This window comes from Netta rufina (genome assembly GCF_964035555.1).
Source record: "Netta rufina genome assembly, chromosome: 2".
NCBI lineage: Eukaryota > Metazoa > Chordata > Aves > Anseriformes > Anatidae > Netta > Netta rufina.
The window spans coordinates 92,027,511-92,099,599 of NC_140124.1; the positions used below are offsets into that span (position 1 = coordinate 92,027,511).

Sequence of the window (72,089 nt, forward strand, 5' to 3'; positions counted from 1 at the left end):
TACAAAGAATAGCCAGTTCAGTGCAAAGACAGTCTATATACACATACCTTAGGAGCCATAGGAGGGAAATATACAGCAGAAAAAATGCATTCAGGTCGTTATTATCATCCAGTAGCACTATATATTGTTACAGGTTTACACTGCATATCCAAGGGCTATAACAGAAAGCTTGCAGCCAATATGCATCTTTAAACCAACTGCTTGAGCAGCCTTCAAGTCAACAGGAGTTGTACCACTGATGGAACAAGCACACCATACCTTGCGAGCGAGTTCCTACAAAGCTGTACTTCCTGCTCTATCAGCACAGGTTTTCAGCTAAAAGCATCCTCTTCATGGCAGTGCCTAACTTGGGTTCAGTAGCGGAAAGAGAAAATCCCAAACTGTGATCATTAAAAGGCTAATTTTTTTTTGCTTTTGCATTTAAATTCTCAAGTGTGTTCAAAAACATAGCAATACTTTTTAAAAAATGTATAAATTATGTCCTCAATGCAAATTTAACAGTAATTCAAGAGATCAAAAATTTTTTTATGAATTATTTCTCAGCTTGTTGATATTGCATTTTATTCTTTCAGAAAAGATGAACTAGTACCTGCGATCAAATTAGAAATGTCTTGCACACCTGGGTAGATGCTGGGAATTACAAAAAGGTTTAGAAAGTGGTCCCATTGAACAGATGCCTGATACTTTCAACACAATGCTGAACACTGAAGTTATATAGTACATAATTAAAGGTTAGCAGGTGCTTAGTCTTGGTCCTCCTCCAGGATACAAAAAAAAATCTATCACTTCTAGAGATTTACTTCTGACTTCTATTTCTAACATTACTGATTTACATGGAGCTCTTAATACCTTAGAGCAATTACAGAAAGCAATATAACAAATCACCAACACAAACAACTAGATAGACAAGCAGCCGCAACCGATGCGCTTTTTGTCTAAGTATATACAATTGCTAAGGAGAGATGTTTAATTTAAGGGATTTTAGTCCACATACTTAAAAATACAGTTTCACCTTTAGGTGTCTACTTAAAAAAAAAAAATACTTCCGTAGTCTGGAAAATATGGTAGGGGTTAACTTAAATTTCCCTTCTGAGATATAAGAAATATTTTGTTCAAACTTTATTATAAAAGAAAACATGGGACAAAAATGTATACTTAGGACATACCAGGTCAGCACAAGTTTATTTCTTCAGTATTTAAAATAAAACTGTCTTGATGAGGGGTAGTGAATAGAAGACATGTATTTCAGTTTTCCCCATACACATTCATAAACTTAGAAGTAATCTATCATCGGATAATTTCATTTCCAGTACCATGGTAGGATGAAAAGTGCCTGAGCTTCAGCCTTCTTCAGTATCCACGAGGAGAATTTGTTTACTAACACATTTACACATACTGCATGCTGAACTTGGAAGTAAACAGACACACACTAAGAATGACAAAGTCAGAGGTCAATGCAAATTAAGATTTCATCACACTGCATTTCTAAATTTAATGTCTTATTGTTCTTAAAAACATTTGGAGTCTCCAAAGTACTTACAAACTTGCTAACACCTGGACAACTTTGCAGTGGTTAGAGCAGGAGAAAAGAAAATGTGATCCTTTATCTAAAGGCAGACTCGAGCTAAAGCAGTACATGGGCTCTTAGTTTTGGGTGGCATTACCAGAATGCAAATTTAATGTTCGCCTGCCCCTTACTGGTCAGGAAAAGTGGCCTGTGAATGTCACTTGATCTTAAGAGGTCTCCCTCAGGCTGCACCCAGCCTAAAAGGAACAAGACAGCACAATCAAGAGCAAGGGATGCCAAAAACAAAATTCACCAGCCCAAGAGATGGAAAATATCCTTCTTTACTGTGCAAAAAGATCAGTTGTACAGTGAAAGCTTTGCTGCTATGCTAGCCTTAATGAATTTACTACTTTCTAGTTCAGCTTGATTTTTCTCCAACAGATTCTTTGGCTCTGGATTGGCACTCTCAAGTAACACCATTCATAATATCAAAATAGAATATTACAAAAAGTCATTAGCACTTTTATCTTGCTTCCAGCCTTTTTTGGTCAAAGTGAAAGAACCGAGACTTAACATTACATCCATAGATAAATGTACATCTTTTTGAGATCTTGATGCTAGACTCAAATGAGCTGGGCTGTTCATACGGCTGTGTACAAACAGTAGCTCAGAATCAAGAGACATGACAAGTATGTTGTCAAAAAATCCCCACAAATTAAAAGAAAAAAATACGTACAATCTGTGCTGAGGTGATTCTACTGTTTCCATCTCTACTGTTAAAAGACTGATCCTTTCAGAATCATACATCCTTTTTTTTACCAGTTACATATTCCAATGTAAGAGTGCCATCGTTACACATCATAACATCTGGGGGAAAAGAAGCCATTTTCTACAAAACAAATGACTCCTTCACTCATAAGAGAATAACTAATATCTTGAAATAAACCTGAGAGGCTTCCTAGAGAAAAAAACCTGTCTTGTCTTGACCAATATGAGATGCAGGAACTATATATCCAAATCCAGGCACGACTAGTTCTCCTTGCTACTGTATTCTCTGTAGTTATACCTCAGTATTCAGTTAAAATGCACTTTCTGATCACAGTGTGTTGGTGACTAACTTGTATACTCACTTCATTGCCTTAGCTATAGCATAGAACCACTGTGTTTATTTCTTTGAGGACATGCTGTAGGATTTTACCTCTAAGGATGTCTTTAAAGGTTCCCATCACAGAGTACTTTTTTCTGGTCTTCATAGAAAAAAAGAGGGAGAACCGATAAAACAGCACTGGCTGTGCCGCTAGTGACTTAGACATCACTTAGATGACAAATGCCTACTTAGACGTTACCTTCAGGAAATTGTCCTCTGACTGAGGAACGGCTGGCTTAATTGCTACCTGCAATGCCATGTCCCAAAAAGCAAAATTACCTGGATGGCTATCTCAGTCTTCCTGCTCATCTGAGAGACAGATCTTGAGGTTTCACTTGGCTGACTGATTGAATGATGGTGCTTATTATGAATTCTTACCTGCATTTTCAAACCGTTGGACCTAGTATTCCTTTTTGTCTTGTAAAGAAGCTAGCCACATTAGCTGAAGTTCAGATACCTAAAAAATAACAAATCATCTGCAGTACTTCATTCACAGGGAATTTCTGTTTCAACGAGCTTAGGAGACAAACTTAAGTTTTGCTGATGCAAAAACTCTCGGCCAACATATTTGTAACACCTGGGCTTAATTACAGAACACTGAAAGTGCTGCTAGAAAAAAGCAGGCCTATCATCAAGTAGAATGCAACAGCTCAACATAAAGGAAAATTAATTTAACTTGATCACATTTTTTTTTGTTAAATCAGAAGAATTTCTTTCCTAGTTCAAGTCCCATACCACATGAAAAGCTGTGGTTAAATAGTTTTTGAGATCATAGGATCTACAGCAGATGCCACTCGAGTTCTGCAGCTTACCTTCTGTAAATCCTTTCTCTGTTTTTGAAGGAGCAGAGAGCAGACCGTGACTAAAACTTGACATGAATAGCTGTACTTACCATGCAATAATGATGTAGAAAAATTCATTTAATGACAATACCAAATATGGTCTTATAAAGGAACTCAAATTAATAAAAATATCTCTTAAAAAATTACCAAATTATACCAAAGTGTAACAATTCCTTTTCCAGAAAAATATTTACTGCATATTATGAATGAAAACATTTTCCAAGTAGCCCAATGCTTAAACTAGCTAACAACCCTATTCAGTGTGCTTAAAAATATTACATGTACAAAACCACTATTTACTTCCTGCGGCTTTGCCTCTAAAGAGATTGCATCACTTCCTTAATGCACACATCTCCTTTTCAAGTAAGCCTTGTGACCTGAGGTTTTAAACCTTTAAAGCAGGATTAGCAAACACACACAAGGGTCTGGTTGCCTTTTTGTCATAGCAAGAGGATTCTAGAAGCAATAAATGCATTGAAATATATAGCGTAATTTATTGGTATAACATTAAGTGCACAACCTTATTTCTCCAAAAGGATCACAAATTCCCTATAATATCTTTTAAATGTGTCTGCTTATAGCACTGGACTCCTGAGAAATCTGTAACAGAACTTGCCTTACTGTGGTAGAACCAGTGGTTTGGATGAGCTTTGTACCTCCTAAACTTTTGTTTCTGTTTCTTTTTAATGTGGTTTTATTATAATCGAAGAAAAACAGGCGAAGCAAAAAAAGACACTTTAGTTATCTCAGATTTCATTGTTTTGTGTTAAATACATTCAAAACACACAGCTACTTGTTCAACCACATAGGAATAACAAAGCTTTGGCTGAATCTCTCTCACACAATGTATAGAAATCCAGTCTGATGTGAACGCTCTGCTGTCAAGGGATGGCAGCATTTCACAAAAGCAGGAAAATGATCATCAGACAAGTGTCAAATGTCTTCACACCTCTGCATTTTGTGTGTAAGGATCACGTATTAAATTGTCGTAAAGAACTGAAGACATTTATTTATGTCTTCCCTGTAAATTTAAGGTTTGTAAAGCTGGTAATATTGTAACTGAAAGCATTTTTATGTTATTGTTTAGTGAATGGGAAAGGAAGCTTTCACTTTTGTCCTTGCAGTACAGCAAGCCGCTGAGCGTCACAACCCAGCTGCTCCACAGTTGGATGCCTTTTGCATGGAAATAGTAAAACATTTCAGTGAGTTCAATAGACAAATTGCAATGAATGCTCTTGCAGTAATGCCATGTGCTACAGGTCTTAGCCCCCGACAAAGTCTGAGTTTACCACCTGACACTACAGGGCAGTCTCGTACGATAACCTTATATACTAATAATACTGAAATCCCCTGGACTGTCTTAATTAATCTGTTCGTGCCATTATCTGCCATCCAACAATGTTTCCATGCAGGTTGCTCAGAACTTTGCTATTTCTCTACCCAGATCAACAATCTCACAAAAGAGTGCACGCTGCAAGTCACTACAGAAGCCGGATGCTTTTTAAACGAGTTGCTTCTACCAAAAGTGCTTGCTCACCAGGCAGGCGAGATGCTGCTCACCAGGCTTTCTCAACACTGAACAGCTTAGTCACACTAAGAGCAGTTATTACACTCACCCTGCTTAGAATACTCACCAGAAACAAGTAAGAAACCAAATGAACTCTTTGCCTTTTAAGTGACAGACCCTCAGGCTATAGGCGCCATACATGGAAAGGAGGCACGCTTATATTTAGCCAACTTCAATCAGCTTTCTTTGCTCTTCCACAGATGTGGAACGAGTAATTTCTTCCTCTGGAGCTTCTCCCACACCAAGGCTGTCTGTCTATGGGATACTAAGCTTTTCTTCCCTTCAGACACACGTCTCAGGGAATCCTACCTCATGCCTTGCACTTTGAAATTCTCAAATTCCCAAGCTCACATACAAGGCAAAAGATAACTATCTCATAGTCAGCCAGCTTGGGCCAAGTGTTGTTAAAGGTCTTGCAGAGGAGGTGTGATATGCTCAGACAACAGTTACCGTACCTTACCCTTACATACTAAAATACATCCTGCCTAACCACAGAGAAAAGACCTCAGGAGATCTATCCCTACAATCCTGTGGGTTATGATCAATAAAATCAGTGTCTTCATCGTCTGTCTGTAAGGGACACCCTACCATCAGCATGGAGAAAAGACAGTTCCCATCTTCCCTCTAGTGACAGTTCCCACACTTGAAGACCGGTTTCATAACTTCCTTCAGTCTCCTTCTTTGGAGGAAACGATTCTTTCAAACGCTTTACCAAATATTTTCTTTTCTCCAGACTCTGTCCAGCTACTCCCCATCTTTCTCAAGTGCCCCAACACAGACAACTGCTTTAGATAAAGCCTTATCAATCCTTAGTAGCACAGAAATACCGTCTCATTTCTCACAGGCAACAAGCGTTTATGCATCCCACTATAACGAACATCTTTTCTGCAGCAATACTTGATACTATCTCTGCCTCAAGATCTTTTGTGCAGTTACACCCACTCCCTCTGTTTGTGCAGCTGACTATTCCTACCTAGGAGTAGTTTCTCACATGCATTATTTTCAAGTAAGGTCTTCCATTTTTCATGATCAGTTTAAATCTTGTTTGCCGATGTGCTGCAGCCCTGCCAGCATGGCATGCTAGGTAAATCTAGGTAAATAAAAAACTTAATTACTACCTCCAAATAAGGATGTACGTCTGCTACCCCACGGAAAGCATTATTTTTCACATTTTGTTTCCCCATACCCACTCTATATTAAATCCAGTTTCAGTTTGGAGACTTGCCATATATAGTTAAGGATTTCTAAGGACACGTTCCAATACACTAATAAGCTTAAAAAAACCTCCTGCTATTTAAAAATAATAACAAAAGCATTTAGTATAAACAGATTTCCTTCTGCTGAAATGTCATCCTTTCAAATCTAGTTTTACATTAACAAGTAGAAGATTCAAATCTCAATGACAGTTCTCCAGTTAGGAAACCCTCGTAATTCTGCTGCAGCCTTGCAGATTTAGTCACATAAATGATTTGAACATAGTTGATTTGAGCACAGTTGTTTTGCAACACACTTCTCCTTCCTATTCCATGAGGCCTTCGGCTCATTTCCTAATCAGTAGAGGTCTGTGGGTTTAGAGTAACTTCAATTTTTCTCTGAGACCCTCAATGGTAATTTAAGGCATCTGGCTTTACAAAAGGAAAGGTAAGAAATGTTACCGAATAGAAATGTCTTCAATTTTTTAAAATAGTTCTAAACTATTTTAAGCTTCGTATGTTATACGCAGTATATGTGATGTTGATATAGAGATTTAACTAGCATTCCTTCAGGATGTTCTGCAACTTCTTGCTGGCTTGGCTTCTGGAGTAACTGCAGCCTCTTCAAATTTGCATTGATACAACCAAGTTTTTATAGTGTGTTCCATGCTAAGTTATCTGTGTATACAGGCTTGCTACAAGAGAAACCGTGATTCCTGATGAAACAATTTTGTAAACATCTCCATATAAATGGCAGGTGGACATGACTTGAACTGATTGTAACAGAAAAGCAGTTTTGTCACGTGTTTGCAAACAGTATGTGGCATGTCAGTTTGAAAAAAAAAAAAATCACGTTTAGTCGCATTTGGAAGATGAAAATATAAAAGTGTTGGGGTAAGGGACAAGGAGTCTTTCCTTTTCATTCTACCATGGAATAGACTGAAAGAGAAACAATTGTGTCATTCAACAATAAAAAATAATCCTTAGCAAGTTTTTGCATGACTGTTTCCAAACTGTTCACTGAAACCAAAACAAAAGGGCCAAAATGTGCTTGCCTTGCTCAAGGGAATGATCCCACTGAAATCAACAAAACTGACTATGCAAATATGAGCAGCAAAATTTGGCCCCATATAAACATCCCCATAACTAGGGAAAACACTAATCACCAAAGTGCACTTAACACCATAGTAGCTACAGTTTCTTTATACATGCGCAATGTGTGCGACACTTGGTACATGAAACTAGCCAGTGGAATATAAATAAGTGTGCCGCTTCCTTTTAAATATGAACATTAATAATGAAGCACATTCACATTTTTTGCCTTTCAAAGACCTTTTGGAAAAAAAATAAAATAAACACACCTTCCCCCAAAGTAACCTGGAACATATTGTTAAATATAGCACGTACGAATCAAAGAATGGTATTGAAGTAGAAGAACTTTCACACACAAAACTGGTATTTGCTGTGTAATTGGAGTGACTTATGAAAATCCCAAGAAAAGAGAATCCTCTCACCAGGAGAGGAAGTTTACAGTTGTAGTGTTAATTCAGTTTCTTCTGCAGGGGCTTGTTTTTATCTTCAGCATTTTCAGGGCTGAAGTCAGTACAGATACCATTAGGAGCAGAAAGAGATGAAGTCTCCAAACCATGCTCAGCTACCATCTGATCAGGATAGAGATAGTCTTCTGCAAAGTGGGGGTGCAATTCAGCAAATCTGTAGAAGTCATCTGAAAAAAAAAAAAAATGCTGTTACACAGAATCAGCTCTTTGAAATAGAAGGATGCTAAATTTGAATACATGCAGGGTATAATCACATGATGACTTTGGAGAAAATAGCAGCAGTTAACATAGCGCTAGCCCCATAGCTTGTTTTAGCTTCTCTGAAGTTTACCACATCCCCAGAACTGAGATGCCACAAAGGGTTATCGAAGCCCTCTTAAAACGTTTCAGAGCAGACCTTAGCTTGCATGGCGTAGGGGTAAACAGGCTCAGACTTGAATTAAAATGCATGGGGAGTACCACGCGCCCAGGCATCACAGCTTGCCATTCGCTGGGGAAAGGCAGAAGCCCTCTAGATGAGGAACAATGAACAGCAAGAGCAGTCACTTCATAAAATCTGCAGTCTTTTGGCAAATATGCTCTTCAGTGCTTTCTGCTGATAATTCTCTTCAACCTAAAAGCAGCTCTTTGTCACTGCTGCCTTCCACTTTCAAGATTTCAGCATTCCAAACTCCTGATATTTCAGAGAATGATAGTGTGAGAAGGTAACTTATTTGCTCACTTAATTAAACATCTGTGATTTTGTAGCATTCTGAAAAAAAAAATGATTTTAATGTTGTTTACCTACAAAGCAACAGAAAGGGCAAGATTCCCTTGTTCTTGGAGGAGAGTGGATTTCTTAAGTTCAGGAAATTTCTGTATTAAATACCCAGCAATGAAGCCCTGTCACAATGCTGCCCCTATAACTGTTTATTCGGACCCGATTTATACACAAGGTACCGTACAGGAGCCAAGTCGTCAGAAGCTGCTTTGCAATGCAGACTGACACTGGAAGAAGCCAGATGTGAACGTTGTCACTAACTCTTCCTGTCACCTACAGTACGTGGCACACTGCCCACTCCAGCTCACCGTGTTATCCTGGAAGAACTCGTGACCAGTCAACACTGTGTGTGAGCTCCGTGGCGTGCAGTGCAGATGACAGCTGAAGTGACCTTCCAGAGGAGCAAAGCCCAGTTCCTCCTGGTACAAAGGGGCTAGCGTGGAAGAAAAACCACCACAGCTTTCCCTCTCCATCACCCTTCTTTGTTTGAGAGGGCACACTCTTTCAACATTAGAAAGAGCAGAGGAATGCCACTTGGCCCAAAGGGGCACTGGAGTTGTAGGTCAACACTGCCTCTGACCTGTTGCAAAAGGGTAGGTGGGGTGAATGCAGAAAGCATACTTTTGTTTGCAGAAGGGTGAAGTTATAGCTTTTATCCACAATTTATATGGATAAAGCGTTTTAGATCCTGTTACTTCAACAAAAGCTGATGATATTCAGAGCAACAAAACCAACACTATCATTTATGTCAAAAGACCTATATTTACAGCACAGGCTGTTATATCACAAACGACATCAAAGTCTTTGGGAAGAAAAAAATCTTAAATGCTTGAAAATGCACAAAGCAGATTTTTTTCCTTTGATAACATTTTCAAAACAAGTTCAACTTGGCTACTTTTTTTAAAATCAAAGAATCTGATATATCTGACGTTTTCCAAGAAGAAAACAGAACCATTTTTACATTTAGAAAATTTAACATCAGAAACACTTGCATGCAAACCAATTCATCAGATTCAAAGCATTTCAGCACATTTAGTTAATCCAACTGAGTACATTATTTTTCTCCAGCTAAGAGAAAGCCACCAGCCTTAACTGGGCCTGGCCTGCAGCAGGAACACAAAAGCATTCCCTTTTTTCAGATAGAAGCTTTAAGCCTATGCCAGGGACATATACATATTTGTAACAACACGTGCATCATATTAATGACCATGAAAAAACAGCCTTTTTGAGGAAAACGTAATTCAGACAGTTAGCCCTGCTCAAGTAAGACAAGTATAAAGATTCAACCAACAGTACCAGAAATGGTCTTACAATCATATGAAGCATAACACTTTTTGCTTGGGTAAGACTCGAGTATTTACTTTAAAGCCATTCTAAGCAATTTTCAAAAAGCTACTGCATCTTCTGAGAAAATTAATGCAGAAATTGATGGAAACATTTGTTGACATAAGTCTATACTCAAACCAGAATCCTGACAATTCTGTCATGATTTATCCCTCAATGTTCTGTCAGTTCTGGATCAAAATGAAAAAACTCATATTCCAGGGAAGACTGAATTGAACAAGATAACGTTTCTGATAGACTTGAGTATGTAAATGTTCTGGGTCTTGCTGGAAGAAGTCCTGAAGATATTTAAGAATATTTACAAACTTTTTCACAGCAGAAGCCAAAAAAGAGCTTTTGGGATCCTATTTGCCTCACACCCCAGAAACGAGAGACAAGGTGATGTAGAAATAATGACCCACTCCAGCATTATTTCTAATCACAGGTCTCATTTTGGAGTTCAAGCTTAAAGCAACCATGAAGAGGACTGGAAGATATTAACTTCAGTCATTTGCTTGGGGAAAATGTCATTTTGCTTTCTATTCTCACTATAAGAGGAAAGAAACAAAGAAGGGGGGAAAAGAACCCAGAGCAGAGTTCATTGATACTGCTAACTTTATAACAAGAATTAAATCTACATATGAACTACAGGAACTTCAAATCAAAAGGATTTTCTCCTGCCTTTACCATACCCTCCCACTACTTGATACTCCTGATGGAAGCTGTATGTTCAACCTCTATAGTTCCACTCCCCCCCACCTACCCCTCATGCTCTTCCACAGGATAAAAATGTTTTCTTTCTCAGAACTTGTCTGGATAATGACTTCAGAAAAGGTAAAATTTGCAAGTTTCCTGCCTCTTCTTCTTCACTATTCTGTTGCAACAAATTGAGCATGCGGAAAGTTACTCACATTCAAAGGCAATGCAAGACATCAAATATTTATTGCAAACAACTTTCAAGACAGAAGCGCAATACTAGAAGTTTACCTTCATCTTTCAGTTCTTTACCACAACAAATTGGACATTTATTCTTACTAATGATTATGCTTTCAGATACATTAAAATCTCTGTGCACTGTTTCTTAGCACTTTTCCTCAGAAAAAGATCCAGAATCCAGAAGCAGAATTTCAAGGAAGTGATGTAACCACCATCCTACTTCATGTAGTCACACAACAGACTACTTTTGAATGAAAAAAAAAAAGAGTAAAAACAGAGAAAGCAAGAGCTAAACATTGTGGCTCAGCTGTCCAGGTTTCATTGTGGTGCGAACATACTAATACCAGACAGGGGACATTGCAGATATAAGTGCAACTTGGTGCTATTAAAGATAAATACTAAGTAGGAATTCTTGGGTAACTCACATGAGCTGGTTTCAGTTCACTAGCATACTATTTTAAATTTAGTTTTCCCTCAAACAATGAGATGTGCCAAAATTAGAGATCAGCTTAGATTCTCTGCTGGTATTTTTGAAGCTGGTGATAGGGGGGAAAAAAAAAAGAGTTGAGTCACCACTCGAATGAGCTGGGAGACAACAAGGAGTGCCAGATAGGAGCAAAAGGGATCAAAATAGAATACGGCAGATGAGAAGTACAGAAAGGAAATGGGCAGTAGAGCAGGAATCAAGGAGGCAAACGATAAGAGGGAAAAACAGGAGGATGGTGCAATAATACTCGTTTCAATGAGTCTAAACTTGTGCTGTAGCTGAGGCATTACATAAATACTGTTTGATCAGGAAATACTCGTGTAGAAATCGTGATTTACTAACATTGATGTTTTAAATTAACATTTTTTAATACTTAAATGCCTATGAATTATCCTGATGGAAAACCACAAGAACAGGAGCATGTCAGAAGCACTTCAATTTGGGGTATGTGCTACATTGGCTATCAACAACTCAGTTCATACTTAAATAATACAACTAAATTTAGAACTTTACTGCATAAAAGATGAAGAATCTGAAGTAACACACAAGTACTTTGATTCCCAGCATAATCTAATCACCCAGATACCTCAGTTTTTCTAATGCAATTTTCTCGCCTCCATATCACCTGCATTACAGACTATATATCAAGCAGCCTTTTCAATACCCTCCCCCCCCACGACTAACTTTCAAACAGGCTGAGAAATTATTGAGGTAGAAAATCTTATATTATCCCGTATTCTGGGAGGACAGATATAGTGAGGAACAGATACAAGAGACGAATCCAGAGGACAGAGATAAGGCTGCTTTCTTAAAAATATACATTCACATGCATGGAAGCCAGAGAACAGAATATACTGGAAGAGTCAGTCTAGGTATCATCTGACAATGCAGAAAGGAAACACTGGAAACACACATGACATTTGATATTAAAAGGTGAAACTTTATTATTATTTTTTAATCTAAGTTTACTTTGTCTGCAATGTTTTTTTTCATTATAAAACCAAGCCCACTAAAAAGACAAGTCTAAGAAAAATATAACTGGCTTGTATATCAACAGGAGTTTAGACTACTTTGATATTGTGACAGTTCAGATGCACTTAAAATACTCACCATATGTAATCTTTCCTTTCTCTTCTTCATCTACAGCTCTAAAAAGATGTGTAACATTAATCTGTGACACACCCATGGCAGTCTTCAGAATATGAGCTAAGTCTTCTTCTGTTATAGTTCCATTTTTTGACTGGTATAGCTGTAAAACATGACAGCAAGACAAATCATTCCGAAGCTGAATACTAACTCCTATGAACAGCCCCACATTAATAAGTTATACAAAATTAAAGTTTGGCTTGAGAAAATCTAGTCACTCTCAGACTGATGATGGTCTACTAAGGATTACTGAGTAGTCTGGGTAGAAGATAGAAGATTATTAGTTCACCTGTGTACACTTACACAGTAAAGCTTGCTATATCCAGAAAGACTCCGTGCGTTTACATGCCTGAACACTGGAATTTCAGTGATGCTGTTAAACTGTCTTATCTCTGAAACAACATGTTTTGCAGATATGTAACTACGAATAAGTATTAGTCTATTTAGCTAGATGTCCAAACTCCCAGAGAGCCTGTGGAATCAGGACATACATTTAGGTTGGCCTAAGCAGAAACAATTTCCCACTTGGTCAGATATAAAACTCAAGATTGGCTAGACCAATGTCCATCTGATTGGACAGCCAGCTTGCTTATAGATTCCTGCATCTAAATTATTAGATAGAAGATGTATTAATCCGAAGAATCCCACTCTAAACAGTGATGAACCTATAATTTTCTACAAATACTTCCTCAATTTTCTAGAAAACTATAATTTGCTTCTTTTCAAGTCCTGAAGAAAAGAATTTGCTCATAGACAAAAACTTAGCTTTACTGATAGATAATAGATAACTAAAAATAATCGTTCATATACTCATTCTATCTTTGTATATGTGCAATGCTTTCCCCTGGCAAAAGAACTTGAGTATTCCATAACATCTGTAACAAACTTCATTACATTTTCTAAAATAACTAATTTTTCCAGTTCAATAGAAACTGAAACAAAAAGAGTTTTTGAAATATCATTGTCTAATTCTAATGCACGACATGGCTACAAATATTTTCATGTTTTTAAAAACAAGCTACTTTGGAAACTTTCTTTTAGTTTCTCTACAGCATTAAGGTGGGAACTGATGAGGATGAACAAAACAGACACATAAGGAAGTGATTTTCACAGAAGCAGAAGTTACTGTCACAGACAACACACCTCGATGGAATAAAAAAAGTCAGTGGAATACAAAACTAAAATTCTATGGAAAGAATTCAATTTATGCTCAATTCAGGACTCCTGAATTTTGTTCCCTAGCACCCAACTTGCATGCTGTTTCTTAAGTAGGGGCAAGGATGAGACACTTCTTTATTAAAACCTGCTATATTCTCACAGATCAAATACTCAGAAGGTGATACTTGGTGGTAACGCTCACAAGCATCACGTTGGCAAGATTTGCCACAGCCTTTCACTTCCTTAGTGATTAGAAAAGGAGGCCGCCTAGTACATACACTGGAGTGCTGCTTCTGGAACCGGTTGACATAATCCCCACTTCTGCTTCTAATTACCCACCACTTTAGATCTCTGGTGGCTCAGTAAGCCTATTTTTCAAGTTCTTCAGCCATAACTAAACACTCCCACTTCAAAAACTTGTTCAGCTACGTGAAATACTGCACATTATCCCTAAAAACAAATGACATGGTGGTTTGCAAGTAGCAGCACGCGGCAGAGGACAGCAACTATTCAAAGTCGTGCATTCATGAGCTAGCTAGATCTTTTGATGACTAACAGTAAGCTGTGTGAATATCTTAATATACATGATCCCAGGAAACCAGGCAGAAATGATTAGAAAAAAATCACTTCACAGTTGTTTTTTTCTCCCTAGAATAGTGGTCAGCAATTTTTCCTCAGCTGAAGACTGTTTTTTTTTTTTAACCTTCTGATCATCACTAGAAGGATAAAGTGAGCTATACCTGCTTCTCCTTGCTGAATGCTTCCTTTTCTTAATAAACGTGTAGAAATTCTGCAGTTAAATTAAAATTATGTATGAATTGCAAAATACAAAGTTCCCTGGTTATGAGTTTCCAAGACTACAGCAGATAGAGAAGAACTTATTTTTTTGAAGAAACGGTTTGATTGACTTGAAGTTAGGTGCTTCCAAAAAGAAATCACCTAGTCTGTGGTCTTTTCTTCCTCAAACTGAGGAAGTATGTTGCACATTTTGCATCATGAAAGTGAAATTTCACTGAAATACTGCCCCAAAACCACATTCAAGTCTACTTTAGGATTGTTAATTTTCAGATGAAGACAGAGATAAACACCATGTTATCATTTGTTGCATTACTTTGATCAAATGGAATAAGTGCAGAAACCTCTCTGGCTTTTCCCTCACATGCAAGTTAACCACTCCAACAGCAGCTGATTTTCCACAGAAATTGTAGGGACTAAATATTTTTGTTTCTTCCTCCTCTGTCAGATTTGTTTGACAGTGGCCAAAGGGCGAGAATGATAGATCTGAACACTAAGCGTTCACAGGAGCCTCATTTCTTTACCAAATATAGTTGAGAGTAGTACAAATTTGCTGAAGAACCTGAGAACAGCTACGCTCCCATGTAGTACCATACAACTCAAAGTTCTCAAGTCCATGCATTCATCTGTGATGACACCATGAAGTGTTAACATTCTCAGTTTTCCGTAGCACTAAAGACACAAGACTCTATGAGTTCAAGGCAATAGGAAATGATGATGTAAGCTGCAGCACAGCAGTAATATGAAAAGAAATAAGCTACAAGTACCAAATTAAGGTGTCAGACAAACCTACTGGAAAGGCTAACTTCAAGCATTGCTGCTGTCAGTTTTCCAAAAGGTGTGTAATAACTACCTATGTTGATACTGCAACAAACCACCGAGTCTAGAACAAGATCAGGAGCACCTATGGGAAGTATAAAATCTGGGCAGAGACTGCAGGACTAAAAAAAAAGACACTGCAAGACTAAGAGGGAAGAATAAATATTTTCAACAAAATAAAGGAGGAAAAAGTCATCTGTGTTAACATGCAGAAATGAAAATTTTGACTTATTTTTTTTTTTAATTTGACAAAAAAGATTTTGGTGAAATATTTTACAAGCAGCAAGCACAACTCATTCTCCTTCCGTCCACAGTAATCAATACAAAGGAACAGACTTCATGTATGGAAAGATTTTATAAGAACTCCACAGAACAATTTCACTTTGCAATATTCCAAGTTTGTCATGCAAAATGATGCATTTTTTCCTCTCTGAACATGATCTCCTAATCTAACATTTCACTGATGTTATCTTAATGTAATTAAGTATCAAAAAGGCATGTGAAACAAGCTTCTGTTAAATCTAATTGACAATATTAATTATCTCTAAAAACACCCACAAAATTTAAATAAATGATATAAAGGAAGAAAACTCTACTTACCTGAAATGCCAGCTGAATTGTTTCCAGAGTTTTGGATGGCTTACAGACAACTGACAGAGCAATGACAAATTCCCGAACGTCAATGACGCCATCTTCATTCTGTGAAGGAAAACCTCACCTCTGAATACTGCAGTTTGCCTCAGAACATTCAAAATAACTAACAGCTAATAACTAAGATGCAGAATATTCAGAAAGATCACTGCATATGCAAAAAGAAGTCTCACTGAAATGGAATTACATCAGTGAGAGAACTAGGGTTGCAAAAGCTCTGTAGGCCCTTTTCAGAGTCCCAGCCAGAATTCCTAATTCAAAGATTCTTCAAAGACAGTGCTGCTATTGTGAGCCTTTAGTTGCATATGTAAGATTTTTACATTAAATCATCTGACTTAATAGGCTGAAATTAAAATTAGAGAACCAGAGGTCAAACTACTCTGATTTAAGCCCTGAACACATGACATTTTAATCTCCTCTCTGGTCTAGGAGAGAACACTGTGAACATATGCACCTCCTGGTTCAAGGTTCAAATACCATCTCATCAAGACGAAGTTAATGGTCATTTCCCCATCCTGTCTGATTGCCAGAGGATAGAAAAACTGGCGCATTTACTATGTTCCTAGGTCCTTCAAGGTTTGCTTCGGGTATCCTAGAAGAATAATTTATTTACAAGCCAAGTGTTAAGTTTGTAGCTAATGTACACCACATTCAGTTGCGACAAGCAGTAGTAATAGTTTGGCCTGAGCCTACCTTCCTACCTCTTTATATTTTGCATCTAGAAACAAAATGAGTTTTCTGAAACTGATAAGCTTTTTACCTTCTACCTGAATGACTGCTTCATTTAGTTGATGATGGATGTCCTTACATGTAGAAAGGGAAATGCAGTAGGCAAATACTGTGGTATAGCAGGCAAATACTGCAGTGAAGAGCTCAAAAGCACTTAACACTGGCCCAAATCAGACCTCCATGAATTCAACAGGAGGCAAATCAGGCTAGAGCAGAGCTTATCACAAGCAGTACAATTTGTAAACATGATATTGTTTCTTACCTCGTCAAAAAGGGCAAACATACTTTCTAACGTGTGGGAAACTGGAAATTCCAAATATGCTGAAAATTCCCTAAGAGCAACCTTCTGTTCTTTCATTTTCATGGCACTTGTAGCATATTTATCAAGATCATCTTCAAGTGTTTCTGGTTTCAGCCTAGAAAGCACATTATTTTTGCACATTTTAAAAATAAACCTAGTTTTAAAAGACAAGTATCAATACAGTGAATGAAGCGATGAGTAATAATACTGTAAAATACAACAAAATACAGAATCAGTGTTATGAAACTGCTTTATTACAAAAATAAGTACAGGATTCCTATCATTTTAAGGCTCCCTTTAGTTCCTGAAATACGTTAGAAATTACTGGTAAGCTTCAGGAACCCTGGTCATAAACTTGTGTCCTCTATCTTGGTTATAAGACAGATGTATAAGCAGTCCAACATGTACAAGAAACATGAACCTAGAACTAGCCAGTAAGAAATACCAGGCATGGAAAGCTAGGCAGGATTTAGGTCACCTGAACACAGCTGTGTTGCAGGACAGTAACATAAACCAATTACGATTCCAAATTTACTAATATCACTGAACAGGAAAGACCTGATGCATCTCAACTAAAAGAAATCAGGGATTACATAATAGCGATTATACTGCTAATCCTGCTTGTCAGTTCTTATTTTTCACATTCGGTCTGTAGTTAGACACCATGATAAGGCTACCCATCAAACAAGGCTACAGCTGTTAATACAGCTACAAAAATTACCTCGTTCCTTCTGATTGCAAAACCAGAAGGATGATGAACGGGTTTATACTAATGCAGCTATCTGCTGCATGGTGTTTTTTTTCTGCTAAGTCAAGCTTCCTGTTTTTGTTTTGTAAAAATAAATTTTGCTATGAATATAAGTGGTGCTGCAGGTATGTGGGGTAAAGTGAACACTCTCCCTAGTAAAACAAATCAAATCTTGACCAGTAGATTTATTCTGAACTGGTTTAGGGTAATGTTAGGCACCCAAATTTTTCAGTCTGAAGACAAAAGGAGCCAGTAACATCTTCTACAGTATTCTTCTGCAGTTATCTGTTTTGCCATTTGCTGGTGCAGACAAGGGCAAGCAGTTATTTACAAAACCCACAAGCTCACAACAGAATTGCCTCCAGACTGCAGCTGGACCTCCTCAGCAGCTTTCTCTCAGTGAGGAGACTTTAATCAAATATTTAATTAATAACAACATACTCAAAAGCTTAAAAAAAAAAAAAAAAAAAAAAGAAAAAAGAAAGCATTCCTGGTAGGAAGATTATCCTATACTTAAGCTCCAGACCTCGATTGCTAGCTGAAATGACTGAACAACCCTTCCCAAAAGTTGCTCTTAAATAAAAACACAATTACAATGCTCTCTGCCATTAGCTAGCTTAACCTGCCAAAAAAGGACTAAACAACTCCAAGCACTGTATTTCTGAAGTATAACACCCAAGTATGTACGAGTTCTTTCAGAGACCGCATACCCTACAGAACATTCATATGTTCGCCCTCCTGGCAGGAAAGCACCTGCCATAAGTTTCAGTCCTAGGAAGTATAAAAAGAGCAGTGAAACACTCCCCTTCAACATTTGTTTTCCATGATGTAGTAAAAAAAAAAAAAGGAGCAGGCACAAAGGAATCCATAGAAGGCTTGAGATGCACACAGCACTCAGCTTCTAACATGCAGCATTACATGTAAAACCAGTCCACGGATGATAGATCCTCCCTGTAGGAGCTGAAATGGATTTTAACTGTAGGATGAGGCCAGCTGGCATCTGAATACTCCCTTGAGATAAGCCAGCACTGACACAGAATATGCAATCTAGCATCTGTCTCTAAACCAGAGAGATTTGATTTGGAATACAGTGACTCAAAATTCACTTTCCAGAACTGAGTAAGCACTTGTTTGGTGAGTAGTATTTGAGGCTTGATGGGGTCAAGTCTTCACCAAACATCTAGCTAAATATTCTGAAAAGCTAAAAGTTTGACGGGCAAAAGCTTGTATCGAAAATAGACATAAGTTAACACAAATCTTACAGACATCTTGTGGTTTTGGATTATAAATATAGAAAAAGATTCAAGACAATCTCAAAACCAGTATGTGGATCAGTGAGTTGACCATTTTGCTTCAGCTTGAGACTGAATGCACTGTACTTAGCTGGAATCCAAGGGGGATTCACTTCCCTCTAGCCCCATCAGAATCAGAAAGTAACTGGTGTGTGGATGACCAAGACATACAATGCTGAGGTCTTTTGAAGCCAAGCATTCCAAATCCCACAACAGGCTGCAGTTCAAAACCAATATGAAAAGGTTTGAATGTCTCAATTCCTCTACAATTGTTACTTTTATCCCAGTGGAGGCTATAAAAGCTAGAAGGCCAGTAGTGGCTGCCTCTGCCCATGAAATCACGTTTGTTTGCCTAATGGCTTCAGTGCAGCATCAAGGCTATATGGGACATAACACTGTTTGCTACTGTGGCGTTTTGCTTGATTTTGTAAACCAATCCCTAAAGATGGAAAGGCTATTTTTCAGGATGAACAGCTCTGAACATTTAATCCTTCACAGCAGACTTGACGGGAAAACCAGATCCCTGGTGGTAGGATACTTTCAGCAGAATTACCACTGTTCTTAGTGAGTGAAACGTCTTACCCTCCTTAAAGCTAGTTGAAAACAAACTCTTTCCTAGCTGCTGTGGCTACATGGCTTCTGGATTGCAATTGGATGCCCCAACTGGAGTACAGGCTGAGCAAATTTTACAGACATGTAAATGGTAATGAATCCTGTAGATACATCATAGGAACAGAAACAGTTCTGCAGTGTAGCAAACCGAGATATAACTTAACTTCAAAGAAAACAGAGGAAAAGCAAGTCTGGATTTGCCTTATAGAAGTCTTGCATTTAAAAGTGGGTGTTACCTAGAAGGTATGTTCTTGCTCAAAAGCAAGTATTAAAGACTGGAAGCAAAATCCATTTGATAAAATTTACTGTTTGAGTTATTCAGGGATATGACTAGATGATCTTAATGCCATGCTGGCCTCAAAGCCTTTCAATAAGCAGCAAATGACTGCATTTCCATCAATCATGCATTAGAGGTGAAATCACATTACAAGCTTCATCCAATTGTGCCAGAAAAATACCATGGTAATAGCCTTCTTTGCTGGCATGTACACAAATCAAGACAGGATGATAGTTCACCAATGTGCAATTGCTCAAACCAGACAAAACTTTCGGGTTGTGGGGAACCTCACTTACAAATATACATAAATCATTTTAGAGGCGAAAGCAAAGATATCAAGAACTGTAATTTAAAAACACAGCTTTAAATTCAGCAGACAGAAGCCAGTGAATGTTACAAGGAGATTAAACTGAATCCTGGGATTATCAACTGCATCATAAGAACGAGGCTTTTTTTTTTTTTTTTTTTTTAATATGTTGGAGGAGTGTTGTGTGTTTTGTGTGCATGTGTTGTACATTCAGAGGTTTTGGAAAAATGAAGCAAGAATCTATCTGGTTCATCTACCTCTAGAAGTCTCTATCATCCTACTGGAAATGCTGTTCTACATTCCTTTTTCTCTAATGCATCCTTGCCTCCTTTTTATTTTCAGTTATGTACAGAAGCTGGAAGATGAAGGAAAAAAAGTGAAATAAAATAAAGTATGGAATTGAAACATTAAAACTATGCTCCATACTTTCAGGTAAGGAGACACAAAAGGAAAAGGGTGTTTACATATTAAAGTAGTTAATAGGCTGAAAATGTAAGTTTAGTTTGTGGTTGTTTAATAGGATGAGAAGAGAAACACAGAAGGAAAGCTAAAAACAGCAGTAAGTTCTATGTGGTTTATGTGTGTTTCCCCCCCCCCCCCCACTGTTTCCTGAAGCTTTTTGGGGAGGTAGAGCCAGAGGGAACTGATGTCATAAGAGGAGAGAAGAGACGAGACATACTGCTTAAAAGAAGCTACAGTTTCATTAGAAAGTACATCTAGCAGTAACCCACTCAAAAGACCAACCACTTTGTGCTTCCTGGGAAACAGTGACCTCTCTGCCCTCTCTATTACAACACTACCCAGTCACAAGACTGTGCTATGCCAGCACTGTTCTCCTTCATAGATGGCATGGGGAAAGGGTAATTGACCCTTAGCTGTATCAAATGTTACAAGCCCCACAGTATTCCTGACCCTCCCTGGGAGGGGTCTTCCACTTTTGTACAGGAATGAACTCTATATATACACTGCTCACTTGTTAGACTGAAAAAAAAATTATATAAATTTTACAACTTATTCCACACATTTGGGTCTAGGGGTATTGCTTGCAAGTAGAAAAAATCCTGTATTTCTCTGTGCACAGGCAAACGCCTTTCAAAACGTGTTTCCATTCTCATCTTAAGGGCAGAAAAGAATGCGAGCCCTTGTTTATGCATAAAACAGCTTCCCCAGTCAGGGGGAAAGGCTTAAAGCCCTTGCAAGTATGCAGTAAACAATAATTATATAGTTTTCCTGTTCAGATGACCAGAAAAAGGTTATCCACCCTTTTCTGCAAACGAGAAGGCTTGATTCCCCAATGCATGAAGAGAAAAAAACAAACAAACAAAAAACCAAAACCAACCAAACAAAAAAAAAACAATGAAGAAATAATTTTAAAGGCATCTAGGGCTGCTCTTTTTTCCCTGATGGTTTAAGTAATTGTCTTGACATCTGAAGTTGGCTTTGAGACATTTGATTCTAATACAGTATTGGTTTAACCTTTATATTAGTTTCCCTGACTACAGTATGACTACATTCCATATGTACTCATAAATGTAATATTGTTATATGAAGAAAAACCATACATAGATATATAATAAAGATGCACCTTATGTATAAATATTGTATATGCTCACCCAAGGCTTCTCACAAGCTTTGCAAATTCTAAAAGACACGTGTCTGAAGGCAGACGAAGTTGTCCTTCAGCCAAGGCTAGCTGACAGTCTTCAAATGTATAGTCTGTCACTGAAACTCCCAATGCCCTTGAATAAACCAGAGAAACACAGGAAGCAAATTAACCTATGAAAACTGAGCAGAATGTTCATTATTTTGTTTTGTACTGCAAGAAACCCTGCAACAACTCTTCTCCTCTCTGAAGAAATAAGAGAATCCCATAGGAGAAAGTTCACATACAAAGAATGAAATATTGTACACTATGAACCCACTACAGAACATATATCCTTACTTCATAAGTACATGAAAATGTAAAAGAACAAGGCAAAAGTCTTTAATGCTTTCAGAGAAGTAACAAAAATAATTTCCAAGTTATTCATCCATAATTATGTACTTTTCAAGTTTTAATGTGAAATTTTTATACTGTTATTACATTAACATTAATAAATCAATCATCACCTGAACAGAACTGTTACCTTCAGATATTAAAATTATACAACAGGCAATATTTTTTAAGAGTACTCCATAAAGAATGGATAGAACTTAAAAGAACAAGTAAACTCTAAGCAAACATGACATATTTAAATATATGCAATAGATGGAAGAAAAAAAAAATACTCCCAAGTGTTCGCGCACCAAACAATTAAGTATTCATTTTTTTTTTTATTTTTTTTTTTGCAAACTTGATGCTGTGTGGTACAAACTGCAACAAAGATAGCTCACAAGGAAATCTTGATAAAGCAGTTACATTATGTTTGCTGCACTGAAGTTTAGAGAAAGACTGTTTTTTAAGAAGCCTTGAAGAATTCAGTGTACAAATGTAAAAAGCAATTTAGAAAGCAAACAGCTTCATACAAGTTACTCATCTGCCATATTTTCCATTATACTCGATTTTACTTGTAGTAACATAGAACATCATTTCTGCTGTGCAGCCTTTTCAAGTTTGATAAAGTCCTCACAGGATTTCCTAACTTTCATTCCTTTCATCTGGAGGTTTTTCTACCTCATTAGTAATCACCTTTTTTGTCTATTAAATTAACATACATCAATAGCAAGACTGTTAAAAAATCCTGAGACCTATCACAGTCATTTTGGCTGTGATGAAGATTCTGCATCCAATGCTGCACTTATTGTAGCCATTTTGATCTGTAATTGTAGTTTCATATAATAACCAATTAGTTTCTGTTAAGTAGCTTCTTCCTAAGAACCTCTTAAAAGGCCTTTGAATGCCAGCGTGAGGTCCACGAGCCAGATCTTTTATCCACTGATTAACTTCAGCAATTCTAATACAGCAGTGAGATATGCACTTAATAATAAAGCTACTGATCGGGGTTTCTCTCTTCTAAGGATAAGAAAGTAAATACTCATGAAAAAATAATCACTGATATTCAAGCTCAAAAGTACTAAATGTGTTAGATATTATTTATAAGCTACTTATGAATAAACAGGACGTACACTGTCGTGTTTCTGGATGAATGGCCTCACCCTTGCACAAAAAAAAACCACAAAAACAAATAACAAATAGGAAGGGAACAAAAAGAAGCAGCCAACTAAATCAAAAAGACGTATAGATGTATAAAAAGGTGTATAGAAGAGGCACTAGTATTACACAACATGAGATTAATTTTCTTTGGAAGAAGAAAGAAGGTGTGTTTATCGTGCCAGTTTAGATTACTTCCTATTCCCGACTTTCGTACTGTGTGTGCTCCAGATCATCTTGTTAAAAACTTCCCTGCCAAAGATCAGGCAGGTAAACAGTTGAATCCCAGGGCTGGAAGAATACAATATAACCCACAAGGAGTACTACCCAGAGCGGCTTACCTAAAGGAATGTGGTAATCACTAAGGTCACATCCAGTCAGGCACAGTACACAAAATTTAATTAGACCTTAAAGGCAACAGTAGATGTAGCATGCCACAGAAATATGGGAACTTACAGAAGACGTGTGGGGAAAAGACACAGAAAAAGAGAAGTTAGTTAAAAATAAGCTAAAAGAAGAAATTGAAAGGGTAAACGTTCATTTGTGGTACAGAATGAGACATCATATTAGGGAATCAGGATAAAAAAAATTATAAAAAAAAGTTGTTAGGACAAAAAAAGTCCAATATGACTAAGCAACAGATTAAAGGTGGCAATTGGAAGGATTTTTTTTTCTTAAGAAAATTTCAAGGAAAACAGAAGATGACAGACAAGTTAAAACATAATCATAAGCTGGCAAGCCAAAGCAAGAAACAATAAATTGTAAAAATAAATAAATTCTGGAAGCTTTTCAAATACCTCAAAAGGAAGATGACTAAGAAAGATCAGGCTATTCAAACTCCATGGTAGGTAAATGCCTGCCATACTGGCATCCCAAGAGCAATGCCAGATTTAAATACCAACCCCTAAATAATGGTCCCTAGACGAAGCCTTTTGAAAGAGGAACAAAAATCTTATGATAGAACAAATTATTAAAAAAAAAAAAAAAGCAAACCAACTATGACCTGCTCTTTTAATAAATTGCTGTGTACCCCCCTTACATAAGGGGCAGCATTTCAACCAGACTCAGTGCAATCGGTACAGGAAAATTGCTACTGCAGCTAATGCCTGCATCGTCAACACAGACACAAACAGGCTTGAGAAGGACAAAGCACCTCCTCTTGCTCATCTGTTGGCAGTTTTCCAAGCCTTCACACCTCCAGAAAAAGCAAAACGAAACAAAATTGTATGTTTATACATACATCCAAGACTTTTAGAAATACAAAAATCAGAAGCAAGGAAGATGAAGAAGCAACTTTTGTTCAGAGTTAAGTTCAGTTGTAGGATCAGCCAAGGCCAGATAAAATTAAGAGTTCAAGGGGCTCCTGAGTTCAGAAGATAAATCACAAGCCGTATAGGGCTAACACTTTAATACGAGAAGACCTTAATTTCAGCTCAGAACACTGAAGAAGCTGAAGCTGGGGAATATCCAGAGTTCATTATTTCTGCTACAACTTGCAATTTTTCCAGTTTCTTAGAATAAAGACAGGCATACTAGCATCCAATGTAAAAACCTTGATGCAACTGTAACTCACAGGATTTTCTACAGAACTATATCAACTCATCTCCAGCGAGCTCTCTCTACTTCAATTCAACTTCCAGGAAAAGAAAGGTTATTTCAATTTGAGATGCAGATTGCAAGTGCACCATGTTTTTTATAAACTAGGAATGTAGCAGCTTTTCCCATGCCTTCACCTGGAAGCATTTTTCTTCCCCCCTCTTTTCTTCATACTACCTCTACTTCCCCAGTTCGTTAACCTGAGCTTGCTCTCTTCAATGTTCAGCTAATTTTATGTGGCCAGATATGCATGTCTACTTGACATACCTTAAGACTTTTTTCACCCTTGCCTTCCTTGAAATGCTGGGCATTTCCCTTTCATATCACCACCCAACATGGAATTCCAAAGCCAGCAAGTCGGTTGAACCAAAACAAAAATACAGAAGTCTTCTTGCAAACCCAGTCTGTTGCAAGGGATGAATTGAAGTGTGTATCAGTGGTTGTTTGTGTTTCATCAGTGTTCTATTTCTAAAACAGCAGCAGCTTTCCTATGCTTTACTATTTGAAATAACCACGGGTAAACAACATGGAACTATTCTTAACTCCATTAAAAAGTCATAGCTGAAAATGCAACCTCAATAACACACAATTCAGCTACATTAGCTTTCATATGATTCAACCATACCTTCCTTCCCAGAGGACTTTCACACCCACAGCAGCGAAAGTATTGGATTGTTATATAAAGATGTTAAAAAAAAAAAAAAAAAAAAGCAACCCCTACAGTTCCTGCCTCCCTGCCTTCCTCACCGAGGAAGGCGAGTGCTATATAGTTTTGTATGCACTACGGAAGATTACAAACTGCTTTGCCAGCAGGCAAAAACACTGACTTGATTTAACACATTTCTTTGATAGTAAAATTAAATCATCCATCTGTTTTTATTGCATATTACAACATACTTACTCTGCCATTACACGTCTGACGTTATTGGCGTATAACACTGGATTCCTTCTTTCTTCTTCTGACGGAATATACACAGGTAGAAACTGCATACAGAAAACTGAATTATACCAAGAACATTTAACGTTTTAAGCAACTTGTATTGCAGTACCGTGGTGAAAGATTTATACAGTGCATCTTTAAAAAAAGCACAACTCAAATGCTTAAAATTCATCACACTTCCAGAAATTCATTTCTTACCTCACGGAACCCAAAGATTTTTATCTTCTTTTCATTAAGTGGGAACAGGAAGTTTTAAATCATTTGGAAGTATTAGCATTTTCTTCCATGAGCCCCTGACATTGAAATTATACTTCTTTTTTGTTCAGCTCTTCAGATATAACCAAGAAAACCATCTGCTACATGAGCTTTGTTGAAAATTAGCTTAAATATTGAGAATTAAAGTTCTCAGAACATTAGATATTTACTGTTCCCACCTCGTATTTTGTAATCATTCAATTTGTACATTAAGCAGCCATAAGCGTTTTCATCCTTCTGTTGTCGGAGATTTTTCAAAAACTTCTCCTTCAGATTGGGCACCGGGTATTAGTACTCAATTAACAGAGAAACTCTAAATGCATGCAGAAGTGACCACACAATTAAACCAGAGCTGCTGCAGACCTGTGATAGAAGAGGCAGCTTTCAGAATGAGATGGCCTACGTTCAAAGACGTTTGAGCTTTTACCTATGACTAAGTATTTATTAAACTATGATGTAGGCACCAAGATCATTCCCAGTTTCACCTACAAAAACCCTCAGAACATCTCATTTCCACTAACTCACTCTTCAGATATAAGGAGTAAGAAGGAATCACTGACTCCTCCCCACCCCATGTCAGTACAAGACAGACAATTCCTTTGGTAGTGTAATGACATGAGAAAATTTATACACTAACTGATCAAAATGTTTATAGTTCTGTGGAAAGCTTCGGAAGAAGAAAACAACTGTCATAAGCTTAGTTATATTTAACATAGTTACCTATGGGTAGTACAAAACTGGAATTATGATCCAGGAATTTCATACTGGTCTTTAAAAAGAAAGTAAGAATTGGAAAATAAACATCTATTTTTATCATTTAAGCAAAGAATTCTTAATAACTGAAGTTAGCAGCATTTTCAGTATCACATAATGGTATGGTCAGCAGAACCCAAAATGCTGGGTCATCTAAAATCATTAGAAGTTTGTTTCTTAGAAGTGTTCAAAGATTGAAAAAAAAAAATTTACTTTGAGTTTTCCTAGTTTCCCTATACTCAGCACTGTAACTGAAAACACACTATTCTTCTCTTCTAGGTGTACAAGTAATTATGTTGGTCCAGCAAGATATAACATATAAAAGGACAAAGAACATGAAGCTAACAGAGACAGAAAGATTGTTCCTTCAAATTGCAAGCCCAATTATATTTCTTTTACTTGAGTTGCAAATTGCTATCAAGTAATTCATCCAAATGCAGGACAAGTTTGAATATGAGGCAATTTCAGAGGTGTTCTATGTACCTGTGCCTAACGAGATGGAAACAGCACCGTCATTCTGGCATCACGAGCAAAACCAACAGAACTCTCAGCTACTGTGAGGTGATGGATGTTTGAACACTGATGCTGACAGGCCAGCAAAACAAACTGACACGAGCCAAAGCAAGCTGCACGTGCTGATGATCACGCACCCTTTTTTTCTTTAAGAGCTTGATTGCACACTTGGAATCATTCTGGTATGCAAAAGATGGACAGCCCAATCTTTATACCAACCTATCATAAAACCTACACTGATGTTTGCTTTTCAATATACATGCTGGATGACATGTATGGTACACCACGACATTCATTTGATACATAGAAAACCAGACCAGAAAACCTCTGATTCTGATTGCTTGGCAGTTAGACCTTACCAGCTATTATCTAATCAAAACCATACTAATACTGTACTGTCTGGCTGTACACCTCCCTGAATAACTGGATCTTCAGCTCTTACTCTGTTATCAACGTTGGTATTTATTTACCAGTATCCCTGTGTTGATGGAACAAGGCAGGAGTAAAAGCCAACTAACTTTGTAGAGCAGGGAAAAACCACGACTGTGAACACAGAACCACCCTTTCTTCCACTACATTCCTCAATCTGCAGCACTTCCTTTACAAGACCAGATTCAATATGTAGCTCTCAAGCACGCTGCCTCACCCTTGCAAACAGCCTGGCAAAAATCTCTGCTCCTCTACGCTCTGCCAGCTCGTGCTCTAGGACAGGGTATTTCATTTACTTAAAGACGACCAAAGACCATAACTTGTCCTTGTGCAAGATCTCTGTGAGCTACAAAACTCAGCAACTGCTAGCAGCTGCTGCCTCAAAAATCAAGAAAGCTCAGCAGTGTTCACTTATGTGAAAAGACTCATTTTACTTGCCTAGGGCAGAAAATCATGTTTCCAAGAAAGTAAAAATCCTGCTTGCTCATCAGCTGGTTTGTTTTATACTTGCAAGAGGCAGTAACTCCCCAGCCCTTCTACCTCATATATACCTGACTAGAAGGCAAAATATGAGTTTTGAGATATTCATCTGAATATAAGTCTTTCACACAAGTAGAGAATACTGACTGATCTTTGCAATGGAATTTTTCAAGCATGAAGAGTACTTGAAAAAAAGTTACAAGACAAACATGGGAAAAACAAAGTATTATAAACAGATATAAAGTGAAAGAATCCAGTTGTTACACACTATATAAGCAGGACAGTAGGAGCCTGGTAGAATACTTTTAAAGTAAAACATATCTCCCCTGTGAAAAAGATCTTATCTGCTGTGGGTTACCAAAACAGAACGGGGAGTAGTTTACTGTAAAAACATTTTCAGATAACTTTATCATCCCTTTTGTAAGCTGGCAGTTCCTATTATCTTTTATGCAACTTTTTTTTGTTGTTAAAGTACATCTACTTTTCTTCTTTTTGACACCATGATCAGACCACTATTTTGTAAATAAGATTTTTTTTAAGCCATTAATAGCTGAAAACTTTCAACTGAAGTGATAACACCAATCACAAGTTTCTGCAAGACATACAGTTGTTTAGTGGCCAGTATTCTGTGCATTCATTGTTTTCCAAATATTTATTGAAGAAACAAAACACAGAACATTGCAACGATTACTGTGATTAGGATATGTTGTATATAACAATAGCGATAGTTCTTCCTACTAATTTACCCTGCCATCAGATCCATCAGTCAAACATGAATACATTTTCACATTTCCACTTCAATAGCCTTCAGCCTTAAGACCACAATGTTTTCCTCAAAACAATGTTAAGAATATACATGAACTCCAATTTTGTGTTTTCTGATTCCACATTCAGAACATTGCAGAAATTGTAAAAATCACTGTAAGCGGTTTCTTATTCTTTAAAAGATAGTTCTTATTTTGTACATCAGCATTCACTAAGTTCACTGTGATTGCTAAAATAGCAAATCATAGCATTACAAGATAAGAGCTTTATTCACAATGCTAACTCTATAGTTGGAAATATATCTACTCAATTTAAATAAGAAAGTCATAAGCCAAGTGGGAAACTGTATTTATTTTTTTTTAGTTTTAGGTTACATTTTCAGATACAGATATACTTGTCCAAAATAAGTGGTATTTAAACTTTTTTTAAAAAAAAAACAAAAAACAGTGTAAGCAGAGTTTGATTGCAAACTTTTACTGCAGAATTATGAACAATATGATGTATACTGCTGTATATGATGTTGCTCTGAATACACTTTATTTTACTGACCTCAATTTCCACGGAATTGTGAAACTGACACAATGTAAGCCACAGAATTTCTAACCTAAAAGGGAGAAAAAAAGGAAAAGGATGAAGAAAAAAAATTAAACATAGTGAAACAGTAGTACATTATGCTCTGAAGTCTTCAGGTAGCTTTCCTACTTGCAGGTATATAGGTACAATCATATTCAAATACACATTTAACAGAAAAGGTCTTTGAGAGTACTTCTACACATTACGTTCTGTAAGGGGGGACAGGAGCATTTTATACTGAATATATATATGTATAATATATACAGCATCTTAAAAGACACCCAAAATTAAAAGACAAACAGTAACATACACAGTTACTCATACATACAACAACATGACTGATGTACATGTATGCAGAGAACATAAAGAAACTGCAAGTCTGTTTCAGGAAAATGCTGTATTCAACAGAGTTGACAAGATTAATTAAAACCACTATGATTATATCTTTACCTTTGTTTAGAATCAAATTATACTTCAGAAATCTGTTAATGAAATGCAGTACATGTGTTTCAGTAGTCTAAGACACAAGATATTGCTTTCTAAGGTTGAGTGGACTCCAGTAGTGTTCAAATTCAGGATAGGAATTAGTAAACCTAAGTTAGGCAGCAGCATTAGTAGGCACACTTTATACTGTATTTGGGTACATACAGCAGCCAATTATTATGTTAGAAGTGCAGATAAAAATCCTCTTAGGCAGATAAAGTGCACTTCCTAGAAGCAGTACTAATTTGCGACACACTCATTCAGGGATGCAGCACGTTTGTCTCCTTTCCAATTTAACTTCCAATACATTAAAACAAAGAAAAGGTACAACCACCACAATAGAACTTATGACTTCACGTTTACACCATTAACAGTAAATGTGAAGATCTGATTCTCTACATCCTACTTCAAGAACATTAAAAACAGCTAATAATTTATAAGCACAACTTTCTCAGTTCCAACTCTATAATCCTCAAAGATACCTAAAAAAAAAAATCTGCCCCAACTTGTTTTTACACACTAACCTTAAATTAAAAACATTAATAAATAGTTGATAGAAGCCATATTTAACTCCAAGTCTAAGGTAGAGAAAATTTAAGTTGTATGCTGTTGTCCAAGGCTTTAAGGTGCAGTCAAGTTAATCTGAGCTGAATAGCAAACTAGTAAAAACATTGCTTTCTGAAAGTGTTCAGTTTCCATGAAACACGTTTTCAATCTATTTTATGGGCTGCATCAACTTTGAATACCCTGCCAATCTTCTGTAAACAGAATACGCCTGGATACAGCAACGTTTTCAAATTATGTTCTGGCTGACACCAAAATAAAATGACATAAGACAACAGATGTTTGAGAAAGTGAATGTAGCAGCCTTAACAGTATTTTCTGCTAAGACATCAGAAATACCTGTTAGGCCACTCAGGAGAATTAAACCTAATTAAGTAAAACAGTAATTTAAATGCCCCAAGTGAATTCGCATAACATTACATGCTACTTCAGAATTTGATTCAGCTTTCATTTGACTTAAGTTTGTTCGTAGGGGTCAACAGTTCTGAATGAGAGTATTGTGTTATACACATTTAAGTGCTTTGAGGTAACCCACCTACAAGTTCCTCCCCAACTCCTACATGTTCCTGACTCCTCTGACAGGAGCTGGAAGTTTTTAAAGCTGAAAGTTTCAATTAAAAGTTTAAAATGTGATCAGTGATTTTCTCAAGTCTCCAAATTTGTGTCTTTAATTAGATCTGGCTCTTAGTCCAACTAAAGGTGAAAAAAATGCTAAATTACTTGAATCCTGGCTTATCACAATGGTTTCTTCATTCCTACTAAAATACAGGATCTCAGGTGGGACATTCAAAACAGCAGTTACCAAGGAAGAGGCAAACCATTAACCATGGAATCCAACCACCCTTCATTTAGGATTGAAAATTTCTGGTTTTGATCTTCATTTAAACGTTTTAGAACTTCTAAACTGACTCCAATGTTGAAACAGCATAGGAAAAAAAATTAAATGAACCCAAACTCCTCCATTTTGAATTTTACATGACATTAATTTGCTAAGGAACCTCTAGAATAACATAGTGTTTTAAAATGAGTCAAAGTTACAATCAGGCAAGACAATGGAAACGATATTTTCAGATTTCCTAGGTGGGATGACTGTCTCCATGGGACTAGACCAATTTCAAACAGTAGCCATACAGACTTCATACAGACACTCCAAATCAACTTGCAGGCAATAAAATATGTAGAGCAGAAGCATCTCGTTTTACTTCAGGCTCAGAGGAAGAAGAAAAGAAATAAAATTCATCCAGCAAGCCATCAAAACCATAGTATCAGAAATACACTGTTTATAACTGGATTCCTCTAACTGAACATTATCATAGTTAGGGAATAATGCATAAAAGACTAAAACCCACAGCACAATGCAATAGCCAGCAATTACTGCTTGACTACATACTTCTACAAATCATGTAAATAGAAGCTAATTAAGGAAAGCAATTATGATGCAAGCAATAAAATATAAACCACTTACGCTCCTGGGCCTTGCCATGTCCATGTGATTGTATCCTTCAGAAAGGAAGCATAACAGTTTTAATTATTGCACTTTAAACTTCTGTTAAATTATAGATAGCATAACCGATGACATATGGCTAATAGGTTTTCATGGAAAATTCAATTTCCACAAGTTCTTAGTCCCAACATGAGTAAACCAAAGATAGCAGGAATCAAACTCTTATGAAGCTAGGAAACACCCACCAATTCAGCTCATAAATGTGGAATATCTATATCTGTATTTATAAGACATGTAAAGATTTTCAGGGAATTCTTAAAAAGCTGTTAATCTTGGAAAAAAAAAATATATATAATATTTTAAACCACAAGCTGATGTTCCTTGAGATTCTCAGTCCATGTGCGTTTTCTTGACCCACCCTGCTGGACAGAGTGTCCAGCAAGTGTCCCTACACTGTAGCTGGACCTCCAAGCTACAGATATGAGCTCTGCAACAATTCTCGAGTGTCTGAGACCTGTAGAGATGACTTAATGGGAATCCTTTCAACTGAAAAGAATTAGTAGGACCAGGAAGACCACATGTTTTACCTCAAAGAGGATTTTTCCACTTGCTTTTTTTCCCCTCACGCATGGCATCCATCCATCTGCCTGATCCAAAAATCAAATGGTACAAGACATCTAAACCCACCGAGCTGCTCTCAGGGAAGACGAGCAACACTTTTAGATGGCTGACATGAAAAAGTTTACAACTCCAAATCCCAAAGCCACATGGGAACATTTCTTGGAATCCACAGTTATAATCCTGCTCAGAAAGTAGGGGGTGATGCCTAGCAGGAGTTTTAACCTCCTTTCTACTACTCAGAAATTACTGTCAATCATCCCTGAATTCTAACCAATTTTTTATTGCAATAAAAGGGTCTTGAAAGAGATGGAGATGATGCCTTTATGAACCGTCAAAAAAAAAAAAAAAAAAAAAAAAAGGAATCGTGTAAAACATTAACAGAGGGGAAATAGAAGTTAAAGAAGTAAACAAGATGCAACTAGCCGAAAGAGAACAGAGACCTTGAATGGAGTATATAACAGATCACAAGAAGGAAGATGACAAAGGTCACAAGATTTTTAAACTGTAAGACTAAGAAATAGGGTAGGAAAAAATTGCAATACTTGGAGACTTAATTTACATGTAGGAGCAAGAATGCAAAAACCTGAAAATGAGTTCCAGGTTTGTTTGTTTGTTTTTCTTTAACTGGAAAAATCATGCACAAGTCACTACAAAGCCAACAGGACTCAGGAAATTTATGTTTCTAAAACATTGGAAAGATTTCTGCTAACCTACTGACAAATTTCTAGGTTTGTTCTATGCTACCACAGAAAATCTTTAAGAAGAGTTTAGGTGATTGATCACATGCTGTGATCTTGAAAAAAATCAAGTTAAACTCATTTTAATTATGACTTTAAAAATGTGACTCAGGGAAAACTGAAAGGAGGCAGCACAGGCATGAAAAGTGAAAAATATCATTATCATGATAGATCAACAGCCTGGAATAAGGTCAATACGCCATGAAGGACTACTAAGAATTTAAATTTTGACTTCCAACAGTTATTTTAAAACCAAACAAAATATCATTAAAAAGTATTCCATTTCCAGCAATCGACATGGGTGCACGAGTGTAGACTTCTCCACCTAGTGATCTTATAGAACTCGGTCTCTAGTTCTGCCATGAAATAAAATTCTTATGGCAATTTTGATGTCTCTGGTAATAATACAAGTAAACTCATGAGGGGCTTTGTTTTTCCCATAAAGAGCTTTCATTTATAAGCCCTGACTGTTGAAGAGTAGATGGCTGACGTTCTCTCTTACCAGGGACTAGATTTGCCATAATAGAGCACCAAAGCACTCTGTGTATCTCACTCATCTCCCTAAATTACAACAGTGCAGGAGACAAAGAAAAAGCCAATCCCCCTGCCTTTGGCTAGGCAAAGGATCACTAAAGAAGAGTAGATATTTTCAGAATTCAGCCCTCGATAAACTCAAATAAGTAATATATCTATCAACAATCTGGTGAGAAATTCCCAATACGAATGTCACAGTAGACATGTGGGCTTTTTTCTCATTGAGAACATTTGGATTCAATAGGGATAAGGAGTAAATGCCAGGGAGTGCAGAAGAGGATTGCGTCCTTCAGGAGAGAGAACTATTTAGTGGTAAGCTCTCGCTAACGTATATTTTTAGGATGAAAAGAGCAAGCAGAAGACAGTAAGTAGTGTTTTCCATACCTGGGTTAAGATACTTCACAGCTACCAGCGTATGCTCACAGACAGCACACACTCTGCTAACACTGAAAGAACAGCTCGAAACTTTTATATCTATTAATGGATCCTTTGGATGGTGTGGAAGTCCATCTTTCACATAATTTTATTTGACATAGGGAAATGCTGAGAACCGTACCAAGCTATAAACATAAGAGCAAACATTGTAGCAGAAGGAGAGCAAGCATATAAAAATACAACCACTCAGCTCTGACACAGTAACACTGAAGAAGAGATGCTGCCAAACCTCACAACAAATAGCACGGCTAATTTCGGGAGACACGTGGACATCGAAATATGGTTAAAATAGATCTGTAATATTTAGAGAGGTATATAGCCTTCTATAGTTACCAGCACTCTGCTAGAAAATTCAAATAAAGGAAGAGCTATATGAACAATGAAGGGAATTAGCATAAAAATGAATTGTAAAACAATTGCTGTAGGACCTGTGGATTGGGCATCCGAGCATTTCCTTTAAATGGAATATAGTCAGTAGCTGTCTAACATCCTACATGCAGAGCACGATGGCTGAGCTCAAGCTAAAAGCAGTGGAGTGACCGAACACAATGCCTGACTCGACTTTGCTGGCTACGGAAAGAACTTAAATTCTTCTGTAAACCCCAAATTATAATATGCAGTGGTCAAACAAGTAGACAGAGAAGAAACCAGAAACAATTCAAGTTTTCCAGAAATGTAGTCCTACCCTATGAAAACCATTATCTCCCTACTCCATTCTTTCTTGCTACTTAACTCTTAACTGCAGCCTAATCAAAATCTCACCTTCATATACCACCGTATTGTATTCCTCCTTCCCCTCCTCATTCCAACTTCGATACAACTCTTCTCTGATCCCAAACTAATATAAACTTAAGCAGCAATAGCAGTTATTCTCCTCCCCCACTCAACGTTTAATGAAAGTTTGGAGGTTAAATTACTCAGCAAGGCACTGAAACCTAGCAGTATTTTACAGTAATTAAAAGTAGTAGGAACAAGTAAAGTAACATACACAGATTCAGATATTCACAATATCTACATAGATATTTACAGGTTTAAAACACGTTGTAATAATAAAAAAAAATAAATTAAAAGCTCAAAAATTTCTTATATTGAAGATAAATCAATGTGAGCCTCAGTCTCTTCATACAGCATTAGGAACATTTATATTAGCTTGCAAACACTGCATATTATGTACTACATATTTTAAGATATTTGCAGATTAAAGTTCGGTAGCCTTATTAAAAATATATATAAAATATAAAAATATATGGTTTGATATTTTCATATTGTAGTTTTATAAATATGCATATTTGCATTATAAAAAAACTGGCAGTGCAATAAAGGTTTTAAAAGCTACTCAACCCTTTCTTGGAAATAGTTATGTAATCAGAAGTCGGGGCAACGCATTACAATGCTCTTAATTCTACATGAGCATAGCAACTGCTACACTTGTCACAACATCCCTGAAGATAACTGAGTTACTGCTATCATGCCTGATCTCAGTCAACGGCAAGTGCTGGTCTATGCAAGTTAAATAAAGGAACTAAGAAAAGTTACTTATTTATTTTTTAAATCAAGCATGTTTGATATCAGCCTATAAATTGATGGAAAGTTCAATGGATGAAAAACAAAAACAAAAACCAACTTTAAAAAAAATAAGCACTCAGGAAATGAAATCCATCCTTAGTTCAAGGGGTTGTTAATGGGCTAGTCAAGGAGAGATGACACGAGACCTGATGTGACACACATCAAAGAGGCAAGGTAGTCCTTATTTTACTTCTGACTCTCCTCCCACCTTCCCCTACATAATGTCCATTTTAATAAGGGGACACACTGGACCTGAAAATAGCCCCAGAGGGCTCAAAAAAAAAGAAGTTCAATTATAAAAGCTAGCATGGTTGACTGGGAAGCATCTAATTAACTGAGGAATGCAGAAAGACAGGATTCTTGCTGCAACAGGACAAGAAAGTATCCACAGTAAGAAAGCTGAAGTAAAACACAATCCTTCATGATCTTGAGGTAGATCAGGTGAGTTTCATCTTCGTTTACCTAGATCTTTGCAACCATTTGTGACAACTGTTGACTTTACATATTGTAAAGAAACACTGTGTTTTACCTTAATCTGATGTCTACTGAAGGACTATTTCAAACTAGCTAGCGACCCAAGTGCAAAGTGAATGTGAAACATGGACAATGAGACACCTTATGAAGGTGCCAAGATCCCCAACACGTTTTTCTATTATCATTTAGCTAGCTGTGTTAATGCGTGACTAGCATCCTCACACTCAGCAGGCGCAGATGTACCTTCCAGCAATAAATGAAGAAAACTCCCCAGCACACAGTGTAATAACGGGCAGTGCCTCAGAACAAGTGTCAGTTTCTGTCTAGGACCTTTATGTCTTGTCACATGCACAGCACTTCTCACAACAACCTGAATAACTTTCAGAGCACTGTTTAATGGAGTAACTTAACTCGAAATTTAAATGCTTCTGCTTTTATTAAGTCTATTTATCCTGCTAGAAGCTTAAGGAACGCATACTCAGCAAATAAGCGTTTATTAGTACTTTCCGAATTTCTAAGCCTAATTATCTAACCTACAAGGTTACAGAAGTACCAATGAATTTAGAGGAAAATGCCCCATGTTTCCAATTACATTGCAAGCTGAACTTACCAGTTTGTTTGGGTAACGTAAAACCACTGGCTGTACAGGAACTCCAGGAATAAATGCTCCTAGAAGGCACAAGACACCCCATTACCTTATAGCACATTTTGGTACAGAATTTATTGCAGCAAAAGATTTTATGATTAATGGTCTGATAATGTATAAGGATTAGTTGATAGAGAAAAAAGACCCAGAAGTAGCCTCAAAAGTAATTAAAAAAAGAAAAAAAAAAAAAAGAGTGACAGTGTATGTCCACCTTTTCAGAAGGTAAGATTATGAATGTTTACTTGTATTTTCTAAATTATACTTTACATAAACTGTCATGCACACATCTCAGAGCCCAGTACCAAATTCAACTTGATAAATTATAACAAAAATTAAGAGAACATGCAAGATAGTTAAGTCAAAAGATTCCTCATGGTCAACAGTATTTTTTCCATGAAGAATCTAAGCTTTCTTATGCAAAAGAAGCTCTCTACATTTAGCTAAGCAACACTAGTTTAGAGGAAACGTATCATCTCTGAAGTAACAGAATGATTTTCTTTTTTTTTTCCCCACCTTAATTCCCCTCAGAAGGGCTTGTTTTTAGTCAGTTATGTAAAATACAATGGAGTATACTGAACTAGAGCTATTGCACGGAAGTGTCACTTCATTTCATGTGAAAATTATGGTTCTAATAAGTGGCACAAAATCTACGTGTCATTTGCTAATCATTTTCTTTATAATTATCTTATTCAACATTCTTCTAAACATTTTTTTTGTGAAAACATTTGGTTTGAAAAGAAAACTTTACTTAAACTAAGTTTTGTATGGTAATTTGCTAAATACTGCTGAATATTCCAATTAAAATTAAGAACCAAATGATGAAAGTATACTGTATGCTTAGCATTATGTTTATTTTACAGAATGAATAATTACATAGACGTGAAAAGAAAAACTGCTAGTGGTGTATAAACATCTTTAATGAAGGTTATTTGAACGGGGCCTTGCAGAGATGTGGTTCTTGGCCCAGTAGTTCTATTGGTTCTATTATGTCTCCAAGAACAGCAGCCTAAGCAACTTTCAAAGATGACAAAATCTGAGTGGTAGATGACAACGTTACTATTTAAACAAAGCTAGATAGTTTGCCCATGTCATTAGCTTGCATGACCACAAACAAAAAACTGCATAATAAGAACAAGGAATGTAGGCCATAAAAGCAGAACTGGGAAAGGCATCCTGAAAGCAGTTACTCAGAGACCTAAAGTTACTTGATATCAAAGTGAGGTATCTTGAGGCAAAGGAATTCTGGGAGGCTGGACGGATACAGAATGAAGTTGCAGCAGGAAAAGTGAGATAGTCAAGAGGCAGACAGCAGCATGTACTAGACCAGAGGAGAGGAAGATAGTGGGAATTGGAGGCAGAAAGTATATGGCATCTGGTGGCTGGAATGCCTATGGAACAGAGGGAGAGAAGGAAAACAGGGTTTTAAAGAAGAATTTGGATGGGTTTTCAAAGCGTGGCCAGGATTTGGGGAAGGAGGAGAGGGAAGGAATAGAGCGCGAAAGAAGCAGATGTTCTAACCACCACTCATTCATCTACAAGGTAAGCGTTAAGAAGGGTGAAGAAAGAGCTTTTTGAATGTTTGCTCAGTATTTCCTTCAGCCAAATGAATTAGTGCAAGGAACCACAATGCTGACTCACTGCATGATATTCCAGTAGGGATATGTAAGTTGCGAGCAACATAAAATGAGACACTCAATAAGAACAGAACACGGTGAGCTAGGCAGAAGCCTAGGAAGAGTCAAAAAAAACAAACATATATCACAAAGGCCTTGTTCTCCGCAGCCTGCTCATTCTCATCTTTGTACCTACACCAGGAAGACAAGTTTTTATTAACCATTGCTCGTTCACGGCAGTGTTGACAATCCCATTATAACCACAATTCACATCTGCGACAATGTTCAGTGTTATGTGCTCTACTAATTTGATAAGCTAACAGGGTGCTACTAACAGAAAACAGCCTAGAATGCAGACATTTGATAATAAAGCTTGAGACAAAAAAAAAAAAAAAAAAAAAAGAGCCCCTGTAACAGTGTTATACTGGCAAGATTCTTGTGCTATCTTCACCAGAATGCAACTCAACAGGAAAGTTCAAGAAGTCAGGAATCAACCAAACACTACGCAGCAGCAAATGCAGCACCAGTCTGAAATGGATACAAGCTGATACCTTTATAGCATATTGAAATACTACAAGACAGACCCAAAAGAGGAAATGGAGGAGGCATTAACAAAAAAAAAGAAAAAAGGACAACCACAAACAAATACCCAGTAAGAAACCTCCTTCAGCTCTCATGAATTTCAAAAGTCAAGAAAATAAATCTAATTATTCAAATCAACGTTTTACATAACAGTGGAACTACAATTCTACAAAACAATTGCAGTTCAAGAAATTTCTATTTCAATCCCACCCTACTGCAAGATTTAATTCTATTTCTGCAACAGCAAACAAATTACAATGCAAGTGGTATTTCAGAAATTGAAGAAACAAGAATAGTCTGTAGAGAACAGAGAAGTAAGCATCATACCTACCAGGCTTGAACGTAATTAGACAGGATCGGTTTGTGCAAGTGCCCTCTGGGAATATCATTATCTTCAAGTTAAAAAAAAAAAAAAAAATTGAGTTAAATATTTGAATGTGTATTTATAAAATCTTTTAAAATATAATGTTAACCAATTACATTAAAAAAAAGCAGAACTACTTTTCCCTGATAAAAGAAAAACATTTTTGACTATTAAGACAGAACTCTGCTTGACCTCTTCATTGAGGAATTTTGTTTTTTTTTTTTTTAAACCGTTAATTTGCCTCTTTCTTGACCTCTGATAACAACATGATTCTATCAGAACATTAACAGGGACTAGGAAAACCTCACGAGTTTGAAAGAATTCTCATAAAAGTCTTTGGTGCCTGTAAAAATATTGTACTCAGTTCTGCACCAAAACTAAATTCCTGCTCCCAGTCTACCTGCTTACAGGCTAAGAAAAGAAAGATTGATATCTTCTTTCTGCATTTATTACTGGGCTTGCACACAGATATGAGAATGACAGAGGCTGAAAATATCTAAACGGAATTCTAACAAGAAGAAAAATGCTCAAGTTGAACCAAATTCAGAGGAAGAGATTAGACTGAAAAAAATGCACAAAAAATCTTGGCAAAAAGCCATGAACTGCTGAAACTTTGCTGCGTTACAGAACTAGGCGTTTAAAGGAAGTAAAAAAAAGAAAGTAAATAAGACAGCAATGAACTAGAATGATCATTACTGGTTTTATTGCCTACTTTTGTACAAGTTTGTTAGATATTCTAGAAATCATTTCAGCTCTGTAATTCAATTTCATCATCTGTAAATATGAATATTTATTTGTTTTTAAGTGCTTTGAAATCTATTGATAAAAGTCATGATGTGAAAGCTCTGGATCGCCTTTCTGGCACTGTTCAGAATGTTTCAGTAGTCCAACATGTGGACATAACCACTGTAGTAGTAACAATGCCATTAAAAAAAGTAATACTTTCTATCTTACTCTAAAAAAAAAAAATCACAAGAAAAGTGCTTCAAATTTTGAGAGAAATTACATGCTTTTATAAAACATAGACCTTAGGCATTCATCCCTCCCTTCTCATTACTCTCTTCCAACGCACTTTATAAGCAGTCACGTTTTAAGTGAAGAAAAAACCCTGAAACACGATTACAGAACTGTTTTCACGATGTGGCCCAACAGAGACATACTCCAGTTACTAGAACATTTGAATTGCTTGGATTATCTCCAGCAGTGACAGTATGCCAGAATACTGAGAAGGGCAGGAACGCACAATACTCCCCAGGTATTCTACTGAGCACCTAATGATTTTCTTAGAGGTCTTCCTAAACCTGACACAGTTTTGTCCACTCAATATCACTTAAAACCTCTCTTCCCAGGAACTTATCCAGTCTCCCCTTGAAAACACACTGCAATGAAAAGCTAGGTTACTTTTTTTTTTTGGGTATAGATTAGGATCTTATGTTTGATCTTCCAAAAAGAAGGGAGAACCTCACCCCCCACAAACCACCTAAAGCATCCTGCAAGGAAATGAAGAAAACTGCCTATCTGAAGCCTTGAAATGCCAAATACCATCTGACACCCAGTAGGAGCATACAGTACCTGTGGCCATTTACCATCAGATTGAGCGCGTCTCTTTATCTCTTCAACAGTTTTCCTGCGAGAATCCTGGTCTGACCGAGACACAAATACTGGTCGGATGTATTTGATAAGAGCTAAAGAGGAAGGAAAACAAACAAGCAAAACCGCATTTTTTTCTACTTTGTTTGAAAGAGATCCACTTCTACCCCTGCAGTCCTCTGGACAAATACTGATAAATGTATATAACTACTTTATTATATTTACTACAACATTAAATTCTCAGCTGAATTACTGGAGTTTTATTCAAATACTTTCATGAATTCCTGCGAGGGAAACCAGTTTCACAATTCTGGCACTTGTTCAATCTTTAATAGACCATTATACATAAATCACAATTTAAAACACGATTGTGCATATTATGCATAGTTTTCTGTAACAAAGCTGCTGTGGCTGACTACAGCCAGTTTCCTCCTCCTACAAAACCTACAGTACTCCCCCCATCCCACCCCTAAAAGCAGCAGGAGCCTCCCTAGGCAAGCAAAAACATACCCTATGGCTTGAACTGCCATTGTCTTTATTTCCTACGACAGCTCAGCTTCACTGATGGCACTCTATCAAAGATATTGCATACGTGCTTTACGTTATCTTTTCTGGGGCAATCAGCACAATCAAAAGAAAATGCATGCTTATTTTCTAAGCTGTCACCTGTTTGCCTGTTTCTCATACTAGATGATTCAGATCTCAGGCATTCTTTTCCTGGCTCAGTGGGAAAACTTTTTATACACAGGAAGACACAAAATCTGAATTAGCAGGAGTCAGAAAGCAATCCGCAATACCCTACCCATGCATGTCTATCAAGGATACTGAAGCCCTCTCTTTTTAAAACAAACAAAAACCCCATCTATATACAAATCTGCAATGTTAAAGAGCATTACAAGAGAAGCATCTGCAAATATACCACTATGTTTTAACCTCAGCAGGCTGTCCTTAAATAACTTATCACCCCCATATCTTGTAGTCTTACTTAGAGGTTTAAGTCACTAAATCATTAGCTATTCTAGTTGCCTAAAACATACAAATAAAACACAGTTTTCATATTTGCAGCTACTGTAAGATGAGTTCCCTGACACTAGTTGTATAATCTTCTTTTGTCAAGGATATACTTGCTGCATTAATGGATCAGCCAGTACTTAAAGTGTGAAGAAAAAAAACAACACCACCAAACAACAACAACAAACAAAGCACAGCATAAAGAACAGTCCTGTACTCAGCAAAAGCTGCTGGTTCAGTTAGCGTCCCACTGGCAGTTTAGCCAGCACTCACCAAAATCGTCCTGTGGTTGTGTTAAACTAACCCATCGCACCTTGCAGCAAATTCCCAGACATCTGACCAGCCTCTGAAATTGCGTTTATCCCACAAGTTGCAGAAGCTTAGGACACAGTTTATTAGATAAAAGTTACCGGAAAACACGTTTGCATTTTTTCCTACATGCCTGCTCTTGACCAATATCCACAGAACGGTGCTGACTAGGGGAGCATCGAAGGCCATCGTGGGCCAGCTGGGGCTACTGTTGTGGGAAGGTTAAAAACAAAACAAAACAAAACAAAACAAAAAAAAAAAAACACCTCAAAAAAAGAAGAAAGAAACAGAACAAGCCAAGAAAAAAAGCAAAGAAAACCATACTGAATTTCACAGCTCTTTCTTATTGATGGTAGTCATGAGTTTCTCTTACTGTTGAAAAAAAAAAACAAAAACACACCAATTATAACAGAAAAACCTCAAGCATCCTCAGCTTTTCCCCAAAAACTTCTTTTGCATTAAGCCCAGATGATGGAATTCAGACCGTGGAACGAAAAGGAATTTCAGAGCTCCAAGGCTCTTATACAAATTGACTTCTTGTTACAGGACTTCTTTAAAACAGAAGAAATTAAGCAAGCAGGTTTTACATTATTATGAGAAAGATACCAAAATATAGGCAGATGTCTTTGAAATAGATAAGCTTGACAATAAATTCAAGATACTCTGAAGAACATGGGAGTTCATTCGTGCTCTCCAGGCAGGCTACAACGCCAACAAAAAGTGGGCTGTTGGCACTCAAGCTGTTGACCTTAATGGTGTTGTAAGCTGCTGATTTACAACATAGAGAGAAGAAATCTGCAACATTTTTGAAAAAACAAAACAAAACAAACTGCTGTAAGGTGAAAAAGTGTTTAAGGACTCTTTCAATGAATTTCAGCAGTATCTAAATGTGAGATTCTCTCTGAAGGGCCATGGCTATACAATGGTGCTCTGTCTTGTGTTGGGATAGAGAACTGGATGATTAAGTTGCAGAACTTGATGGGGAAGTAATTTGGTATCTTTTCAGTTCTAAGATGAAAACATGTCCAGCTACCCGGGCATATTTTTTTCCCTCTATATAAATATTTCTTACTCATGATGTGCAAGAAAAGCCTATCAAGCACCTTCAAGGGATAAACCTGAATGGAAACTCATACATTTACTAGATGGGGGGATCAATTGACATCAAAAATTGATAGTTTTTATAGCACAATATGATCCTCCCTTCTCCTATAGCTTCTCTGTATTCTGCAAAGTACAAATTACCTCCTCTCCTTCATAGACTTCATCTGACTATCATATTTCCCTATTCATTTCAAAAAGTACCAACTTCCTCTCTTCTCTTCAGAGGGTGAAGTTACAGACGTGGAGCAGTTGCTTAAAGTTTAAATTGGCTTATCAACTTAAATTCAGTTTCAAAATGTTCAGACCGCAAGAAAGTTTTGAATCTCAAAAGTTGCCTAAGAGCACCAAATCACATTTTGCTGACAAATTGCCTTTCCTTCTTACTGAACTATTTCTGCACTGGCACTGACTTCATCAGCTATGAAAACTAGTTGAAATATAGCTTTTATCCCAGCTGTTTTACCAGTCAAAAATAAGAGAGATGAACTAGAAGTTGGATCCAGTAGACTTAACGTAAAAATATAAGGACCTATGCTGACAGGTGAACAGATCCAGCTTCCTCAGCCCACCTAAGATGATGCTACAGATTCACAGATGCCACCCTCCTTGGGCCCCGACCTACCAAGGCTCTGGAAAGCCATCGTGCTGAAAGACATCTCCTACTTCAGTATCATGGTGATGTGCTCAGCCTGTTCTGGCACTCTCTACTTACCAGATGCTGCTTGTTTATTTTTATTTTATTTTTTGGTATGATCACTGAAATCTCACATGCATTTCACTGAATCATAGAATGGTTTGGGTTGGAAGGGAACTTTGAAGGTCGTCTAGTCCAACACCCCTGCAGGGACAAGAAGGGAAATCTTTGACTTGATCAGGTTGCTCAAAGCCCCGTCCAACCTGGCCTTGAACACCTCCAGGGGTGGGGAATCCACAGCTTCTCTGGGCAACCCATGCCCGTGCCTCATCATCATGAAAGATTTTTTTCCTTATATCCAATTCAAATCTATCCTCTTTCAGTTTAAAACCATTACCCCTTGTCCTGTAATTAAAAGCTCTGGTAAAAAGCCTTTATCTATCTCTCTCATAAGTCTTCTCAATGCATGTTGCAAACCGCAGCAAGGTCTCCCCACAGCCTTTTCTTCTTCAGGATGAACAACTCCAGCCCTCAGCTTTTCTTCACAGGACTGCTGTTCCAGCCCTCTGATCATTTTCATGGCCCTCCTCTGGACCTGCTCTAACAGGTCCATATCTTTCTTCCACCTGAGACCCCAAAGCTGGATGGGACCATGTGGGGTCTTTGGGTGAGCAGTTCCTCCCTGAAGTTTAAGCCAGTGCTAAGTAGGTGATTTTCCTCACTACTAATGACTAACTGAAGAGGTCATAACTCTTGTTAGAGCCCAAAAAGGGTTTTTGTTTGTTTTATTCTTTGTTTGCCTAAAAATAAGGAAGTTGTCCGAAGGAGTCACGAGTTAAGTCTGATTCTGAAACTGGATTTTGTGGTCCAGGAGAACTGCCTTCAAATTAGAAAGCAATAAAACATGTATATACAGACACACATGTGGAATACTTCCAGTGCCATGAAGAGCAAGCTTTTAATCATCAGGAATAAAACTGCCAATGGATCAAAAGCTTAATATTCCATGACTGGCAAACTAAGGGTACAATAATACAGGCAGCTTCTCTAGAAACCTATTAAAATAGTTCCAGAACCAATCCTGGTAAACCATTAGCATTCAGATCTTTCCATGCTTACTAAATGACCTGATCCTTCCGTTAAACAATTATAATACCCTGATCAACACTGTCATTACATTAACTACATATGGAAGACATCCATACATGGCTAGACAAAGATCATCTCTTCACCCAAAGTCCTCACCAATGAAAATTACCTTAAATTTCATCTGTTGCTTCATTTGTCACGTGTTGAAAAGTCAGCTCAGAGTTAAATGGATGTACTTTATTCAAAACTTATCAGAAGATTCTGAATGACTGTTAAAGAGCCTCAATTAAGAGATAGCAAGCTTAGGATTATCAGCAGCTGACTGCAAAACTCCACTGCAGCCAGTACAAGAGGTTTGCAAGACTTGCAAAGCTGAAGAACATAAAAACCAATTCTGACTGCTCTGAGAAATTCTAGATGAGTATCTGGAGTGTTGGCAATTCACCAAGCAATCCAAGAAAAACACGACCACCTTTTCACAGGTAGCATTAAAGAAATACCAGTAGTCTAGTACTACAAAATATATCTCTACCAAAAAAAAAAAAAAATTATAAATAACATTAAATTAAAATAGCAGATTCAAAAGGAGGAGAAGATTGGCAGTTGCATCTGCTCCACAGAAAACCTCTTTCAAGCAACATTTATATATAAAATATATATATATATATACATATTATATATATAATTATATATATATAATTATATATATAATTATATATATATATATATATAATTAATATATATATATATTAAATATATATATATATATATATACATGTATATATATATATATACATATACATATATATATATATATATATATATATATTTATATATATATATATATATACACACAATATACAAAAAAACACTATTTCTCTCTACCAGGAAGTTTTCACTAAACGTTTGACCACTCATTACAGTGATTCCTTACCTCTCTTTTAAGGTCCATTTACTTTAGCACCACAAGCTACTGTAAATGATGTTGCTCATATAAAAGTATTATTTAAAAAAAAAAAAAAAAGGTTTTTTTTTTGAATTCTGAATCTCAGTTATGACCTTTACCATACTTAATTCCATGTCATTTTTCTGAACACTTCATAATGGACTGCATCAATTTCGTGGCTACACGATATAAAATGAATGCAGCTATATAGGAAAAAACACTTAGACCGTACTATAATATTCCAGTAATAGTCCATCCAATCCCTACATGAAGTTTTCTGATTTTTACTTTTGTAAATGTTTTTGCTCACAGATGGAAAAAAAAACAAAACAAAACATTAAGTGAAACTTTTTAAAAATTGATTGCAGTAAGTCTAGGCTTTCAATTGAAAGTTTCTGAAATCACCTTAAAGTAAATTAAGTATATAGGAAGCAGTAGGAACTTTTCAATATACATTATTTGTGTCGTTGCACTGAAGGTAGCAATCTCGGTATCCCTACAGATTCTACTCAGGTTTTTCCACTAATCCTCACTGAATCCAACATGGAATATTTAAGTGGCAATTACAGTGTTCTGTCAAATGCCATCCTACCACCCATCACATTTCAGTAGCACAACATGGCCTGGAGTTCCCTCATCTAGTTGGGGTCCTGCAAGGAGTCCCGCTAAATGCAAAGAAGAGCTCCACATGGAGCTCTTCAGCACAACTGCACCAAATAAATCAAAATCACAAATCTGATGAAAATCTACGTTGGTTGTTTAAACACTACTGACTTGGGTATCTGCAACCATCTGCTTTTGCTTCTCCCTCACAAGCAAACCCACTGATGCATGAGGAGTTAGCAACACACCCTTGATGCAGGTTACCATTCAAAGCAGACAATGCTCCACGAAACACTTCTGGGACTGCACCCCTACCCATGCTAAGAAAGGGAAGTTCTGGTAGACTATCTATAGCCTCATGCTTTGCTTCTATAGCCTCATCCTAATTTGCTTTTCTAGTTACCGGGTCCTAAGACGTTGCAATTTCAGCAGAAATAGAACCATGAGCTCTCTGGAATTGTTTTGACTCAGTACAATAATTCATCTTTGGAGAAAGGACAGCTCCCCTTCCACCCTCCCTTTTCCTGTTAATATTCAAACTAGACCAAGAAAAATAATCTTGCCACGTATTACAGCATTTTTTTTCTTTGTGCTTCAGACCTTCTCATCCACAACCAGTGAAGTTCCTAAATAATGGTTTTTAATTTAAAACAAAACAAAACAAAAACTTACTTCCCCAAACAGGAATATCTTTGCTTTCTGCTTTCATCACAATGGAGGCGAAGGTCATAGTTACTGGAATGGCATCGAAGTAGGAAGAATGGGGAGCCACTGTTAAGATCGCTGCTTCTGCTGGCAACGCCCGCCTGCCTTTCACGTTTATCCAGTGGAATCCACCAGCAAGCCACATCATTCTCATGATTGCTTTCAGCAAAACATCCACTATCCTGAAAAGAGGCAAGACAACAGTTACACTGCCACAGGGGTACCTTCAAATAACAAAAAGAAAAACATTACATAAAAACTATTAGCAAGACAAAAACATAGGCAGGATGCACTGCTGAAACAGGAACATTGCCCAGACCTCCTGCTTTTTTTTTCTGAGCAGGTTTAATGCCACTTAAGGTGAGACACCATTCAATTTCATCTCATTCCCAAATATTAATACTTGTAAATCATAGTACCATTGGCTTTTATTTTAACATTAATTCTGATTCAGACTATGACTGTTGAGCTTTGCATATACAATGCCTAATAATGCTTTCTATTAATACCAAAAAAGCTCTAAAACTAAGCCCTAAAAAAAAAACAAAAAACAAAAATAAACAACACTATTAGGATGTTGTTAGAATGCAACAACCCTGATTCCTGGGTTAAAGTTTACCCAAACAAACCTCTGCAGTAACTTAGTGCAGAGATTCTCAATCAGGGGGTTGCAAACAGAACGTATCTGGGAGCTCTGGAAATATTTCACTTTCTTCCCTCTGCTGTTATAGCTGGGCAGCAATGAAAAGAGAAACATTTGTTTTGAACCAACAGGGTGCAAAGCCTAACCACCACAAGTTGTTATCCTCACGGGGATCGGAGGCTGGAGAGCTGGGTGACACAAAAGAAGACGAAATAGGAGAGGGCCTGCTGAAAGGCTTGAAAATTACTGTATGCAGAATTGAAGGCGGTCCATTATTCCTTCAGTCATTATACCAGTATCACTCCAAATTAAATGTAAAGCGACATGCCTCCGCAGTTCCCAGCCTCCTTCCCTCCTGCGATACAAAATGCCATCAGCTTCCCTCACGCTACTGCCAGCTCATACTTTTAATGTTCTCTGCAGAACAGGCAATACACTACACCCCTTCCTCGCTTCTCGAGCGGCAGTTTTCACGGATGGGTGAGCACCACCTTACATTCTACCTTAATTAGCATTCCAATACGAGAGCAAGCACAGATTTATTAACGAGCGCCAAAGCACGGGGCAAGCCCTCGGAGAATCAACAGCAGTCTTGTCAATTCATCACCGGGTAGGAAACAATGGGGTGAAAAAATTGGAAACAATTTAGAATATGAAATCTGGACGCGTTCCAAAGCGTCAATCTTCATAACTGTATGGGAATAATTAAAACTGAAGGATGGCACAATGAAGCTTTAATACGACATCCTCAGTGAGTCCTCAGTAAAGATATGATGCTAGCAATGTTTTTCTGTTTTTCTCCCTGTAATTCTTGGGTCGTTTGGTAAATCAAACATTGTTAAGGTGTTTTGTTAGGTATTTTTAGTTTCCCAACTGAGGAGAATGTGTAAATAATATTTTTCTTATATTTTTCTTTTGAATAGGAAAGCAGGTCCATGGGACAGACTTATCATGAGATATTTCCAGTCTTCTCTATTTCCAACTGCTGAACTAAACACAGGTTCTCTCAGTATTATACTACATCAGGGACTCACTTTCGCCACCAGGAGAGGGGCTTTTCAAGCTCTTGCTCGTCAGATCCCATTGAAGCAATGAATGCAAAAGGCCAGGCCAACAACATCATAAAAGCAGCAAAAAAGAGCCGGATGGGAAACAGAGTCAAGGTCATGAAGGCAATCTGCAAAACCCAAAACAAGTGAGTTATTCTAACACAATTTTAGACTGAAAGAGTAATTGCTAGAAACTGCATATTTAAATTTAAAATACCTCATGTTAAACACAAACGTGTATGTTTCAATCCCAAGCACACAATCGTAGTGTATGTGTCACAATTTTGTACTCACAGATCTGAATTACAGCTGAAACACAGCGACGCTCTTAAAAGCTAACACAGTCAACTTTCTGCACTTCTTCAGATCCAGAGTTTGTCTGAGAATACATCCGCATCTTCTCTTTCCTTTCTGCAGCCTCACATTAAGTAAATATTTAGCATGGGTGTGTTGTAAATCTTACTGCTCCGTCGAGGAGCGAGTCCGTCACAGCACACGCAGCCAGTGATGTGCACTTAACTTCTTCAGCAGTAAGTGGATGGGGTAAGGCTCCAGAAGGCTGGCTAGGGGAAAGAGTGAGGACCGAAAACTGTCTGATGCTGGCCGGGGTTGCACCAGCACTGCTCTAGTTGCTCAGGGGAAGCTGGCAGAAGACGGACAAGATGCTATGAAATGATAAAAGGAATCTGTGAAGAAAGAATTCAAAAGGAAATATGCTGTGCATCCACAGGTGCACCAGATGAAGCAGAAAAGTACTTCTCAACATCATCATGGCCAGACAAGGATGAGAAATGAAGCATATGGTGCTGTCTCACACCGTGCTTCATCTCATGCATCCCAGGGTGCTGTGGAAAGCATCATTCATATCCTGCTTCTCTTCCCTGATGCAGCCCGTGTCATCACGCAGCTCAGTTTTCCATTGACCAGCTCCCGCGTCCTCTCGCTTCCCCAAAGAGCTCACTAAAGCACCTCACTCCGGCAGCACAAACCTTTACATCTGGGGTTGAGGTAGGAAACAGAGCAGGAAGAAACCCAGAGCTACCAGTTCCTCAGACAGCCCACTGCAACGCCAGGTTTTACAGTAACAGCTCAGACCAGCACCATCATCTCTCAAGGACTACGGTCCTACTCCCCAGAACAGGACTCCAGTCCCGGGGCACACAGCTTCTGTTTGCCACAGCAGAAGAAAACTTTTTTCTTCCCTCTTTGATATGATCGTTTCCCAGATGAACCGGTTCAACTTCCTAAAGCGGCAATGGTCAGATAAGCCCTGAAGTCACACTAACTCACGCAACTTTGCATCCACAGGCTGCTGCTTCTGGCAGCAAGCAGCAATTGAGTCACATCAGCTGTGTAATACAGCTTCACTCACACTGTGGAAAAAGAGGGGAGGAATAGTTCAGGACAAGGTGACATGAGCTCTGGCAGCTGTGTGAGAAGAACGATACGCACGATCTTCATTTGCAAACGAGACTGGAGAAGAGAATGAGGAGCACAGGTGCAAGTATCGATTAGAAGCACGGACAAGCAAAAAGCGAGAGACAGCATAAAGGGTTCAAACGTTTCCGAAGATCAGAAAGGGAGAAAGCAGCAGCCCCAAGAAAACTCATAGAATAGGGGAATATTCATCTGCAAACTGGAGAAGAGAGAGCAGCTGCTTTCTAGGCTCTCCAGAAGGAAGGGACCAGCTGTGGAGAAAAAAAGGATGGAGAATGCAGGTGAGGACACAGCCTCTGGGATTCACACCCTCTCTCCAACTCCTCAAAGCCTCCTCCTGCACCAGGGCAGGAGGCTGGCTGGTGGTGAGCTATGCAGCCCTTTGCATCTGTGCAGCAATCTGTTATATCGTGACCACTTTAGAGCCACGTAGCAGAAGAGAAGCAGCTGTTGCATCCACAAGGTTTTGAAAGATAGCATGAACAAGCAGAAAAGGCCCCTTGGGCTTCTGTGTCCAGAGATAGCAGGAAAGAACCAGCAAGCAGCAGCTCCAAGCAGCCACCGTGACACCGGCCTCTTTAGCAGGTGGGAGTGCATGACCTGCCAATAAAAGCAGTCTGATAGCAGAAAGAAGAGGATGACTACACTTGGCCCCTGAAGAAGGCTTGGAATCAACATGGACATCTGGAGGTCCATCTGGACCTGTACTTTGGGAGCTGGAGCTCATGAGCAATTTTCTCAAGAGGGCTTTGACTGCAGCTCAATTACATGTGTGTTCTGCGAGATCCTACTTAGCTTTTCAGAAGCTGACAGGTGTGATGTGCAAGACCTACAGGCAGCAGAAAGGAAGAGGATGGTCTGAGAGCTTGTAACGAGTCTGCCTGAGAAACTGGATCCCACCCTTCAGCCAGAAGGCTCCAATCTGCTGCAAGGCAAGGCACTGAAACTGAAGAGGTTATCATGGTTTCCTTGTCCAGAAAGGCCACATCCTGATTTGAGTATGAACTTACAATGAAGGTATAAAACACGAACTTAAGGCCTTTGTAAGTTCTTCAAAGCTTCAGGTCCTACATATCTAAACACTGACCACAAGAATCACAGAGCAACTTTGCGTCTTATGTGTGCCAGTTTCTTGTCCTGAAAGTCAGCAACATACCTCTCATGCAGGGAAGCTGTAAAATGCACCTTTGAAATTACCGATACAGGGAGAATCAGCCTTATAAGCGGTTCATTTGCAACAAAGTTCCCATGACTTACAACAAAGTAATAGCCAAATACTGAACAAGGAAAAGGGAGGTTCTAATTTTTCTTTTTAACAGAACAGACCATGACTTGCCCTGCACTTCCACCTCTTCGCTGTTCTCACCTCTACAGCCCCCAGTCGCCAATACCACAGGTGGCTCTGAAGGAGTAAGAAGTTCCTCCAGCAGCAATCCACCTTACCACCTGCTTTCCCACTCGGCAAGCTCCTGGAGATAATTACGGGAGTGGAAAGGTTCATTGGTGATTCAGCCAACCTAACAGATCATTGCTGCTAAGGAGGGTGGTCCTGGTCGCTCTCCCCTCGGGTCCCTTCTAGCACTTATCCGAGCTCGCAGCGAGCAGTGCAGCTCATTAAGCTGAAGAAAAGCAATCCCAGCAAAAGAAAGGAAAAACCAATCAGAACAGAGGAAAACACAACAATCTGCTGGTTTAATGAGCCAAATCAGCTCCAAAGGAACACCAGCACTGGTGCAATACACAGGCCAGAAACACTGGAAGCAAGAAATACGGCACCATATCGCGTTTGTAAGTGGCAGGAGGCAAGGCTACAAATGCTCTGTGACAGCTTCAGCAAAGCTTCTGCCTGCTCTGCAGAGGTAACCAGGAAGAAAAAGTTTTGACTTACTTGACAGCTGCCCAGAGCATGTTATGATGATGAACGAAACTTGTGGTTAATGAAATCATGTCTGCCTGCCTTCCAGAAAGGATCTCTTTATTGGAGTATAAAAATAAAACAGGTAGTTTCGGGAATGATCCCCATTGTTATCCTCAGATTAGCGCCAAACAGCCGCAACTTCTACAGGAAGCACGAGACTCAGTTCTCTGTACAGCTTGCTGCTTTTGCCCTGGTACCTCCCAGTCTTTATCAAGTCAATAAAAAACGTGAACGGTTTATTGGGTCTCAAAGGGATTTTTTTTTCTTTTCTGTTTTTCTTCCTCTTTGTGGTTGCTTTGTCCACTTACTTTCTACTTTTTTGCTTCCAGTCTGAGGCTGAAATCCTTTAAGATGCATTTACTCTGAATTGCAGTAACAAGCAAAAAAAAAAAAAAAAAAAAAGTTAATCTAACCCATTGCAGAGTGCAGGATGAGGGAGGCATGAGGTGGCAGTGAAGATAATGGAGCTATCTGACAGACCATCAGCAACAAACAACAGTCTTTCAGACAAAGCAGCCTCATCTCCCCGTCCCCTGTGCTCGCCAACTTCACGTACCTCCAGTTCCTAACTTGGTGAGGCCGTGCAAACCCAGAACTCACCCCTGTTCAACTCACAGGGCTGACAGAAAAACCTATGACACAGTCTGTGCCTCCAGCTGAACAGGAAGTGAGTTCAGCTGTAATACTTCATGCTGAACTCTTAGTGACAGGCCAGGACTGCATGGAAGAGAAAGCACTGCTGTAATCGACTGTAAAGGAGCCTCCCCAGCCCAGAAGCCTCCCTTTCTGGGAGCGCGGCATTTCACATAAGCCAAATAGTTTCACAGCTCTCCTTTAAGAGTTTCTCATCCAACTATTCTTTTAATTAAAAACGAGGTTAGGAGAACATCATTAAGGCAAAGAAGAAAATCAATCATAGCTCTCTATGTCAGCTTGCGTGCTCCCTCCTTAAACACTGCAGAAAGACGATTACAGGACTGGATGGGCTAAAGAATTTTGTGCCACAAAAGATGGTTCAGTTAGAAAGCAAAACTAAGCCAGGCTTTGATAAGCTTATTCCTCTGGTCTTCACACTGTAAAACACGACGCAGCTTGCAGTTCTCATTGGGAATAACAAATCTTTGAGATCCAGCGGCAAAGCTCACGTCCGATACAGATGCGCGGAGCAGCCCACATGGAAGATGGGTGCGCTCTACGGCCAGCCACTGAGTTGGCGGAGAGGATGAAGACGAACCACACTGGTAGCTTACGTGAGCCTGCAAAAAACTATGAAACTGGTGTTCTGCCCTTCTGACAGTATTTTGAAAACCCCTTGTTAATAATCAGGTAGAAAGAAGGAATATTGAAGAGAGAGGTTACGAATGCAAAATAAAACCTTGTTATTGTTATACTGAGACACGATCAGAACGCGTATGACTACACGCTATCTTTTCTTCCCATTGCAAGACTTTTGCCTCATTGTTTCCGTGTAATTAGTGACACGAGGAATGAAGCAAGTTACATGGCAAAGACATCATTGCGACTGCACGATTTATCGAGGAGGCTCTGGGTATAAACTGAAGGAGGCAGATGACACCAGCCTTCTTCTCTCGCCTCCCATTGAAACAATTTAGCAGCAGCCACCGGATTCAGCCCTGATCTGCCTCACAGGATTAAAAAAAATCGGTAAAAAAAAAAAAAAAAAAAAAAAAAAAACCACCTTGGGAAGCCCGCTAGGAATTCCCTGCCCGTCAGGTGCTCGACATGAGGCGCGCTTCAACGCGGGGTAACGCGGGCCATGTGCGCCTCCTCCTCGACACCCAGGCGGCGAGGAGGCAAGGTAAAGACGAATTCACACCAGAAATACCGGAGCAAAATAAACCCGGGGCTTTATTCCCGGAGTAAAATAAACCCGGGCAGGCGGCGGCGGTTGGCGGGGGCGCGGCCGCCTCACGGAGCTGTGAGGAGGGGGGGGGGGGGGGAGGGGGGGAGATGGAGGCGGGAGGGCGGTGAGATGGAGGAGGGAGGAAGGGTTGGGGGGAGGATGATGAGGATGAGGATGATGGAGGGAAGGGCCCGGGGGCGGCCGTGCCCCTACCTTGGCTTTCTGCAGGGGGCCGAGGCGCAGCTGGTGCACGAAGGGGCTCCGCGGCGGCGGCCCGCGCTCCCGGCTGCCGGCCACGCAGCATCCCCGGCCGCGGCTGCTCAGCTTCATGGCGGGGCCGGGCTGCGGCCACGGCCCGGAGCGGGGACGGAGCGGAGCGGAGGGGAGCGGGCGCTGCCGCTGCCGGTGCCGGTGCCGGTGGCGGTGTCGGTGCCGGGGGCCGCTCGCTCCCCCAGCAGCAGGCGCCGGCCCCCGCCCTCCCCGCCGACCGTGCGCATGCGCCCTGCGCGCCGGCTCCGGCCGCTGGGCTCGGCGCCGGTTTCCGCGTCGGTTGGGAGGATGGCGGGGGGGCCGGGTGGAGGGGCGGGGGGGCTGCGCTCGCCTCATGGCGACGCTCCGCCCGAGACCACCCGCCCCCTGGGGCTGTTCAACCCCACATGGGGGTCCTGGGAGAGCCCCTCCGTGGTTCAGGCGCCCGGTTGGGGGTGGGGGGCGATGTTAAGGCTTCCCACGAGAGACTCCCCCCTTCATTCCCCATGGGTTTTGGTCACAGGCAGGCTGCAGGAGAAACCCAGCTCACTGCAGCTGAAGAAAGAATTAAAAATAATAAAAAGGATAAAGTGAACCCCCTCCCCCCGAGACCACTGAGCTGGGTGAATGTCTCCCACACGCTGCAAAATGTGAGGAGGTGTTTTCAGATCTCTTGGGGGGCCTTTGTTCCAAGCAAACCTAGACTTCTTTATTTATTTATTTTATAAACCAAGGAGTCTCGCTAATTTGCAGCCCGGGATCATGAAGGAGTTGGAAGGAAGTAGCTAAGGTTGGGTCCTAATAAATCTTTGGATATAAAGGAAGTTCTTGATTATTAAATAAGCGCTGGTGTTCTGCCAGGTCTCAGGAAGCCTAGCCGAGTGACCGGCACAATCCTGGGCTGCTTAAATTGACGCCAGCCACAGGCCAAGCAGTGCAAAAGGTACATAAGCCGTTTGATAAAGAAGTATGTGCAGATATCATTAGTATCGATCATCTCACAGGTCTTATAAGGCAATTCTGGTGGCCTTGTTCAGTGAGATTTAAAGGTAAGCTGATAAAAGCAACTACAATAATGCATTGCCTCTACAGTTCCTAATCATTAGGCTTAGAACTGCAAAATGGTCCCTGAATCCAATGGTTAATACCATGTATACTTCTAACAGTTAACGCTATAGCTACAGTATCAATTAACTAGGTGGTACACAAATAGTTTTTGACTTTTGAAAGATCAGAAAAGGCATCAAAGGTTAATCTTCATGATAGTGGAGTTTCCTAGGTTCTGCAGGTCCAGAGTCTCAAGATTTTTACCAAAGATCCGAAATAAGCTCACTGTTAATAAAATCTGTGGACATGCTAAATGGTAACCTGGTAAGCTACGCTGAGAGTAACTGCAAAATCATGTGGACTGACTGGTAAAATTAACAGTTTCAAACAGGCTTTTACAGCCCACTCCATATATATTTCCAAACCATATAAGATATGCTTCTGGAATGAGAGCCTGTACTGTTGTTGGGTGTACCAACAAGATTTGTGTATCGGAAGTCAACCACTCTGTGTATCAGTGAGACTGACGCTAGAGCAAGGTGTGTAGTTTTCACATTAAAGATCAGCTGGTGCAGAAAAGACCTGAAAAAAATGTTAGAGGGCTGGAAGAAATATCTTACAACAATACATTTAGAAAGCTACATCAATTTAATTTATCAAACAGATCTTTTAAGAGTTACTGCAGTGTTTAAATACCTTCACATGGAACAAGTACCACGAGCTAAAGCTTTTTAAGTACTAGAAAAACATGTAAGAGGTATCAGTGGTTGGGAACTGAGGAAATCTCAGTCAAATTTAACAGTTTTAATCATCCGCAAGCTATGCAGTTAGGTTTGGGACTGGCAATGTGGCTTAATGGCCCATGACGTAAAGGCCAGAGTACATGATCCAATGATCCCTTCCAACCCTCAGCTCTCTAAAGTATTTTAGCTGTGTTCTGGAAAATTTGGCTGCCCTCTCCTTTGCTCTCTCTCCTATGACTAAGCCGGTGATTAGTTCATAGGGGCTAGTTTCCATGACAGATAGCAGAGTTCTTGAAGAGTTAAGTGAGGCCAGCAGGCAGAAGGTGGTGGCCACTGGCTGCCCAGTGCACAGCCTGTCAGAGGACTCTGGCACATGCGCTCGTTCCCAGTCCAGCAGGCATGGAAGACAGGAAGAAATGAGGGTGTTGGAGCAGGAAAACAGGGAAAATGAGATATGAGATGCAAGCAGGTTTCCCCAGTTCTACTGAGTGTGTTGTATTAGTTTTTTACAGTCAGATTCCAAAAATGGAAGCCATCTTCTGGGTGGTTTTGGGTACAATATGAACATACCTGAGCTGTTATGGAGTTACCAGGATTTTGGATGTCATTTGTTTTTCTTAAAATTCTGCTGTGATCAGTACAACTTAAGACAGATAACTTAAAATGTCCAGCCTCACTTTCTCAAGTTTCTGGGAATGTGTGTTCCCATCTCTGTAGTCCCCATCAATGGTATCCGTAAAAACGAGCATGAACCCTGGTGTAGGGGAAATCTTGTGGCACAGCTTGAATGGGAAAGGCAGGCTAGGACTCTGCAAGCAGTTTGGCGTATGGTAAACTGGGGCAGTGAAGGGACTGGCAGGACAGAATAAAAAGCACGCTTATATGACACTACTTTCTGTGCAGCAAGCTGGAAAGCTTACCTGGATCCTTTCAGAGACGCATGATGAAACTTGCTCCTGGGTTGTTATTATATGACCCTGAGAAAAGGGGGTTAAGACTGTGCAACCGTGCATTTAGAAAGAGCAGTATTTTATCAGTGCATGTACTGGGTTGCTGAAGTGGGATTAAGTATTTAGTTATTCCATAGTCCAAATTTTTGTGAATTGATTAGGAGATTGAATGAAGTACGGCAGTAGTATTGGGGTGAGATTGCTACTTTTTGTGCAAATCACAAAACTATGGTGTTGCTGTCAAGGCTCACATATGTTATATAGCTCATCTAATAACCACTTACAAGGGCATAGGAAGGGTTGACGAATTTATTGCAGGATTTATGGAATCTACCTTGCTTCACAGGAGAAGAAAATGTGTAATACATTATGTTGCATGTAAGTGTATTATGATACAATTGGAAAAGGAAATGTTGAAGCTGACTACCATGAGAATATGTTGCGGTAAGCTCTCAAATAATCTCCTCAGGGAAACTGTGGAACCTGAAACTATTGAAATGAGACTGCACAAACATATAAGTGCCATTCTACCCCAGCACACAAAAGCTCTAATTGGTCCTTTCTGTCATTCATTCAGATGATTTATAGGGAGCTGTACAAATAAGATGACTCATATAAAAAGCATACAAATATCAATTATGAAATATGCTTCTGTGAACCCTGAAGTAGGAAAAAGAATATTCAGTATTTAACAGCTGAAGTGGCTTTCTCTAAAACAAATCAAATAAATGTTCATAAAAGAGCAAATAAGTTGACCACAGCACTAATCTTCAAAATAGTAATATTCTTTCATGCCTAGAAAAAGTCCTTGCTTTGATTTTTAAGATGGTCCTTGACCTTGATGGCCATTTGGTAGAATCAGCTGATACCTATTCCAGCACAATTCAGACATGCCTCTGCCCTTGAAATAACTGTGTTTTTTTTTCTTTCTTTCTTTCTTTTTTTTTTTTTTTTTTAAATCAACAGTTGATTTAAAGTTCTATTTGTTTTTTCTTTTAATTTTTCTTATTTTTCCCTCATGATTCCTGTTGCAAATCTATTCAGAGTTCAAGCCAAAAGACAGACTTAAAAAAAAAAATTGGAAAACAAATGTACTCTGTGAAGAGAAATATCAAATATATTCATGTTGAATTACTAGCAGTAATACAGATACTCTAATGAAATGTGCTCATATTTTCCTTCTGACATGTAGAAAGCAAAGTAGAATCCATTTGAGTTTCTTGAATCAGGAAAAGAACGACTGGAGCTAATGGCAGGTTTGTGGGAAGAACAGCAATTTCTTGTTTTGATGGTGCTGTGTTATCTTGGATGTGTTAGCCTGAAGAAATTAGAGGTACTTGTGACAGAAAACAAAACAAAAACAAACAAAAAACAACGATGAGATCTCATTCAGTATTTATTAGTAAGTGCAATTTAGCGTTTTCAAGAAATAATTATTCACTTGCTTAAATATGTGCTCTCCATCTCAAGATTTCCAGTGTTATAATTCCCACATGGCCTTGGCTTCAGCAACTGCAAAAATATTTGCAGCCCAGAAATCCAGCCATATCCTGGGCTGCATCAAAAGCAGCATGGCCATCAGGGCGAGGGAGGTGATTCTCCCGCTCTGCTCTGCTCTTGTGAGACCCCACCTGGAGCCCTGTGTCCAGCTCTGGGGCCCCCAGCACAGGAAGGACAGGGACGTATGAGAATGAATCCAGAGGAGGGCCATGAAGATGATTAGAAGGCTGTAGGACCTCTCCTATGAAGACAGGCTGAGGGAGGTGGGGTTGTTCAGCCTGGAGAAGAGAAGGCTCCGGGGAGACCTTACAGCAGCAGCCTTCCAGTACCTAAAGGGGGCCTGTGGGAAAGCTAGGGAGGGACTCTGTGTCAGGGAGTGTAGGGATAGGACAAGGGGTAATGGCTTTAAACTAAAAGAGGGTAGGATTAGATTAGATATTTTATATGTGTATGTACAATACATGTATATATATTGTATATCTATATAGTGTATATATATAAAAGATGTAATTAGATATAAGGAAGAAATTCTTCTCTCAAAGGGTGGTGAGGCCCTGGCACAGGCTGCCCAGAGAAGCTGTGGATGCCCCATCCCTGGACGTGTTCAAGGCCAGGCTGGATGGGGCTTTGGGCAGCCTGGTCTGGTGGGACGTGTGCCTGCCCATGTCAGGAGGTGGAACTGGATGATCTTTAGGGTCCCTTCCAACACAAAACATTCTGTGATTCTATGAACAGAGATCAAACTTGTCAACACTGATGATGGTCTCTGAGAGCAAGAACAGGCACATTAGATGCTGCAGAGCCTGTGCCAGGTGCTAAATTCTCCCCCTGGATGCCACAAGAGACACACAGTGTTAGGAAGGTACCTGAGCCTAAGGAACACTGTGTGCTGCTTCTATCTTTCACCAGTTAATGGCAAGAAATTTGGGGCAACTGGAGCCTTGCTTGACTTTTTCAAAAGACAGTCCAAGACTAAAGCAAATTGCTCTGGGATCTGAGATCTGCCTCATACTCAATCGTCTTCCATTGCCATTTTGCATCGTGTTTTTACCCTGGTTCTCAATACACTGTTCATACAGAAGGGCAGAAACATCAGTATTCAGTAAAAGGTTAAGTCAATAAAACTTCAGGAGTTTTGTTTGGGAGTGAAAAGAACAGGAGAACGATGTGTAAGTGCTATATAGTGTATATTGCTGCTGCAGGGTGATTAGGCCACCCAGGGGTGAAGGCATTGTGAGGGCCTGAATAGGAAATGCCAGAATTACTTAAGAGCATCTCAAGTCTTGTGTATTTTATTCCCCCCTGTTGCTCTCAAACTAAAACCAAGGAAGAAGAGACCATAGTGGCTCTGGCAGTATCTCACTGACCTTTAAACACATTGGCTCTTAGAGATGGTTCAGATCTAGGCTCAGTTCTTACTGCAGAAACCACATCCTTATAGATGGCCACACAACCAAGGTATATGAAGATGAAAGTAGGGCACAGATAAAGTGTACTAGGTACAAATTAAAGCAGCATATTTTCAGTGCTGTGCTATGCTGATAGCCCTCTACCTCTGTGTTCATTGCTTTCTCATCTTCATACACCTTCCTCTTCTTTCTCTGAATGTCTCAGCTGAAAGGACTCTTTGTTTCTAGTCCTAACAGAAAAGAACAATCCTGAGGGAATGAAACAGGCTCTGTCCCTAACATAAGATAATCTTACAAGGTAGGAAATGAAATCCTGAAATTATTTTCTGTGACTTTTCTGGTATGTATGTCATTAGCAAGCAGAGTATGCCTGCTCATCAAATTCTTTACTTACGCTCGAAAGAAGCAATTTTTCTCTGTCCGTATTTAAAACCCATGCCCAACCACACAGCAGCTAAAGCTCTGTAATACTGTCATGGTAATTTCTGCAAGTCGGAATACTAAGCACCGAGTCAACATTTTCCATCTTCCTGATCACATTATATAAACTAGATAAGAACATCTTAAGCTTTTTGCAGACTTCACACTTGTATCTTTCTGCAAATATTACAATATCTTATGAAAATACCTTCTGAGTTCCAACACATCTAACTTTTAGTTTGCACATGTTCTTTTCCACCTGCTTCCTACGATTTCTCATTTCTAATTTCCTGTATGCATTTACAAAGGTAAATACATACTTTTGTATCAGGTAACCTTTACTTACAGAGCACTGAGTTAACATTTTTTAAGAGATGAGTGAAGCAGTATCCAAAAGATTTAATTTAGGAAGCTCTGTGCATTATTCATATAACAAAATAGCGAGAGAAATAATTAAGGGCATTGCTGGTAAGGTGCATCAAATTCATATAAATGAAATCACTAGAAGCTGCCCTGGTGAAATTATTGCCACGATCCAATCAAATCCAATACCACTTTGCAATCATATGAAATGCTTCAGTTACTTTTTCTGAGGTAGTAAAGCCTGTTATTTAATATGTTGCAAATATTTATTTACTGTAAGCCAGTAGCAGTGGTTAAATATGCAAAACATAACATACAAACATTTTATGCTTTTGGAAGTGCAATCAGGATAAGCTGCCAAAAGATCCCTGGGCAAGAATGTCCAGACCCAATCTGTTGCCTTGGGAGGCAGATTTTAGGAGAGGCAAAATCACAGCCTGTAGTGAAAAAGAGACCATATGGGACTCACAGCAGCGCCAGTGGCTTTCTGCCCAGCTCATGCCCCTGACCACGCCAGCTCCACGGCAGCTGCAGCCCTCAGATGAGACAGGGCAAGGCAGGAACGTGCAGCCACGTCTCCCTTACCTGTGTGCCCAGCCCCATGCTGCTGGGAGAACAGGGAGGAAAAGCAAATAAGTAAGTCAGAGAGAGAGGAAAATAGGGATAGAGAGAGTAGTGTATATGTGTATGTATATATAAAGAGAACATATATATATGTATGTGTATATAGAGAGAACAGGGATACACTGACTGCTCTCCAAATACAGATGGATGCACAAGTCTTCCCTGGGGTCAGTGAAATCCAGGGATCACGCAACACAAATACAAAGTATGGTTGTGCAACAGCAAGTGTTTTATCCCACTTGTGCTTGGCCTCCACAAATAAGACCCACAAAGGGCTGCACCTCTGTATCCGCCGGCCAGGATAACCCAGAGGCGAGACAGGGCACAGGGAGAGCAGACGGCGTTGCCTGTAGCACAGAGTAAGACGATAAAGAACTGCCAGATACAAAGATGTTGCTTCAGGATGCGTCATCAGCTGCGTCATCCCATGGAATAACCCATCTAAATCTAAGCATATTAAGTTCTCCAGTGAGTTTATTAATGTGGGCTAACACCATCTGTTTGTGGACGCAGGGCATTATATCTCTCATTAACATGATACAGTAGTTAAATTTAGATAGGCTCTTGGCTGAGCTGAGTATCGTTTAGCTGTTCTTATTCATGCTCTGAATTATTTCTAGGCACTGGAGAGTGGAGTGGTTAATCAATATGGCCAAACCCAACTTTTCTACAGCTTAGCTTAAATTCGCCCAACCAATAAAAAGGCAATTCTTTCAACAGAACGTTTTCTGTTAGTAATGTTTAAACTCAAATGTTTTACAGAAATAAACCACGACGACAAACAATGAGGATGGTGAAACTGAGTACAATAATTTAATGTGAAAGCTTATAAACCTGTCAAGAAGCAATAATCATTTTGAATGGTTCAGTTATAAATTGCAGAGTCTTTTTCTATACTGTTCTTGTACTCAGATTTTAACGCTTTCATTGGCTCTTGCCAGAAGGTAAATGTTAATTATTATTATTATTATTATTTTTTTTAACGTCAGTTATGTAAGGTGGGAAAAGATGGCAGTAGGTACCCAGTTACTACTTAGCAGGAGCTCCCTGCCAGTGACTCCAGCCTCATAGCGTGCTGCTGCTGGCCAGACCAGGCTGTTTTCCCAAAGCTTTGGCCAGGACGGATAGGTCCTAGAAAATCTACTCAGTGTCAGAGAAGAATAATCATCCAGATTCCTTGGTCAACTGAGCAGCCCCCGTTAAACACAGTGTTTTACACGAGGTTTGAGCTCGGCTGTGTGACTTTGCACAACCCTATAGCCATCAGTAATCACAGGCCAGCCAGTGGAGGATTTTCCATGGCTATAGGAGCAGCAGAGATTATTGTCCCTGCACATAGCTGTCAATACAGAGCTACTCACACGCTGTGCTCAGGAAGCTGTGGGTGTTGCATGCCTGCGTGGCGGTTGCAGTGAATTTGCCCTCAATGAATTTGCCCTGTCTGTACCCTTTAATTAAAGCGCTGTAGTTCTTTGGCTCGCATCACAGCGAGGCAGAGAGAAGGGAAACATTTATTCAGAGGTGATGAATTTATTAAGAGGGCAAAGGGATCATCAGCCCAGCACTAGCATCCTCCCAGCACAATGTTCAGGCTCCCACTCAAGTGGTAATCATGCAATTACATGGCTCTCCTGTTCGGCTCGAGTGCCTGTCTGCCCTGGCAGTCCTTTGCTTGTTGCAGGAGTGAGATTGCTGCCAGAGTACCACATCCTCCCTTCATTAATGACACTGACCTATAAGTGAGGTTTCAGACAGAACACAAAAGAATATTCCACGGTCTGGTAAAATGCATCTGGTGAGAAATTTGGAGCCTGATGTACTTTGTAGGATCTGTAGTTAAATATACCTGGGGAGATTTCTAGTATCAGATAACTCTAACCTGGCAGAAGACAATACTGTAACAAGATTCAATAGCTACAAGAAGCTAAAAACATCCAGCTTCAAATTCAATTGGAGAAGAGGTAATCTGAGGAAGGACTAGTGAAAGTGAAATAATTAAACATTCAAAGACCTCCTTTCAGATGCTTACGTCCCTCTCACTAGAATTTTACTAAAAAGATAGAGGTCCTTCACAATGAAGTAGAAATTAATGCAATAGTTACTTTCTGAGATTTGGAGCACAAGTTATAGAGATCAGCCTGGACAATCAGGTGTTTTTTTGCTTGAGTGCTGCGGAAGTTGTGGACTTTACCTCTTTGGCCAGGAAGTTAAACTAATGAACTGCAGAGGAGGTCTGCCAGCTGCCAGAGACTCTGGGAATGGTCAAAGTCAGCATCAGAAAGAAGCAAAATATGACACTAGCCAAGCTGAAATGTATGGAAGGACTCAACTGCCCTAAAAATCTCAGGTTCTGTAACAGTATTATCAGTGAGCCTGCTGTTGTCACATGAAGTGTTTGTGAATCAGGAAATGACAATGATTTAAAAGGAGCTTTCTCAGAGCACATCCAATTCTTCAGATCATTGTAAAGGTTTTTTTCCCCCTCATTTTTAACTGCTTCTTGGGATTCTTCAGCAAGCACTGGAAAACTTTATTCCTGTAACTTTTCCTCTTTACTGCCACTGATCTGCTGCCTCTTGCTATGTGATATGATGAAGAGAATTTTCTAGACTGCTTTTCCAAAAATGAGCCATGACAGAAGCCACAGCATGCATGGAGCTGTTGGCTTAGCCCTCTCCCCTGGGAGGAATGCTGACTTCCTAGTGATTGTCTTGTTCTCCAGGTTACAAGAAATACAGCTTGATAGCCTCCCACTTAAGCAGAATCTTTGCAACTGCATCATACATATATAAATAGAATATATAATTATAAGTCATATATATTCATGCACACACGTGCATACACTGTACTCGAGAGGCCATCAGGACCACTCTGAGCACATGTCCCTTCCTGGGGTGCTCTACGAGGTAGCACTGGGATATGGGACAGGGGATGAAATACTTGACAATGAAGACCATAACTCTAGGTGAGGTAGTAAAGCTGTATTAATCTGGGGTGTTATTCTGAGCATTCAGTGTCCATAATGCTTTCCTCTAAGGACACTGTTTATCTAGATGCACAGGCATGAAATCTGTAGCATGGAGTCAGACCCTGAACAGGTAGGGCAAAGTGGGCTACCCCATCAGCTGCAGGATTTCATAAAGAGACATCTTTTGCAGTTCAAGCTTCTAGCAGCTCTCTCTGTTCCTTTCTTCTACACATCTTGCCCGCTCAGAATAGGCTAAATGGATCTGCCAGCCTCAGCCTCAGATTTCTTCATTTGTCTGTCAGTGCAAATTCCTAGGGCCAAGTTCAGCCATTCCTCTCTTCCAGCAAAGTAATTATTAAAGGGATTTGCAACCTAGAGAAGCAGAAAACAAGCTGCCTTTCCCTATTAAGAGTGATAAGCCAATCTTACTGTAACTACGGACTTCACTGTGACTCTGGCAAACAAGAGAAGTATTTTTTTCTGTGAATAAACTCAGTGTGTTGGGTACATGAATCCTACATGGGTATGTGGTATTTCTGGACATACTGCAACATGGCAGTGCAATGGCAGTGCATGCTACTGCTGTAAGAGTTGGTTTATCGACAGTGAGGTGGTTACAGCAATTGTAAATGCTCACCTTTTGGATGTCAGAGGAAAGTCTTACACCCTGAAGAGAAATCTCACTTTAGTGAACCGTAGCTGCAGGCTTAAGGCAGACATTTGGTGGTACGGTCAGGTATTGTTCTGTTCTGTTTCACCAACCAGTGATAGCTGGAGCCAGAGAGACAGTTCTTCAGTTCTTGCAAAAAAAAACTCTTTTCTTTCTTTCTTTCTTTCTTTCTTTCTTTCTTTCTTTCTTTCTTTCTTTCTTTCTTTCTTTCTTTCTTTCTTTCTTTCTTTCTTTCTTTCTTTCTTTCTTTCTTTCTTTCTTTCTTTCTTTCTTTCTTTCTTTCTTTCTTTCTTTCTTTCTTTCTTTCCTTGATGACTCTGTATCATAGACTCACAGAATGGTTTGGGTTGGAAGGGACCACCCAGTTCCAACCCTCTGCCATGGGCAGGGACACCTCCCACTAGATCATGTTGCCCAAAGACCCATCCAGCCTGGCCTTGAGCACTTCCAGGGATCCACAGCTTCTCTGGGCAACCTGTGCCAGAGCCTCACCACCCTCTGAGAGAAGAATGTGCTCCTAACATCTAATCTAAATCTCCCCTCTTCTAGTTTAAAACCATTCCCCCTTGTCCTATCATCTGCCTAATTAAAAAGTCTCTCCCCATTATAGATACATAAAAACATCTGCTAAGTTTTAGCTCCTTCCACCTCACAGGTCTTTTCCATCGGCCCTTCAGATAACTGCACAACCTGAGTTGAGCACCTCTGACCAGGCTTCTTTCTGTGTATCTGCAAAACCTCATCAGATTGTGGCACATGTGCATGGTCTGTATGTAACCCACTGTAAGCCTGGTGCTTTCGGTGTGTGCCGGGTTTGCTTACAATGCCTACTTGCTCTGCATCAGCCCAGCCAGTGCAATGTCCCCAGGAACTGCATGAGGTGTCCCCAGACGCACATGAACACATTCAGTTGTACACAGATAGCATGTTGGGCATGCTATGTCTGCATCTTTTGGTCTTCTGTTAATTCTTCCTTTCTTTTCCAGACTTGAGCCTCGATGGTGCTTAAGCAGTTTTTAACTGGACAGAGTTGGACTCTGAATGTCTCACAGGGAGACACTCTCTCCTGTCTTCAACCGTCTTTGTAGCTCGCCTCTGAAATGTCTTCAGTGTTTCAACATCTGTCTGAAGTAAGTTTCTGGTAACAGGCTGACTGGTGAAAATGCTGCTCCCCTACTGAGGTGGAAGGGAGTGCATAGGAAGCTGTCAGCAGGTGTTAGCCAAAAAGTCAGACACTAATGCCTTCTTTTGGATTTAGTCTTCACTACAGTGTCTGCCAATGGAATTTCAAAAGTGAGCATCTGTGTAGAGGATTGCTTGGGAAAAGTGTTTTGTTTGCTTGTTTTGTTTTGTTTTTGTTTACCTAGTGAAAATGAAGATGGTAAGCATCAATGGAGGTGGTAAAAAGCACAGCAGCAAGAATTAACAAGATCAGATAAGTGAACTGTGGAATATACATGTATATAAACCCTAAAGAGGCTTTCTGAGAGAAGGTGTCTCTTCATGAAGCTGCTTCGGCACGGCAGAAGACATCCTGGCAGCATCATACAGGCTCTTTGAAATTCTGGAGCTGAATGAAAGGATGGGACAGCAAGGCCAGACCCTGCCATGGGAAGGCTGGAGCATGGGCTCAGAGGGCCTGTGCCTGTCAGCAGAGGCTGGTGGACACACACAGCATGGCCAAGACACAGCGCCAGCTCATAGCTAGGGACACAGGCAGGGGACGAGAGCTGCTGGGGAGAGATGTTGCAAAAAGAGAATTAAACTGTAAAATTTTATACTTGTGAGTTCTCAGGAGACGTGAGGAAACAGCGAAATTCTTGCAGCCTGGGAATCTGGGAAGGTGGCTGAGATGTGCAAGAAGCTACCACATGTGTTGGTTCACCAGTTCGTGGAACAACTCCTTCCTCCCCTTAGACAGCACACATCAATCCAGTTATGGCTTTCTAAGGCTGGCAGCACCATCTAGTGGCAGCCTAGGCTGGCCCAGCAAATAATTCATGTTTTCAGAGGGCAGCAGATTTTTACGGCACTCTAAACCCTTGCTCTTATCCCTGCTTGCAAACACAAGAGAATTAAAATAGTTTAAGTGTAGCAATAGAAATGAATTGAATTTTAAAGTGTTTTTAGTCCATTCTCATTTTTATCTAGCCATCGTTACTATCATTTTTCCTGACCATTGTAAAAATACAGCTTATCCCTTTTTATAACTCTTTCTTTTTAAGTGCTGTGGATTCTCCACAACTACACTTGATGTTTGGTGTTTTCACCTTCATATCACAGTGCTCAGTGTCCTAACCCACTCCCTTAGGTTAAATTTATGTGCCTGTGAGCGCCTGAACCAAGACAGAGGGGTGCAGAAGCGTCTCATATAAATGTTGAGAGTCTATATTTAGTGAAAACTCAGCACAAGAGAAGACCATAATAGGAATTGCAAATCATCTATAGGAATAAATGTTTATTCTTTAAATCCCTATGCTTACATTATCTGTAGAAGAATTTCATGTTGAACTCTCCAAGATTCTTCCTAACATACGTATTTTCTAACATTTTGTAAGAACAATTTTGCACTGAGTTGTAGATAAATATAAATAAGTAAATGAACTGCTTGAAGCTGGAAAAAGAACTATATGAGTGCATGGGAAAGAATATGATATCTCCCACACTTTTTGTTACTGTTCTCTCATAACATGGCAAGTAGAGAGCTCCCAATGACTGTGCCAAGTGGTATGTTTAAAGTAACATTCATTGTTATACTCTCACAAGATGATGTGGAGATCAGAAACAGGTTAAAAAAGGAATTAGGCATATCTTTGGGGGATAGTTCTAATGTTGGATCTTCTACTCAGCAGTTTAGCTGCAGCCCTGAGCTTGGAAAAGTCCCAGGTGCTGATGACCGGAGACTGGTGGGATTTATCAGTCTTAAAAACAGAGGAGTGGCAGGGGTGGCACAGGTCATCAAATCCACTATGTTGCCTTCAACAATATCCCAAAGCAAATGGCTTGGGAACAACAAAGGCACATGTATAAAATAGTCCCCTTTGGGGACTTCCCCACCTGCGGGTATTTCTCAAGCCTGCTGTGATCCCTTTTATAACATTCAGGGGAAGTTTTAAGAACTTTTACAGCTTCCACTTGAGCCCCACTGGAATTTTGCAGCTGCAGCCTCTGGGGTGAGGAGTTTCGTAGCCCTAGAACTGCTATGTGATGAGCCATTTCCTTTTGTTTATTTTGAACTTGATTTATACTGAATTTGTTTGATGGCTTTTGCTTCTTGTGCTGAAAAAGACAGGGAACAGCCTACAGCAATTGCAATGGAAGCAGCAATTGTAATAAATTTGGAAGCAGCACCTGTAATAACAAACAGCAGGCTTCTTTGTGTTGCATGTCCTGCATTTGCAGTCCCAGAGACGTGGTGCAGGGATCCCTGGGCTGAGGTTTCGTAGAATGGGCCGAGAGGAAACCAAACAGGATTAAGAAAAAAGCAGATGAGCACTTGCCCAACATCAAAGCTCATCTCCTTCCTGGGGCCAAATAAGATAAATCTGTCTTGGATCTGGACTCAGCCATTCCTGATTTACACAGACATGATGGTACCAGTTTGCTTGTTCGGTCCATTTTACCATCTCTTTATAAATTTGATGTCTTCTACCATTACCAAAGTTATGTTTTTAATAACACAGAGAAACTTCTAGATCAAGTAGTTTGCTGGAGATATGCAACTTCAGCAGCAATGTTTAGGGTTTAGGTAATCCTTTTTCTTTTTTTTTTCTTTTCTTTTTTTTTTTTTTTTCTTTCCATGACTTTATCTTACAATTTGTTTCCTTCCAGGTTTATAGATTTGCACCAGTGTTAAGTATACAGCAGAAAAGACTGTGTCAGGGACAGGAAAAATCATCTTTTGGTGAATTCGTGTATCCAGGTCACATATGCTATCGCAGCTGAGTTGACTGCCTTGGGAACTGAGGCGAACCACTTGAAAAAGCAGCTGCTCCTGTCCGAGCCCCCGACCTTGTACGTATGAATTGTGCCTGTGGCAGCAAAGTTAATAGCTAACACAAGGAGAAATAGAAAGCAGGTGGCCTCTTGAAAAGGCAGCCAGAGCTTCAGGCCCATGTTTGTACTACAGAGCACATCCTAAACTGTGCATTTTCTTTACCCTCACTCTTACCTCCCAGAGGCCTGTCTACCAGCCTGGAAAACTTGATATTAAAATATAAGTTAAAAGAATGCATTCAGACCACGGTAAAGAGACTGTAAAACCTTGCAATGTTGCATGTGTCTATTAAGTTATGTTTAGTGCTCAGATGGTTTCATTTGTAACAGTAATCAAGTCATAAGCACCGGTACCTTTAGAAGAATGCATGATGATGCGAGGTGTCACATAGCTGAAGTCTAAATCTTCCTTTCCTAACTACAGCGAGTAGTGTCTCTTTGTTCATTCAGCTCCATCTTTTGCTGAAATTCATCAAACATATTTAAAATAGCCTTTTGAGAGAGGAGCTTGAGGCATACAGATCAGGCAGGGCTATGGATCTGGCTCCTTAACATCTCAATTTTTATTTTTTTATTTTTTCCCAGACCTGCAATCTGATCCCTTGCCCAGGAAGATCATTCCACACCAGTGGTAAAAGAAGTGAACCTCACATTTTTAAAGACTATCTTAAAAAAGCTGCCTTCTAAGACTGGCTAGGTGAGCTGCCTAGAGGTTCTTATGTGAGGAAAAGCTGTCAGACTAGGCCATCCGCTTGAATGGGTAATTAATTCACACAAGTCTATGTTGTGAGGTACATACAAATACTACAGACCAAATTATTTGTAACATTTTGTAAGTACTAAAATTTATGTTGTATGAATTTGTCATTTCAACAAAAAAGTTATGGATTGTTTGTATTATAATTTTATCTTGTTAATGTAAAAGGAGAAATTTTGCTTTCCCTGGCCTCTTGGGAAGAAAAAAACACAACAGTGTTTCTAATTATCCGAACGCTCAGGAACATAAAAGAATAGCAAGTGGTGAAATTATAAATCTGTTGGAACAAGTCCATGTTTTCTGATTAAACTCCATTTCTGGTGGCTCTCAGCAATCATGTTCCTTCTATGTTCATAGTAATTGCATGTGTCAAAGCTGAGGCCTTGTGTAAACTGTACCAAATGAGTTACAATTTTAATTTAGAAGGAGATAACTGTATTTGCCCCTGCAGGCAGATTGCATCGGGTTAGAAGTATAAAAACGAATAAGAAAGAGAGCAGGGAGGAGGCTGAAGGGCCTCCGGGTTAATAATAAGTAGAAAATCTAATAAGGCTTACATTACAACACTTGAATTTTAGAGAAAAAAAAGAAAAAAGAAAAAAATACAATTTGCAAACATGAAGTCAAACTCTGTTACTTGCATCTGATCCATGTGTATGAGTGCATATTACTATATGCATGTGGGTATGTCTGGCTTGGGTACAGACTTTTCTCTGATTTTTATAGTTTAAGGCTATGGTGCGATTTACCCTGGGTACTACACTGATGAAAAAATTAGAAAAAAAAGTTTTCAAAAATTTGCAAGCTCTCAAAACCTGATATATTTCCACTATTAAAAAAAAAAAAAAAGAAATCTGCTCAATCCCTTTAATTGCATAATATTTCAGATTTTTTGTATTTTAAACAATACTCTAGATAACTATCTTATATCACATTTTGAAAAGGTTACTGTTTTCATGAAGAATATTTTTTTTGAATCTAAAATCTTATTTTTCTTTTGAAATTTTAATCAAGACCATTAGGATTATATATGAATACTGATATGAAGCTGCAGTCATTTTGCGCATATTTGAAAGTGGTCACTTCAGCAATGACTAGATGCTGTCAGTAGTTTTGCTGAATATGAATACTCTAGGCTGTGGAAATCATTTCTGCCTCAGCTTCTGTACAAAAGACCACTAAAACCCAAAGGTTATTTGAAAAGAATGACCTCATACTACTACTTATAATTAAGGTTAACACCTTTAATTTGTCTACAGCCTTACAAATTTTCTCCTTTAAGGAGCCAGCTTCCAGCTGGCTCTGTGTTTATGCATATTTGATTTTCACCTGAAGTAGTCTGTTCATTTCCCAGACTGAGATTACAAGAAGAGGTCTGTTTTGTATCTGTTAACATTTTCTCTATAATTGCTTCATTAAGAAACCATAGTTCCCTCATGTTTTAGTGTAGGATAGTTAATTTGAAGACCAGGAAAGATGCATAATATGCTACTTCTTCTATTGCCATGTTTCAGAGGTAAACTACCCTGCCCATTAAAATATTCTGCCTATTTAGTAACGTGAAGATGTCACGTTTTAGATTTTCAGCCTTTAGTTCTTGTTGCACTTTTAGCTGCCAGTTTTAAAATGGCTTAATCCCTGTATTAGTGTTTTTCCCTCATGGAGATAATTGAACTCTGTAATCATTTCTCCTCAGTCTTTTCTTTGATAAGTTAAAGAGGCTGAGGTCTTTAAGTCTCACTACTTCTCTCTCAGAGGCATTTTCTACAGATTTTGAATAAGTTGTTGAACCTTTGAACTATCTCCTTATTATGCGCTGCAAATGGCAGTGTAATAAT

General features: G+C 39.1%; 1 protein-coding gene across 1 annotated transcript; it reads right to left on the bottom strand.

Moving 5' to 3' along the window:
• Positions 1-7,797: 7,797 nt before the first annotated feature.
• On the bottom strand, positions 7,798-54,982 carry LPCAT1 (lysophosphatidylcholine acyltransferase 1; the record flags this gene model as incomplete). Its single annotated transcript, XM_084283264.1, has 14 exons — positions 54,769-54,982; positions 49,322-49,464; positions 47,612-47,826; positions 41,226-41,338; positions 39,621-39,681; positions 37,059-37,117; positions 32,103-32,137; positions 29,567-29,621; positions 25,784-25,866; positions 21,770-21,895; positions 16,882-17,035; positions 15,840-15,938; positions 12,432-12,570; positions 7,798-7,982 (listed from the first exon to the last, which is right to left on the bottom strand). The coding sequence occupies exons 1-14, from the start codon at positions 54,883-54,885 to the stop codon at positions 7,798-7,800; spliced, it is 1,584 nt and encodes a 527-aa protein (XP_084139390.1). The 5' UTR covers positions 54,886-54,982.
• Between the last annotated feature and the right edge of the window lie 17,107 nt (positions 54,983-72,089).